This window comes from Carassius gibelio, chromosome B2 (genome assembly GCF_023724105.1).
Source record: "Carassius gibelio isolate Cgi1373 ecotype wild population from Czech Republic chromosome B2, carGib1.2-hapl.c, whole genome shotgun sequence".
Classification (NCBI taxonomy): Eukaryota; Metazoa; Chordata; class Actinopteri; order Cypriniformes; family Cyprinidae; genus Carassius; species Carassius gibelio.
The window spans coordinates 6,605,496-6,677,584 of record NC_068397.1 but is presented as its reverse complement, the minus strand read 5'-3'; the positions used below and the strand labels follow the sequence as shown (position 1 = coordinate 6,677,584).

At 38.8% G+C, this 72,089-nt stretch overlaps 2 protein-coding genes across 3 annotated transcripts; both read left to right on the top strand.

The window, feature by feature from the left end:
- Positions 1-53,146: 53,146 nt before the first annotated feature.
- Positions 53,147-55,778, top strand: LOC127951495 (phospholipid scramblase 1). Its single transcript, XM_052549386.1, has 6 exons — positions 53,147-53,227; positions 53,666-53,708; positions 53,795-54,015; positions 54,196-54,357; positions 55,132-55,293; positions 55,547-55,778. The coding sequence occupies exons 1-6, from the start codon at positions 53,165-53,167 to the stop codon at positions 55,583-55,585; spliced, it is 690 nt and encodes a 229-aa protein (XP_052405346.1). The 5' UTR covers positions 53,147-53,164; the 3' UTR covers positions 55,586-55,778.
- Positions 55,779-56,307: 529 nt separating this feature from the next.
- On the top strand, positions 56,308-63,479 carry LOC127951349 (phospholipid scramblase 1-like). Of its 2 annotated transcripts, none has more exons than XM_052549200.1 (10): positions 56,308-56,429; positions 58,914-58,952; positions 59,102-59,185; positions 59,258-59,328; positions 59,602-59,644; positions 61,416-61,636; positions 61,742-61,903; positions 62,056-62,217; positions 62,345-62,394; positions 62,506-63,479. In XM_052549200.1, the coding sequence occupies exons 2-9, from the start codon at positions 58,937-58,939 to the stop codon at positions 62,372-62,374; spliced, it is 789 nt and encodes a 262-aa protein (XP_052405160.1). In that variant the 5' UTR covers positions 56,308-56,429; positions 58,914-58,936; the 3' UTR covers positions 62,375-62,394; positions 62,506-63,479. The 2 variants fall into 2 exon arrangements, with proteins under 2 accessions (XP_052405160.1, XP_052405161.1); XM_052549201.1 differs by lacking the exon at positions 56,308-56,429 and adding an exon at positions 57,835-58,012.
- Positions 63,480-72,089: the final 8,610 nt, after the last annotated feature.

Sequence of the window (72,089 nt, the reverse complement as noted above, 5' to 3'; positions counted from 1 at the left end):
TGAATGACCAGGATATCAGTCCTGTATATGAATGCAAATTGTCTGGTACAAAACCAAAAGTGAGAGAACTCAGAACATACAGTTTAAAAACAAAATGTCTGTTTCGTGAATGGGGAAAACTTACCATTAATCAGGATGGTATCCTCTGCCAAACCACTTCCACATGCACACAATTGGTCCTGCCGGAGAAATACAAAGTAACAATCTTGCGAGAGCTTCAAGATGAAATGGGCCATCAAGGTACAGATCGTACTCTCTCACTCATCCGTAAACGCTTCTTTTAGCCACATATGCAGGCAGACATTGAGTATTATGTCACAAAAACATGCAGATGTCTAAAGCAGAAAAAGCTTTGTTACTGCTTCTGGCTTTGCTACCGTTCGGACGTTCTAGCTTACTGCTCTGCGCTTTGCTTCTTATTTCTGTACTTTTCTCTGATTTTTCTAAAATTTTTACTTCAGCAGATCAGCACAGTGCTCAAACAACAGATTTTTGGCACAAACGCTAAAACTAAAAACACTGGGACTGGAATAATACTACAAAAAGAAGACTTTGTCTCCCACTGCGAGCAGCTTACATTCCACAGACGGGAAAACAACTGCCTACCAAACAGAAGAGAGAGAAAATGCCTCCTGTTGGATCTACTTGTTGCATGAACTGCTGCAAACTTCTACAAAGGATTGTGATTCTTGAAACAAAGTTACTTTCTGGACTTCCAAAACAGACGGAACACTCAGCAGACCCTCGTCATGGACCCCCTCAGCAAACAGCCGGTGAGTCCCATGAATCTTCTGAATCTCAACAGTTTATACCAAGTGTAGAGGAACAAGCCGAAACTGATCGCCACACTAATCGTTGGCACAAACAGGGAGCAAGACCCAAAGGAACACGAGACATCAGATTGTCACGAGTTTCTCGTATTGCTGCCATAGCTTCCTCTACCCCAGATTCGACTATTTACAAGGCTTGTAAATACTGGTATTCTACCACCCCCTATACATCTGGAGAACAGATTTCAAGCATTAATAAATGTGGGTGAGGAATCCCCAAATGTATTTAAATAGGGGTGCTCCGATCACGATCGGCCGATCATTAATGCACATCTCGTCAGTAAAGCCGGTTATCTAATCAGCGGTTAATTCCATCAGGTGCGTGATTTCACATAGAGCAGCTGTTACTACACAGAGCCGTTGTTAACTGAGAAGATGCGCCAAAAAACGCTGAAAATGAAGTGGATTTGCGCATCTTCTCTATTAACACCGGCTCTGTGTAGTAACAGCTGCTCTATGTGAAATCATGCACCTGATGGAATTAACCGCTGATTAAATAACCGGCTTTACTAACGAGATGCGCATAACGATCGGCCGATCGTGATCGGAACACCCCTATATTTAAACATGGATCTGATCAGCCAGCAGCAAACACCGCTACTAACAGGTGCTCAAGGTCGAGCAGACAGCGGCTTTCAGCTCAGAGCGCAGCCAAGCCAAGGACTCTGATAGTGTGTGACTCTGTTATCAGAAACATCCGTAGCAGGAATACAACAACATGCTGCCTTCCTCAAGCAACGGTCTCTGATGTGAACAAGGAACTTCAGAACATTCTGATGAAGCACAAGACTGCAAATCAAATCATCATCCATGTGGGGAAGAATGATATTCGGAAAGAGCAGTCAGAACTCCTTAAGAAGGACTTCATTGAACTCTTTGAAACACTTCAAAGACTCAAAGTTCAGTCGTTCATCAGTGGACCACTCCCAGCAAGGGGAACAAATATGTTTTCACGGTTGCTTGGGCTGAACACATGGCTACAAAGATCAGGAGTAAATTTCACTGACAACTTCAATCTTTTCTGGGGCCATAGACAATTGTTTAAACCGGATGGCCTCCACCCAAACAAACTTGGTGCAAGAGTGTTTAAGGACAATATCTTCTTCTCCCTTCGTCATCCTTCAGCAGAGTGTGTCAATCCATTCAGCCCACACACACCGGGTCCGAGTCATCATGTGGTTGATATATCCCACAAGGACACTGATAACACCACGCAGCTAAAACAAGCACTGCTGATAGACACTATCCCTGCTGAGCCCTGCCAACAGAGCTCCTCACAGACAGACTGTGATGTATCAAAACAGCTACAAGATTCACCACCCAAGTACGACTTTCTGGAAAACAGCCAGGGAAGCCAGGACAACACATCACAGCCACCGGAAACACCAGAGACACAGCCCATCTCACCAGACACATTATCCCTCTCTCCAGCATCTCCACTTCTGTGCTTCTCACAGAAAATGGAGGAATTGGTGTATGTTGAGACTAAACTCTCCCACTCATTCGCTGCTAGCCCGCAGATATCAACTAAAAAACGTTGGGCCCCCCAACCACCAAAGCCTGTGGGCCCTGTTCCTGTGAGAGCTCTCCGACCGCTGCCACAACGCCAGGGCCCAAACCCTCTATCTGCTGAAGGTGAACCAAAAACAACTGATAGCAGCTCTCAGTGATATGTGTCGGGTCCCCGCTATAATAGCAGCAACATTGAAAAATGCCTACTGAACAAGCGGGAACCCATTGTGCCTGTAGCTTTCTCTATTTCAGTTTTATCACGTGATAGAAAGTCTAAGGCCTTCTCAAGCCGAAGGGCAAACTCATCTAATCTGCGGCCTATTATGCACCAAACTAAGATTGATGTAAAGACACAAAGCACTGCCATCAAGCTAGCACTTTTAAACATTCGCTCACTAAAAAATAAATAATTTCTAATCAATGACTTTATAACCACAAACAATCTGGATTTTATGTTTCTAAATGAAACATGGCTGGAAGACAGCTGCAGTGCAACAGTCCTTAATGAAGCAGCCCCTCCTAACTTTATTACATGAGTGTTTGCAGGACTGTTAGGAGAGGTGGGGGTGTAGCTGCTCTATTTAAAGATGCAAGCAAGTGTCATTTGGTCAGTACTTTTCTTTTGAATATCTAGGGATTGTGCTGAAAGGTGCTCCACACATTCTGTTTATTATTATTTACAGGCCTCCAAAATACTCTCCATCCTTTGTTGAAGAGGTCAACAAACTACAAAAGAAATGATAACGGTTCTAAACACCTTTGACCTGATTCAGCATGTGCATGGACCCACACACAAAGGTGGACACACTCTGGATCTAATCATCAGTAGGGGTCTAAACATTTCATCCATTGTTATTAAGGACGAACACCAAGCATTTCTGCAGACTCTGTTGATATTCTCCTTGATTCCTTCAACTCAAAAGTTAAGAATGTTATTGATGATATTGCACCAATAATAGTCAGTAAGAAAACAAACAGACAGAAATCAGTTTGGAGAAGATCAACAGCAGTTCAGACAATGCAGAAAAGCCGAGCGGATGTGGAGAAAGACGAAACTTGAAATTCACTATAGCATCTATAAAGACATCCTTCATGCTTTTAATGTGAAACTAGCCACAGCTAGACAGAACTTCTTCTAAAAATGTATAAACAGTACCTTAAATAACACTCTTACTCTTTTTGCCACTAATGAGAGACTGACAAACCCCCCAAGTCAGATTCCCAGTGATATGCTATCAGACAGCAAATGCAATGAGTTTGCTTCTTTCTTTTCTGAGAAGATCATAAATATCAGGAAGGCAATTAGCACATCCTCAAGTAATGCAGAGGTCAAAATATCAAAAAGATACTATGTCTATTTTTGAAACAATTGATAGCAAAATTCTGGAAGACATAGTGCAGCAACTAAAATCATCAACCTGTTGTCTTGACACACTTCCCACATCTTTTTTCAAAAGTGTGCTTGACTGCTTAAAAGCAGATCTCTTAGAAGTGGTGAATGCCTCACTTCTTTCTGGGACATTTCCAAACTCCCTAAAAACTGCAGTTGTAAAGCCCCTCCTGAAAAAGACCAATCTTGATAACACAATTTTGAGCAATTTTAGACCAATATCTAATCTTCCTTTTATATGCAAAATTATAGAAAAGGTAGTTTTTAATCTGCTGAACAAATACTTAAACTCAAATGGATACCTAGAAAATGTTCAATCTGGTTTCCGACCACATCACAGCACAGAGACAGCACTCATTAAGATAATAAATGATATTCAAATTAATTATATGAAATTGTGACTCTGGCAAAATATCGGTGCTGGTATTGCTAGATCTCAGTGCTGCGTTTGACACTGTCGATCATAACATACTACTAGAGAGACTGGAAAACTGGGTCTGGCTTTCTGGGATGGTACTCAAATGGTTCAGATCATACTTAGAAGGGAGAGGCTATTATGTGAGTCTAGGAGAGCATAAGTCTAAGTGGACGTCCATGACATGCGGAGTCCCACAAGGGTCAATTCTTGCACCGCTCTTGTTTAGCCTGTATATGCTTCCACTAAGTCAAATAATGAGAAAGAACCAAATTGCCTATCACAGCTATGCTGATGATACCCAGATTTACTTAGCCTTATCTCCAAATGACTACAGCTGCAGCTCATCCAGAACGTTGCTGCCAGGATTCTGACTAGAACCAGAAAATCTGAGCATATCACACCAGTCCTCACGTCCTTAGCCTGGCTTCCAGTTACATTTAGAATTGATTTTAAAGTACTTTTACTCGTATATAAGTCACTAAATGACCTAGGACCGAAATATATTGCAGATATGTTCACTGAATATAAACCTAACAGAGCACTCCGATCACTAGGATCAAGTCAGTTAGAAATACCAAGGGTTCACACAAAACAAGGGAGTCTGCCTTTAGTTACTATGCTGCCCGCAGTTGGAATCAGCTTCCAGAAGAGATCAGATGTGCTAAAACACTAGTCACATTTAAATCTAGACTCAAAATGCATCTTTTGAGCTGTGTATTTGTTGAATGAGCACTGTGCAATGTCCGAACTGACTATATTTTCACTGTATTATTATTATTATTATTATTATTATGTAAAATCATTTTCTAACTGTTTTTAAATGTTTTAATCATTTTAAAAGTTTTAAAATTACTTGTTTCATTTTTGTTATTATTTTTCTTCATGATTATTTTACTTTCTTTTATGTAAAGCACTTTGAATTACCATTGTGTACGAAATGTGCTATATAAATAAACTTGCCTTGCTTTGCCTTGCCTTGTCATGAGTCAAGAGCCCCATTAACAAACATGGTTTCGACCCAGCCATTTGAATTGATTTCAATTGACCTTCTTCATCTAGAACGCTGCAAAGGAGGTTTTGAGTACATCCTTGTGATAGTAGATAATTTCACTCGATTTGCCCAAGCATATGCCACTACATCCAAGTCAGGTAAAACAGCTGCAGATTGCATTTTCAATGATTTTGCCTTAAAATTTGGTTTTAACGCTCACAGAAATTCAAAAATCGAACTGGATTCAGAAGATCCTACCGCTAATCAGAAAGAGTATGTGGAGAAATGGAAACATGGAATGGAAGAGGCATATAAAATTGCAAGAGAGTGTGCTAAAAAAATAGCTGACAGGAGCAAAAAGAACTTTGACAAAGTGTTGAAAAGTGTAATTAGTTCAGAGGTGTGTAAGCGCTGAGCTCCATTTTGAGTGTTAATTGCACGAGGCATAATGGCGACAGGTCATATGCTCAGCGATTAGCATTAAATATTTAGTATACAAGCTTGTGATTTGTTTAATTTTGCTCATTTAATTCTACTTGTTTGATTTGCAGGAAAAATGTGAATATATTGAGAAATGTAACTGTGAAAAGCTAATTAACACAGAGAGTGTGAGACATCTATGCACTTTGCGTTAAAATACTTCCTAAAAGAGAGCACTTACATGTTAACAATTGTTTGTGGTAGTTTATATCTATGTCTAAATCTTTTGCCCATCTCTATGTACGTCACTAGGAACACTTTGCATAATAATCTCTGGCTACTGTCTTGGGAGAAACTGAACTCTGACCTGCCCCACCCCCCCCACAAAGACGCTCTGGTTGGTGTGATAGCATCATGTCGAGGAGACAGTGTGTTTTTAATTGTAAAGACAAGTTGGTTTTATTTTCACTGCCAAAGAATGAAGATCAGAAGAACCACAATACCAGAGCAGTACAACAAATCCCTTTTGTTGTGTTCACAACATTTCACTGATGACTGCTTTTCTAATCTCGGTGAGTACAAGGCGGGATTTTCAAAGCGTTTGGCCATAAAAGAGGGTTCATTACCAACTTTATTTAGACCAACAAGCATCTCCGAATCACAACGTGAAGTATGATTATGAAGTTATGTGTTTGTTTTCTCCCGAGCGTCTTATCAGTATGTGTGCTGTCTGCAGCCTTTGTCTGCGCTGATCTTCATTTACAAACACGTCATTAAAATTAAGTGTAACAAGTGCTGCTAACAGATATTCTGTGATAAAGTAATCCATATGAAAACAACGCGATGTCCGTTTTTCACCTCTCCCTTCATTATATCTAATGTGACCACGCCCCTGCGCTGAACGCGCTATTCAGATTCAAACTGAAGCACGCGGCTTGAATACACCCACACAGAAGAAAAAGCAGCGAGACTGTTCAAGTTTTTTATTTTACTGTTTGCTTCGCGATGAGAGGAATAAGACATAATTCACCCCAAAAAGATGCTAACACATTGTTTACCATGAAGTTGTGTGCGGAACAACCAATCAAAACTGACTATGTCAGTTGACCAATCAGAACACCGTATGCTACCGAAAGGTGGGGTTTAAGGAAACTGAATCTTTTGAACAGCTTCGCGCGAACCGTTTGGGGATCTCTGAGAATTGAGGTAATTTTAAAATGATATTTTGACAAAATGGCAATGTTTTTTAACCTTGGATGGATTTAAACCTATTGTGCATGACTTATAAACAGTGATAGGAAGCTTAGAATTTTCATCTTACTGGCTCTTTAAAAAGAGTAAGAAGTGATTTCCAGATGTTTATAAAATGCCTAAATGTCATTAATTAGCATGGTTGATTTATCTTTTTTTAAATAATTGCTTAAGTGAGTACATTGTTAATAGCTTTTGTGTCAATTACTGAATGTATTTGCAATGAAGGAAATGCCAATGTTGCTGTTTTGAAAAGTTGTTTATTGTTAACTGTTATAAAAAGAAAAAGAGAGAAAGAAAAAGATTACACACAAAGTTATCAGTGGAGAAGCATCGTGGAGTTTGACTGATTAATTCTCTCCCCTTTTTTCAGGGGTACAACACTAGCAGCTCATATAAATTGTAATTAATTGTAATTAATTAGAGGAGCAACAATAATGTTCATTATGTGAAAAATAATGTGTTTTTTAACCTTAAACCGCATAAACACATTGCTTTACACCAAATACACAAAATAATGTTTATTTTTTGTTAGCAACATCATATTACACTTTAACAAACTTTCCTTTTGGCAACTTCATTTTGAAGGCCCTATATGGTTTGGTTACAGAGATATTGGGATCTCAATATGGCTCCAGTAATAAATCGTTAAATTGTACAAATGTTCAGTGGTAAAAATCCAAATGTCTGTCACTTAAAATTATAATAAAATTATATATAATGCTTTCCTTTTTTTAAAGAGGGATTTCTGAAGAACAAATAATGTTGAAACTAGAGATGTATCTTTTTTCCCTCTGTCAGAACAACTGCGCTGAACATAAATGTCTGAGTAACATAAATATTATTTTTCTAAAGTTTCCACACCTATAGCTCAATAAGTATTAAATATAATGTAATATGATTTTAGATTGTAGTTCTCGATAAACTTTTATTTTTAAATTTTTATTTTCAAGGCCCTACATAATTGAGTCCCAAAGATACGGGCATCTCAATGAGGCTCCATATTCAGATTTTTTAATTTGTTGAAATCCTGAGTAATCTTATGTTACATTTCACACTATTCATACTTTACCTATTTTTAACAATTAATCTTGGTCATTCATAATCTGAAGTCACACTGTTTTTTCATAAAACCTGTGTTACTGTTTTGTTCATTTGCATATTTTCATATGACTAGATGAACACAAAACCCCATTTGGTTGGAGCCCATATTCAATTAAATACAAGTTTATTTGTATAGCGCTTTTTACAATAGAATCGTTTCAAAGCAAATTTACAGAAAATTACGTTTCTACAATAATTAGTAGTAGCTTATAAGTGGTGACACTTGTAGCAATATTTGTTAGTTCTGTTGTTGATTCAGGTTTAGCATCATCTGAGGTCCTCTGAGGGTCAGCATCATCCCTTCTCAGGTGTTCTAGATCCAGACTGGAGCTTATGTAAATCCTAGTTACCACGAGATGTAAATCCCGTGACAAAACATAGAAACAAATAGAGACATCATTAGCATACTGTTCCAACAAAGTAAAATTAATGAGTTTAACCCAAGCTAAAGAATAAGAATGTGCATTTGATCAGATCCAACTACACTCACAATTTAAGAGATATATTATTCGAATTCTTGGCAAAAGAGATGCATTTTTAATCTAGATTTAAACAGAGAGAGTGTGTCTGAACCCTGAACATTATCAGGAAGGCTATTCTAGAGTTTGGGGGCCAAATGTGAAAAAGCTCTACCTCCTTTAGTGGACTTTGCTATCCTAGGAACTACCAAAAGTACCTGTATAGTTTTGTAATCGATCTATGAGTATGTCATGATCTATGGTGTCGAACGCAGCACTAAGATAAAGTAAAACTAGCAATGAGATGCAGCCTTGATCTGACACAAGAAGCAGGTCATTTGTAATTTTAACAAGTGCAGTTTCTGTGCTATGGTGGGGCCTGAAACCTGACTGAAATTCTTCATACAGATCTTTTTTTTTTTTCTTTTTTTTTTTGCAGGAAGGAGCTCAATTGAGCAGACACAACTTTTTCTAAAATTTTTGACATAAATGGAAGATTTGAAATAGGCCTATAATTTGCCATTTCACTAGGATCTAGTATTGGTTTCTTAATAAGAGGCTTAATAACCGCCAGCTTGAATGGTTTTGGGATGTGACCTAAAGATAACGATGAGTTAATGATATTGAGAAGTAGGGCTGGGATAAACGATTATTTTTAAAAATGATTAGTCTAGCGATTATTTTTCCGATGCATCGATTAATCTAACGATTAATTTTTCCAGACCGATTCGATTTCAAATATCTCCCCATTAATTGACTACTAACAATTTATACATGTTGATTTTCATATCTGAATGAAAAAAAACATGAAATCCTTAACATTGCAATGTATGTTTACTGCTCTTAAAATTACAAAATAAAAGACTGACTAAGAATGCATTACTTTGCACTTTTCTTTGCATAGAGATAGCAACTTATTGATGCGCATATTTTGCATCGACGTATTTTTTGCGTCAACGTCATCGATGACCTCGATGCGTTGTCCCAGCCCTATTGAGAAGTGGTTCTTTGGCTACAGGTAACAACTCTTTCAGTAATTTAGTGAGTACAGGATCTAAATCGAGCATCGCGTTAGTTCAGTCAGGCCATGTTAGTCACACTTGCATCAGCTGACAGTCAGCTGTTCCTGACGTGTACCAATCCAGTCTTGACACCTATCACCTGCGGTCTATTTAAATTCCCATTCTCCATTGTCTCTTGCAATAAACTGATCGCATCGCTGCTTGCAAATCAAACTGTTGCAGTTTGTTTCAGAACATCTGAAACCTGCATCTAAGATAAGTGAATGCTTTTTAATCCATATCGCTGTGTATGTTGCCTGGTGGTTAACATGGTTTTGCATCGGTTGCAGGAACGAATATTAAGCATATTTGCAGCAGCATTTATACATCTGTGTGTAAATATCACATGTCACTGGTGTTTATTTCTAAGGCTGATGTCACATTAACTGTGTTTCAGATGCACGCAGCTTAAAAAGCAGGCATTTATTGATCTAGGGCTTCTATGCATAGGGTTATTAGAATGTGACAAAAATAGCAACGTTTACATGTATTTTATTTCTTCATCGAGATTTAAAGATTCGGCTGACCACATGAGACGTTATCTAATCAGATGTGGTGTTTACATGTGCTCGTGCTTCGATTTTGGGACATAAGTGGCTACGATGACATGCAAATTATCAGAGAAAAAAAAAAAACGGGGTTGCTTTAATATTTTTAATAGTTGCTCGCACTTGCTTGGAATTAACAGACTAATATTGAACCTAGTTTTCATTCGTGTGCTCAGTCATGTGGCCTGAACACGGTCACATACACACTAAGGCCGTCTTCTATCGGACCACTGGTGTGGTCGGGGCCATCAAGTATACCCACTTGTTTTGTTGCTTCGCAAAATCTTTAATTTACTATCATGAATCGTTCCCTTCAATGGTGTACCATACAGTTGTGAAACTAGTGATTCTTTGTTGTAATTGGTGCATTATCAGTTCTGTCATCTCACATTTCCCGAGAAGGAGGTCTCTGCGGAACAAAAAGAAGCTTTTCCCAATTTTGGGGCGTCTTCAAACTGAAAAAGGTGTTTTTCCATCTCTTTCTCTGATTTGCTCAAATTGAGTGGGCGTTTCCCAAATGCATTTTTCCCATCAACCCAAGTATAGCAAGTGATGCGGAAATTAAGCGCCGTCTGCTACTGAGAGATCGCTACATGTGAATGTAAGTGTATTGTTGCCAATTTGTTTTTGATTAATTTGTTACTTTTCTAGCTTGCTACCCCACTAAGTTATTAAAAGCTCCAAACAATTTACTTTTAGTCACAATCTAGGATCATGCATTATTAGCATACATGTTCTAGTGTCACTGATATAGGCCTATCTGTGTTGCTTTATCGGTGAAACCATGGTTTACCTCTCCAGGGTAGATAATTATAGCTTGCTTAACTTTCCTGTCACACATTTTTAGTCAATTCAGGAATCAATTCAATTAAATAATTAACTAAAATATAATTGTTAATCGAGTTTAACCAGGTAGTTACCTTGTCAGTTTAGAATGCTAATTATTTTAGTAAAATGTTGTGGAAAGAATGTGTCTTAAATAGAAATGTGTGGATATTTTATCTTTGTGCTATTTTAGCACATAACATTTCAGAGGAGAGGTAAAGTTCCAACCACAGCGCTGCCGTGAAGATGCTAATTGATTAACAAGCCCTTTCTGCTAATGTGACACACAAAGCCATGCCAGTATATGACCCATATAGCTGGACATAAACTAAGATTTGTTGAACATGGAGGTGAGTGTGTAACCACTGCTTCAAAAAAATGTCTATAAAAGATGTATCTAAACGTGTGAAAGGTTTAAAACGTGTATTAACAATACAATTTTTTTTAACCTCCATTTTAGATTATGTTATATACAGCTGTGGCCTTGGCTGTGGTCAAAAGGACAAACATTTTCACTGACTACAAGTATTACATATCCGTATATGAGCCAAAGGTTTCACATTATAGTAAATTGGGCAGAGTCTTGGTTAAGTACAATTCCAAGACAAACAGTTGGCATTGTCCTTGTCTCAAAGGTAGAAAATCATGCCCTGCATAAGAGTATTGGAAAATGGTGTCTCTTTCAAATGAAGCGGTAGCTCTTCACAACGCTGCCACAAGCTGAGGCAGTGAGAGAACCATCACAACATGAGGATGTCACAATGTCTGGCCAACAGTGGGAATATCCTCCAAAGAGAGAAGGCCTGAAGCAGATGGTACAATATATTTACCATAATAAAAAGCTTCCTGAGACACTATCAGTTTTTTACCGAAGATGTAAAGGAGGAAGATATTCCTTAACATCTTATTCCTGAGGAGGAGTTCTGCTCTCAGTGCCCTGGACCTGTTCGCCTCAGTGCTCCTATCCTCATCACCAGAAATGCTAAAGTTGCAATGCTCACTGGTGTAGTGACTGGTAGGCATTGTTGGTTTGTCAGTTGTTACATATATATGTGAATATTCATTATACAATATATGTGAATATTCATTAAGAACTTGGTTCTTGTTACTGTGCAGTAATTTTTATTTATTTATTTAGTTTGCATTTGCTACAGTATTTGGGGCAGTGTATGTTTAAGTATGCAGTACATTATAATTGCCATGTGATCATTTTACATGTCCTATTAATGTCTTTTTTATTTTTTATTTTTGTTACTTCATCAGGAATATCCACATATTGCAAGAAATGCAGTAATTGTGGTATGTTTTACTGATACCAGGACTGGATGCATGGGCTTCACAATTTTGATGATCAACTGCTGCTAACTGTCTTTCTGTGCATTTTCATAAGGAATTCTGTGCAGGTTTCTTAAATTAGTTATTTGTTAAATGGAAAATAGTCTTAAGACTTTATCCTGAACTAACACTGATACATGTTCTTATGTTTATTCCCACTAAGGCTCGTGTGTCAGTTGGAAGAGTGCGTTCCATTTTGCAAAGGACATCAAATGTGCCTTACCCAAAGGACCTTACCCAAAGTTTTTTCATGCATATTTACATTTTGAGGCACTGACCCACCATGATTATAACTTTTCATGTCTAAAATGTGGTCATCATCCTCCAGTTGTTGTGATGGATTTACACAGAAAGGGAGTGTTCGGCATGCCAGGTAAAAAAAAGTCACAAGTTTATTTATTTATTTCATTTTCTAGTTTGCAGCTAAATTGTGTAAATGTAATTTATTTTCTTTATCCAGTCAGTGACATAAGTGAACCACATGAAACCTACAATGGTGAGGTGAATTCAGAAGACTTCTGGGAGACTCTTTCAATGGAGAGGATTGCCACTGGCTTGTTGAAAAGTAAGTTTATTACTATAGCTTTTTGAATTAAACATTATGAACAAGAATTTAAACAACTTCAGTCTCTTATGAATACTTTTGAGTTCTTCACATCATGCAGATCTGATGTGTGCAGCTGGATGAATGAGGCAAAATATATATGTTATCATTATTTAGAATAGGGTAAAGAGTTTATTGCAAATGACCATGAACTATTTTTCTAAAAAAAAAAACCTTCCAAGCAAAAGTCCCATTTCATGAGTTTGAATTGCTTCTTTGTTTCCTGTATGATCTTAGCTGGGGACAGAAATCTTTACAATATAAAACCCAATTTTGAATACTGGGCCCCCTGGATCGGCAGATACACACGCAAGGCACCAGTTGTGTTAAACACAGAGTCGCAAAAAGTGCAGAGCACAAGTGCACAAGACCTCATCACTAAAATGGACATAACCGAGGAAAGACTTAGTGATGAATTAATGAAGCTAAAGGTATTTTACACTTTAAACAACTCAACTTACATTTTTCAATAAAAAAAATGATGGCAAGAAGATAAACAAACAAAAAAAAATTATCATACAGGTCTAAATTAGTTACCTTCAAGTCATGCCTAGTACTGACATATAAATAACTAGTTTTACAATGGCAATGACAGTTGTAATGCTAGTATCAAATATATATGTGCTCCAACAACAGGTTGCTGACATTCAAAAACTTTGCAAGGCCTGTGGAGTTGGAACTCAAGGATCAAAGACTGATCTTCTATCCAGACTGAGAGGACAGATGCAAACCAGAACTGCATATGACAAAATATTTCAGAAAGTTTGGGGAGCATCAGGTATTTGTTGTGTTCAGAGTTAAAAAGCACATATTCTGAAAGGTATTAAGTTCCATTCCATTTACTAAATAAACTATTCTTTTCAGGTGGATGGGCAGTCATTTTATGCCCTTGTGGTGTGGTTTACAGTGTGAAATGTCTCATCTGTGCTGAAAGTCCTAGAGACTTTTCTGACATGTTGTTCTCTCGGAAACACATTCCAAACATGGCCACCCATGCCAATGTTCGGAGACCAGAAGCAATGCCATTTGCATAATTTGACTGGCGGCTTGCAGAGGATACAGAAGACAATCTGAGGGCTGCACTGAGTGGAACCCTTACTGTTAGCCTACCTTGGCTGAATGAAAAGAAGTTGGATGAAGATGTCATTTGCCATCCAGTGACTGGATCCTCAGATCACTATGCCCAATATGACAAATTCCACGAGTCTAATTCTAAGGATGTGCGAGACTCACTCAGAAAGATCCAGCTTGTTCAAGAGTTGGCTGGTAGTGTTAACACACAAGCCGCAAGAACATCTTTTTTCAGGAATGCGGAAGAATAACTACTTCCTGAATATGATGTCTCCCACCACTCACATGTTTTTTGTCAGAAATATTTTGCACATTCAGAATGAGGAGAAAAACAAATCAATGCTGAAAAAAATCCAAAAGTGCCACTCAGAAACTACTGAAAGAATCAGACTACACCTGATTAAACCTACTAAAGCTTGCTGGAGCAAGTCACTGAATCGATGACAGCGTAAACTGGTAATCTAATTGCACTCCTCCATTATGATTCAATTCGACATTTTTATTTAAATTTACATTTATGCATTTATCAGACACTCTTATACTAAGCAACTTACAATAGAGGAACGTAAGTTATACAGTATGTCAAAGATCCAGTGATGTTCACTGTGTGCGATGCCAGGTCTATTAGAAAGTTGGACAGATTTGCACTAGGAACATGTTACTTTTCAATAATTTAACATTTCTAATCTCATGACAGGTGACTCAAGCTATTTCAGTAAGTAAGGATGATGAAGTGGCATATGTTTTATTGTCGCGGGTGATTTTAATCACTGCAAATTAAAAACAGTACTCCCCAAATTTCACCAGCATGTTCCCTGCCACACCAGAGGAGACAAAACTTTGGATTATGTTTATACAAACATTAATGGAGCTTACATCGCGAGCCCCTCCCCCACCTCGGACAGTCTGTTCACCTTTCTTTGTTTCTCACCCCTATGTATTCACTCCTCATCAACCGTGTGAAGCCATCAGTGAGGACCATCAAAGTGTGGCCAACTGGAGCAGACTCTTTACTTCAAGAAAGGTTTCAACACACTGACTGGAGTATGTTTGCTTCACAGGCTGCCTGTGGCTCTCACACGGACATTGATATCTACACCTCCTCTGTACTGGAACACATCAACTCCACCATTATGGAGCCAGAAGAGTCTCAATAAAGATAAATGCACACACTACATTCACATATGCACACACAGGATTCATAGATGCACACACATGATTCATAAATACACACACAAGATGCACAAATGCGCACAAAATTCACAAATGCACACACAAAATTTAAAAAGCACAGAAGATTCACAAATGCATACAAAATTCAGAAATGCACACAAAAATCAGAAATACACACACAATTCAGAAATGCAAACAACATTTACAAATGCACTCAAGATTCACAAATGCACAGGACAAGATTCACAAATGCACAGGACAAGATTCACAAATGTATTTCTGATGCACACACACATATATCTTGATTCACAAACTGCTTGCAGTCTGTGAACTTCACTGCATTTGTGTGTGAATTTTGAGACTCCCCTGACTTGGCTCGACACACAAATGCTTTTTTTTTAAAAAGGGAATGATCAGCAACCAATCAGATATCTCCCTTCTTTTAGCCAATCACAAGAATGCACCCCATGTGGGGGGATTGTTTACTTATAAGCCAATCACATGAACGTGTTCACACAGCAATTGTATTAAATTGTATGAAAATACAGATGTTTAGATTACAATTCAGGTTTATTTTTTATTATTTTTTACTAAATATAAATTTAAAAATGTCTCAATACATATAGCCCAGTGACTGCAGAAAAAAAGTTAACCATGGATTCATAAATTTGCAATAGGCAATTATTTCATTTTATTGAAATATTTTAATGAAAGTAAAAAAAAAAAAAATGTTTAAACCTTTTTGAATATTTAAATATATCTAAATATTCTTTTGGATGCAATATAGAAGTCACTTTAATTATAATATTCAGTCCCTAAATGAAGAGAGAGTCAGTGGTCCGCTGCGAGAGGAAAGTGGCTCTCTGGCTGCGAAAAGTGGGTCTCCGGCTGTCGTTCGCTTAGGAAAGTGAGTTGATCGCTGCGTGAGGAAATTGAATCGTTCGCTAAACTTCGCTGCTTGAGGAAAGTGAATCGTTCGCTGAGGAAAGTGAGTCGCTCGCTGGGTGAGGAAAGTGAGTCGTTCGCTGCGTGACTCGTGAGGAAAGTGAGTCGCTCGCTGGGTGAGAAAGGGGAGTCGTTCGCTGCGTGACTCGTGAGGAAAGTGAGTCGTTCGCTGCGCAAAGTGGGTCGCTGGCTGCGCAAAGTGAGTCGCCGGCTGTGTGAGGTAAGTAAGTCGTTCGCTGAGGAAAGTGAGTCGTTCGCTGCGTGAGGAAAGTGAGTCGTTCGCTGATTGGCTTATAAGTAAACAATCCCCCACGTGGGGTGCATTCTTGTGATTGGCTAAAACAAGGGAGATATCTGATTGGTTGCAGATCATTCCCTGTTTAAAAAAAGGCATTTGTGTGTCGAGCCAAGTCAAGGGAGTCTCAAAATTCACACACAAATGCAGTGAAGTTCACAGACCGCAAGCAGTTTGTAAATCAAGATATATGTGTGTGTGCATCAGAAATACATTTCTGAATCTTGTCCTGTGCATTTGTGAATCTTGAGTGCATTTGTAAATGTTGTTTGCATTTCTAAATTGTGTGTGTATTTCTGAATTTTGTGTGCATTTCTGAATTTTGTATGCATTTGTGAATCTTCTGTGCTTTTTAAATTTTGTGTGTGCATTTGTGAATTTTGTGTGCATTTGTGTATCCTGTGTGTGTATTTATGAATTATGTGTGTGCATGTATGAATCCTATGTGTGCATATGTGACTGTAGTGTGTGCGTTTATCTTTATTGAGACTCCTCTGGCTCCATACACCATTGACAGTGTAACAACAGAAAAACAGATAACAACATACCCTAATCAGAAGCCATTGATGAACAAGGAGGTTCGACTTTTGCTGAAAGACCACAATGCTGCCTTCAGGTCAGATATGATGCTCAGGCCTACAGTAAATCCAGGGCTAACCTGAAAAGGGGCATCAAAAAGGCCAAGTACTGCTACAAGCTGAAGGTAGAGGAACACTTTTCCAACTCTGACCCCCGACGCATGTGGCAGGGCATCCAGATCATCAGTGACTACAAGTCAAGCAACTCCACACCAACAGTCACGGACGTCTCCTTCCTTAACGAGCTAAATTACTTTTATGCTCGCTTCAACAGCGACAGCAAGGAGACGGCCACCAAAATCTCACCCTCAGCAGACCACCAACCCCTTAAACTCACCCCCTCAGATGTCCACACTGCACTGAGCCGGATCAACGCACGCAAGGCTGCTGGCCCGGATGGCATTCCTGGACGTGTGCTTAGGGCATGAGCAGAGCAGCTTGCAGGGGTCTTCACAGACATTTTCAACCTGTCCCTCACCCAAGCAACTGTGCCAACATGTTTTAAGTCCACATCCATTGTGCCAGTACCGAAACACTCCTCCCCAACGTGCCTGAATGACTATCGCCCCGTAGCACTCACACCCATCATTATGAAGTGCTTCGAGCGACTGGTCCTAGCACACCTCAAAGACTGCCTCCCACCCACACTGGACCCACACCAATTTGCCTATCGCAGAAATAGGAGCACAGAGGATGCAGTATGCACAGTGCTGCACTCTGCACTCACACACCTGGACAATAACAACACGTATGTTAGGATGTTGTTTGTTGACTTCAGTTCAGCATTTAACACCGTCATTCCCTCCAAGCTGACCACAAAACTTGGAGACCTGGACATTAACACCTCACTCTGCAACTGGATTATGGACTTTCTGACCAACAGGCCTCAGCATGTTCGGTCAGGTCACACCCACTCCACCACCATCACACTTAACACTGGCGTACCACAGGGCTGTGTGCTGAGCCCATTCCTCTACTCCCTTTACACCCACAACTGCAAGCCTGTGCATGGATCCAACTCCATCATTAAGTTTGCAGATGACACCACAGTGATTGGCCTCATCAGTGACAACGATGAGACTGCCTACAGGGAAGAGATACAGCACCTGGCCACATGGTGCGCTGACAATAACCTGCTCCTTAACACCAATAAGACCAAGGAGCTCATTGTGGACTTCAGGAAGAAGAATGGAAGCACGCATGACCCCATCCACATTAACGGGCTGGCTGTAGAACGTGTTTCCAGCTTCAAGTTCCTGGGAACCACCATCTCGGAGGAACTGTCCTGGGCAACAAACACCTCCAGCCTGGTCAAGAAGGCTCACCAGCGCCTTTTCTTCCTCAGGACACTGAAGAAGAACCAGCTGTCTTCATCCATCCTGGTGAACTTCTACCGGTGTGCGATCGAGAGCATCCTGACCAGTTGCATCACAGTCTGGGATGGGAACTGCTCAGTGGCTGACCGCAAGACACTGCAGAGGGTGGTGAAAACTGCCCAGCGCATCACAGGGACACCACTTCCTGCTCTTGAGGACATCCAGAGGAAACACTGTCTACGTCGAGCTAGCAGCATTCTCAAGGACTCATCTCACCCTGACTACGGACTGTTTAACCTCCTCCCCTCCGGGAGGCGTTTCAGGAGCCTCCGAACAAGGACCACAAGATTCAGGAACAGCTTTTTCCCTAAAGCTGTCTCCTTGCTGAACTCTTCCCTCTGACACCCCTCAACACCCCCCACACCACACATAGACTCCTCCCCCTCTTCAACACTCTGATTTATTTATTTATTCCCAACAAGCAAAAAACAGTAACTTGTTATTACTTGCGCTACTGTCTGTTCATCCAGGAACACTGTATAATCCATTTGCACATTGAAATATTTTCTATGCACTTTACTGTCCATTGCAATACTGTAAATTATGTTCATAGTTCTGCCTATAGTGTACATACACTTTTACATAGCCCATCTGTATAGTATGTTCATAGTACACCTGTACTTCATAGTACATCTGTATATCGTGCTTATAGTATTTAATATCTGTAAATTATGTCCATAATACTTACCTGTATAGTTATTGTACATATTATAGACCTTTATTCTGTACTTACTGCTTATTGCACTTCTGGTTAGATGCTAACTGCATTTCGTTGCCTTGTACCTACATGTGCAGTGACAGTAAAGTTGAATCTAATCTAATCTAATCTAATGTGGGCTCTACAGTAATAAAACAAAAAGACTTTACAACTCTGACAGAACTTTCTGAGGTTGAAGGAAGTGTAAGAAACGCTGGCATGTAATATGTTTATTAAACAATAAACCATATTAAAACCATGAAAGTCCTATTTAAAGTAGAATTGATATCCACCCCCTCCCCACAGGTGCTGAATTCCTGCTTTTGTGTTCTCCAACGGATTGCCCACTCACAGGTTTAAAGAGGGGGTAAATGCTCGTTTTCACTCAATATCCGGTTAATCTTGAGTACCTATAGAGTAGTACTGCATCCTTCATAACTCCAAAAAGTCTTTATTTTTATTATATTTATAAGAGAAAGATAGTCTGTCCCGATTTTTCCCGGAAAAACACGAGCGCCTAGAGGCGTGACGTGTGGGCGGAGCTAAAGAATCACGAGCGCCAGTAGGCTTTTGCGTTAAGAGCGTTTGGAAGCTGTGACACAGATCCAGAGGCTGAAATTTAACAAGAGCAGCATCAGCAAAGGCGTCTCTATGTGGTGTGTACTGAAACTGTATATATTTGCTTAGCGGTTTTGGAAAATGACTAAGTTCCACTTTATGTCGTCTTTTTTTTCTTTTTTTTTTTAAGCTGTAAGTTACATGTGGAAAGTGCAGTTTGATGACAACATCGCATGTTGTTTACTTGATGTGCTTACGCGCTGATAGCTAAGTTAACAACACAGAGATATTTGAAGCAGTTTTACTCACCGCATGTGGTTCCAACACACGATCGTGACCCTTTTTCGTTGGGACTGCATTATCCTTAAGAAATAAACAATGTGCAATCTGAAATGCAGGGAACAAACAAAAACACTTGCACAACTCCATTGATGCTCTGTAAAAATAAACTCCATCCACTGGTCCCCCAAAAACACACTTCTTTTGTGACTTTTCGCGAAACCGGAAGGAGTATTTTTGGAACAAAAATACTCCTTCAAACGTATAACTTAATTTTTTAAACTTTGTCCATGTTTAGCATGGGAATCCAACTCTTTAACAGTGTAAAAAACTCAGTATGCATGAAATAGCATTTCACCCCGCCTTTAACCTCAAAGTCTAAAAAGCAGAAATAAAGGCATTTCGATAAAATACTCAAAACAAACATTTTCCCTTTTTGTTTCCAGAATGTGGACATCTATCCAGTTAACAGCCATGCCATTGTGACATGGTTAACCTCCTATTTGTGCACATCCATTGGACAGCTTACCTTTATGTATGATTTAAGTTTTAAACAGGTCTGGAATGTCTTAGTCATTTTTGTGTCAAATATTTTCACTATACATATAGCCTGAAATTGGCAGCAAGGATGCTGTGGTCTTTCCATCTTATGTGCGAGGACACCGGATGCTGTGTGTGAGTCTGCTTAGATGTTTGCATTACTTTAACCAACTATTTGTCGTACAAAGTGGAAAAAGCTACATTTTGCATGTTATTCCTTGATATTATGCATTCTCTAACAACTTAACACATGGTAAAATTTTTCAGATCATAAAGCCAAAATTGAGTGAATTGTATTTTCTCAATTCGCTGAGAAGCCCAGGTTTTGGTGATGGCACTTACATTGCCATATACAGGTTTTGCCTAGAGCGCTAAAAAATTATGTTCTATGGTTCAGCCTGGTTCTACATTCAGTTCTGTTCTTTTTTTTTACCAAAATGTTGTGCATATTTGCAATGAAAAGAAAGGGAGAATTTTTTTTTTTCTATCAAATTTAGTTTTGCGGGGTAGTTCTTTAAAACCTTGTTTACTGTTTAGCTGTATGTAGGAAAAATCTTAACAACTTCTTTTATTTTTTTCTTTCAAATGTGTTTTGACAGAGAAATTGCTCTCAGCCTCTGTCCTGGGCCATGGACTGAATTCTTCTTCCTTGAGGTATGTTTTATGTTGCACTAAAGGTAATATAGTGTATAGTGTCTTTAGTGATAAAGGCTTTAGAATAAAGAAATTATTTCAGATTGTTTTGTGGTTACAAATCCTTAATGTATACATTGTATTGTACACACATTTATATCTATGTCTAGGATGTTCCTCGACAAGAGTTGTCTTGTAGCTGTGGAGTCTTCCCACTAATGGTACGAGTAATAGTTATTTTGGTTCTGCAGATGTCATGTAAGAATTTAGCCCACATGTGCAGTAATTAATACTTCATTCATGTGACAGTATGCTCTCTATATTACCCTGGGTGGAACGTTTGACTTCTCAGAGGTGGGTTTACCAACCATATTAAAAATATATTCTGTAAGTTTGCAATTTATTTCTTTTGATAAACTTGTGCTTTTCCAAACTATAGTCAGACATGCCAAGTATTAGAAGATGGTGGTCTGCCCTTTTGCTGGAGCTGTTCGCACCAATGTATGTATTTTCCCCCCTGGTATTTATCCCTTTGGATGGCGAAATGTATTTACAATTGGTGATATTTTAAATTGGTCTTACCTGCATGCAGTCAATATTGATATTGTTCGCTGTTTGTCTTGATACTTAATGTATTTTTATGTCACAAATTCATCAAGATCATTCACGAAAAGCCAGCAAAGAAAAAAGAGGCGAATCGGGGCTGACAAGAGACAAAACACTGGTATTGTTTACTTTGTTTGAGGGGCTCCATTATTGATTACAAATGTTTTTTGTTTGTTTGTTTTCCCCAATTTACTGCTGTTCTATTGTATTTTCCTTGTAGTTTCAACCAGTGACACACCCTGAACATACAGCAGGCATGTATTTGCCATTTTATTCAATCTTTAAACTGCAGTTGGATTGTTATGACCACAACTTTTGTTCCTCCACCGCTTCTTCTGGTAGTTCTTCGAGCAATCTTGCTGAAAGTTGTGGTCAATGATGGAGATGTTGCAGTCCGCACCCTTGCCCTTACCCCTGTTTCACACTGCAAGCGTGAGCGCGCAACTACATCGTCACTGCAGCAGCAGACTCTTGCGAGAATTCACACTGGAAGCGTATAAGTAGGCCTACAGCATCACAGCAGCGGCTGCAAAGCGTGTTCGGCAGACAGTAGAACCATTTCAAACAATGGGTACCCAGCTAACAAATTTATGTTGTGAGAACGTTCCCTTCTCCTTTTCCTAACGTTCCCTTTTGGTTGTAGAAACGTTATTTTGAACGTTGCAAATAACGTTGAAATGTCCAGTTTGTTTAATGTTCCCAGAACGTTTTTTTATGGTTAGTATAACGTTCCTACAACGTTCTTGAAACTTACATTTCATAAAAAAATATAACGTTCTATGAACGTTTATTTAGAATCTTCCAAAAACGTTGAAATGTCCAGTTTGCTTAATGTTCCCAGAACGTTTTTTTATGGTTAGTATAACGTTCCTACAACATTCTTGAAACTTACATTTCATCAAAAATATAACGTTCTATGAACGTTTATTTAGAATGTTCCAAAAACGTTGAAATGTCCAGTTTGCTTAATGTTCCCAGAACGTTTTTTAATGGTTAGTATAACGTTCCTACAACGTTCTTGAAACTTAAATTTCATAAAAAATATAACGTTCTATGAACGTTTATTTAGAATGTTCCAAAAACGTTGAAATGTCCAGTTTGCTTAATGTTCCCAGAACGTTTTTTTATGGTTAGTATAACGTTCCTACAACGTTCTTGAAACTTACATTTCATAGAAAATATAACGTTCTATGAATGTTTATTTAGAATGTTCCTAAAACATTGAAATGTCCAGTTTGCTTAATGTTCCCAGAACGTTTTTTTATGTTTAGTATAACGTTCCTACAACGTTCTTGAAACTTACATTTCATAAAAAATATAACATTCTATGAACGTTTATTTAGAATGTTCCAAAAACGTTGAAATGTCCAGTTTGCTTAATGTTCCCAGAACGTTTTTTGTGGTTAGTATAACGTTCCTACAACGTTCTTGAAACTTAACTTTCATAAAAAATATAACGTTCTATGAACGTTTATTTTGAACATTCCAATAACGTTAAAATGTCCAGTTTGCTTAACGTTGCTAGAACTATATTTTACAGTATGGTCAGCATAACGTTCCTGCAACCTAATTTTCATTTACACACAATATTCTATTAACATTTATTTGGAAAATTCCAAGAACGTTAAAATGTTGGAACTTTATTTTATGGTCAGCATAATGTGCCTACAATGTTCTTTCCACTTAAATGTTATTAAGAATAAAACATTGTATAAACTTTAATTTGAACATTACAAAGTGTAGCTTAATAAAATTTTATTTTCAGGTTAGCACTGTTGCAACATTCTCTTTCAGCATAACATTTATTAACACAACATTCCAGATCCAAGCAAGCATTCAATTACATGTGCATTGACAGCAATTTGTTAGTATGAATTTTAAATAAGACAACGTGAGGAGCAAATAACTGTAAAATGTTAACTAAAGTTAAACAGCCTTTATAAACGCTCTTCAGCCCCTTTGTTTAACATTCGGCGGATTTAGTAAACTTGATCAGCATCAGATGGGACATTCTAGATGAAACCTACAGATATTCAGTAATACTGAACACAAAGGTTAAAGTGTTTTAATGCAGTGAATGTGTGTTCGCTTTACCTCGCTTCAGATTGAGTGACGAGGAGTGACGGTTAGAGATCAGCGTCTCTCTAACGGTAACATTAGTTTGAAAATAACGTTACACTTTGCGGGACTCATCTTACGCTGTCTTAATGTGATAAACCACAAAAATACTTCTTAATTTACCAATGACGAACTGTTGTGTATGACACGCCATATTTAACACTTAACACCGTTGATAACTTTGATATAACTTAATGGTGCGTTATCACCTTGCTCCTGTGCTAACCTTAGCTAGAGTTGAACACATTTTGATAATTAAGCTTGTTAATTTTTAGATAAAGTTGACTTGAGTGCTTTAAACGGGATTAAAGTAGCTCGAAATGCTTAACGTTAACGTACCTGTATTTTTTACCATGACCGCGTCGTGTCTCGCGAATAACGTTAATCCTGCTGTGGTCCCATCAGCGAGTGAGTGAGCGCGGTCCAGAGTGGATGAGCGGAGTGCACGTGACGTGACTGGCTGAAAAATGCGCAGGGTTTTTGAAAAACACACGGATATTATTTTGTCGAAAATGAAAACAAGAATTATGTTCATTATTCTTTTAAATATTTTGTGATCAGCCATTTATACTTAAAAAGAATAGATTGTATGGTAGATTCAAGAAATTAATATGTATTTTTTTAGCTTGAGTTCTTCTTAACCTAAATAGCTTTTGAGTTCAAATCACAAATTAAGATGAAATAATCTTTTACATTTTTGAGTTAAATTAATTAGCTTCAATTGGCAAAATTCACTTACACTTACAGTGAATGCCATTCACGTAATACCCCGAAAGTGACTTCAATAAATTCAAAAAGATATATAATTAATAATTATAAATTACATTCAGGCGATTAGCCACCACATACTCAAGGTTGTAGTTTCATATTTAAATACATTTATTTTTCTATCCTAATGTATTCCGTTGTATTCTATTCATGTTTTATGTAGCCTATAAGAAAGAAGTTTCTCTCAACATTATGATAACGTTCATAATAACCTGAAAATATAAGGACATGCTGTTATCATAATATTTTAGGATAACACCATAACAACATTTAGCAATTAATTAATTTAGAACTTACATTAATGAAATTGAAAGCTCAAAGAATATTGTTCTAAAATTGTTTTCTCTCAACAATGAGAAAATTAATTGAGTACAAATAACGTCTTAAAGATGTTCAGATATCATCGTGCTAAGAACATTATCTATCAACCTTACAAGAACATTAACAACGTTATAAGAACATTCATCAAGTACAGATAACGTCCTAAAGACATTCAGAGAACGTTGTTCTAAGAACGTTTTCTGTCAACCTTAGAAGAACATTCATCAAGGACAGATAACGTCCTAAAGACGTTCCGGGAACATTGGTCTAAGAACGTTTTCTGTCAACCTTAGAAGAACATCCATCAAGTACAGATAACGTCCAAAAGACGTTCCAAGAACGTTGTTCTAAGAACGTTTTCTAGCGACCTTATAAGAACATCCATCAAGTACAAATAACATCCTAAAGACGTTCCGAGAACGTTGTTCTAAGAACGTTTTCTGTCAACTTTAGAAGATCATTCATCAAGGACAGATAACGTCCTGAAGACGTTCCAAGAACGTTGTTCTTAGAACGTTTTCTAGCCACCTTATAAGAACATTCATCAAGTACAGATAACGTCCTAAAGTCGTTCCAAGAACGTTGTTCTAAGAACGTTTTCTAGCGACCTTATAAGAACATTCATCAAGTATAAATAACGTCCTAAAAACGTTCCGAGAACGTTGTTCTAAGAACGTTTTCTGTCAACCTTAGAAGAACATTCATCAAGTACAGATAACGTCCAAAAGACATTCCAAGAACGTTGTTCTAAGAATGTTTTCTAGCGACCTTATTAGAACATTCATCAAGTACAAATAATGTCCTAAAGACATTCCAAGAACATCGTTCTAAGAACGTTTTCTGTCAACCTTAGAAGAACATTCATCAAGGAAAGATAACGTCCTAAAGATGTTCCAAGAACGTTGTCCTAAGAACGTTTTCTAGCAACCTTATAAGAACATTCATCAAGTACAAATAACGTCCTAAGGACGTTCCGAGAACGTTGTTCTAAGAACGTTTTCTAGCGACCTTACAAGAACATTAACAACGTTATAAGAACGTTCCAAAAACATTATTTCAATAACGTTTTGTACTAACATTTACACAACTTTTAAAGAACGTTAGTGTATGTTGTGGGAACGTTCCCTGTTAGCTGGGTAGAATTCTTTCAAAATTTGTTTTTATAACAATACACCATACTTTTACCCAAAATGAATAATTAAAAAGTTTAAATGGGTAAATACATATTTGTTATACTTAATTTTCTTTTCTGTCATAATTGTTAAAACACCAGACATTGTCGTTGTTGTTAAAACTCTTGACATGCTTATTCTGTGCATTTTGAACAAGTTTTGTGTAAAATCATATTTATTTTTCCATCAAAAGTGTGCTTCCACTTTAATTGAGCGTGAGCAGCACAGCAAAGATAGACCGGACGCCGAAACCCCTGCTTCACTGCTGTTCACGCGACGCTCCTGCTTGACGCTCACGCGCTGCTCCTGGTCCTGGTCCCGGTTTGAATGATTAACATGGAAGCCGAAAAAAATACGCGCTGCTCGCGCGCCGCTCACGCTTGCGGTGTGAAACAGGGGTGACATGAAGTTGCTTCAACAACATTGTGTGCATGGAAAGTTTCCGGCGAGAGGCTCACTTTCTGTGGTTGGAAAGTAGGTTTTATTGTCTTATTACCCTTCCCATTTTTCTTGATATCGTTGTTAGGTAAATGGAAGCTCTTTTTGTTTCTTTCACAATTGACATGTAACAGTGGTCAGTACATTCTTGCACTTTTAAGGCAGTTGCCTGTGAATGAGATCAGCTGATATATATATATATATATATATATATATATATATATATATATATATATATATATATATATATATATATATATATATATATATATACATTTATCAGGTGTGGTGAACTGGAAAGCATTTAGTGAGAACTTCAGATCTCTGTACAGGACTCCTTACACAATATCCAGATGCCTCCAGTGTGACAGCTTGTCCAAGCATTATGGAGCAGGCTACAGAGGGAGAGGACTAAAGAGGTGTGTTGCAGGGGTTTATTAATTAAAGATAATAGTTTTCTTTGAATAGACTATGCTGAATGATATTTATGTATTTGTAATTTTGTCACAGTAAATAGTTTAAAGCCTTTTACATGTTTTATTTGTCTGACTAAAGTACAATAATACTGAAACGTAGTTCCCTTTCAGCGGTTACTGATTTGAGGTTTGACTTGGTTTAAAATTATTTCTCATATTTCATTTAAGCTAAATATTCGTAAATTAAATGTTGTATCATTGAGTAAAATGTTTCAATACGTCTGCACTTAGGCACTTAAGAAAAAATGACATGCAGCATTCGTTTTTATTTCTTTATTTTTACATAAAACATTGATCGCGGAAAAACGCGACAGAAAAATATAATCATGTGTGGCTTTTAAGGGCTTACGTACTTTTTTTGATTGGATTGTTAAAAACGCCTACTTCTTGTATGGAAACACCCCTAAATGGGGAAATGCCCCCTTTTTGTTCCGCAGAGACCTGTATACTTGCATTTCCAGGCCCATCATCTACTGAGTGCTCGTGTCCGCTGCAGCAAGGGAGCTCCGATCAAATGCCATCGGAAGCACCGGGACATTTCTGGTCCGGTGAGTGAGAGCTGATCGCAGAAGCGAGGGAATTCTCCCCCACTTTAGGCACCGTTTCTAAATTACACCAAACTGCAAAAAAGTGTGAGGCGGCGCTACATCCGCCAGCTGCATGCAAGAGCAGAGTCTCCCGCACACCGCTGCGTTTACGCAACAATGTAAAGTGATAAACCGCTTCATCCATTCAGATGTTATACAGAATTATTGATATTGTTGTGTCTTGTGACACATGAGAACATTAAAGGTTCTGCAATGATGCTGGCTGAAAACATCCAGAATAATGTTAATGGCATGAAGAGGAAAACTGGAAAACACCAAGGCATGTCAATTCAGCAAGGGGAAATAACTGTAGCCTAGGACCTTCTTTAATGCAGCTCTGAAATGAATTGTATTATGAAGGTTTTGTTAAAACGAATCACAAGGGGGCAGCTTATGATTGCAGATAGTGCTTGCAATGAGCTATCTTACAACATTTACAAATGGGTTTATGAATCTGTAATAATTCATACAATGGCCGGCAAATTTGGTCAAGTGTTTTTATTGAGCTATTCACTATCATAGGCTGCATCCGAAAACTGAAAAATGCTGCCTTCGGAGGTCACATTCCAAGGTAGGAAGGCTTCAAGCCACGTCTGAAATCAATGTCAGCTTAATTTCCTGTCTCCTGAGATGACTTCATCTGGCCGGTTTTTGAAGGCAGCATAGATATATCCTTCGCTGCCTTTGATATCCCACAATTCCATGCGTTCCATTCTGTGACACTTAAGACAAAAAATAAAAATGGCGTCTGAAAGTTGCAGCCGGTGGTCAGTTTGTGTGTAAATTTATGTTTCTGAACAACGTTTTCCACTTATGTAATTTCTAGCGAGAAATTAATATTGCAGTAATGAAATATCCACTTAGTTATAACCAAAGCTCTTTATATTTTGCTGTAGATCATTAAACCATAACTCCACCTCAGAAGCCTGTCTGAAATCCGTTTCATGAGGTGCCTTCAGGAAAAAACGCTGCCTGCAAAGTCATTGACTGATTAGACAGCAAGCCAGCAAGTGGATTTTTACCTTCTTTGTCCACTATTTCAGTGTCTACTAATCACTGAATGCACAGCATTGCCATCATCACATTCCCATTCTGATGACCGACTATTGATGTGATTACATGGGTAAAAGTAATCAGTTTAACATATTTACATGGCAGGATTTTAACTTAGTTCAGATATAGAAGGTTATCCTACCTCTCAACAGATTACCATTTCGGTTTAGGCATTTTTATTCTGACAGAGGTGTTTCTATTGAGCATTTTCATTCATACTGGACACCATTCTAAGTTTCTGAAGGGTGCATGCTTCCCCTGCTGGACTAACACCCTCCATTATGCAATATACAGCATTAATGCATATTACATGTTCCTCATGCCGCAGCAAAGTGTTGTATGTATCACACGTTGGCTTAAAGGGGCGCTACATTGGTGTTTCATGGAGTTGTTCAGTGTTAAAGAGATGGATTTTCATGCTAAACATGACCAATTCGGATGAGTGGAGAAATCTTATTCCTGGGTGGTACAAGTTTCGGTAGTTTTTTCGATGATGGATCTATGACGTAGACGATGGTGGAACTCCTTATGAGCATTTCTCTTGGGAAAGCACGCCCATGCACATCTCGACCAGAGGAGAGCGAGACGTCGCCCATAAACACGCTTCATCAGGAAATCGTTGACAGCGCGACATAGGATTTGTTTGATAATGTCTCCAAATAAGTGTGTTTTGGATGTGAGGGGCAAGTTTACCACGTTCAGCTTCTCAAAGAACCTAGTGTTACATGGACCATTGATGCAGTTGCTTTTCTGGGGCAGCAATGGAGTGTAGCAAGTGTTGTTCTCGTCATTTCAGTGATGAATGTTTTATAAACAAGACCAAGTCGATCATTTGCTATTAAAACATGGTAGAAGACCCCAGTCAGGTAAGTACAACTTTATCTTTTATTGGAAATCAGCACATAAGTAAATATATGTTATGGAAACAACACAAATCAGTATTATAGCTCCACCCACAGCAAGCCTCCAGGAAATTGGTTTTTCCAGAGAGAATCGGAAGCTGTAATTCTGTTTTGCAGATATGACCAGGCTGGGGACTTTTGGAGATGGGGATTCGTACTGCTCTGTGGGTACTCAGGATTGTCATGAGATTTAAGCATTTTAAGAAACATGCTTGTTGCACATCCTCAGTTGCTTAACTTGGGGTGATGCTTCCCCCTTTGTGATTTTTACAGCATGGTAGATACATAAGAATGACAAAATTACAAAATTACATACCCAAAATAAAAAGGTTTCTGCTCATGATTCTTTCTGACTAGATACATAATCAACCTTTGTTCACAAAGCTGACACTTTAAAGTTTACTGTTAAGGAATCAGAATCAATCAGACTGTTATGATAATAGAGATATATAAGCTCAAACATAAAAACAAAAATAAAAATATTAAAAACATATGTTTTAAATGTATTTAAAAAAATGTTGATGTAGGAAATGAGTTTGAAAACACAGTGAAGCTAAGGCCACAAGTCTTCCAAAACTTCATTAAAAATTGCATAATCGAATCTGTAAAACTATGAATTTTATGAAATATTTTCTAAGGCCATGTCGTGTGTGTTTTTAGAGAAGGCTAATCAGATTTATGGCCCTTGTCATCCCTGTAAGATCTCACATGTAAACTCTCCTGTGTATTTTGAATGTGTGTTGGCTTTGCAAAACTCCCCATTCATGATTCTATTGTTCTCACCAAACGAGTCTTTCACACCTCAGCCAGGTATGACACATTATCCGAATTATTCTTTTATTATTATTCTTTTGTTTTTATTCCACCTTTATTAGCCTTGATTGTGGTTTTTCAGGCTTTACAAAGCAACAAAGCAGCGATCTCACTTCAGTCTCTCTTTGCATTTAGCCCTTATTTATCAAAAGTCTTACTATAAAAATACAACAAAACATTTTCTTATGACCTTACGTGAATTATTGAGATAAAAATGCATTATGAAGAAGAAAAGCACCTGCTATTTGTAGCATTGGAGCTAACGTTAGCATCAAGCTACATCAGACAATTTATGAAATTATTAGTACACTTTTACTCAAAACTCACTTTAAACCCCGATCGAGTGTTTATAATAACTTCCTTTAGCGATCAGGGTTGGAATTTGGTCGTTTACTGTTGTAAAAATGTTATTTGTAGCCTTTTTCATCGCTGCACAAGTTAGCATTTCCGATGTACATTTTCGATTTTCTTTTATAAAAACGCCCCAGATCTCAAGAAATTCTCATACCAAGCTTTACTATCGTAATCGCGGGTTTATTATTCGGATATTTCGTGTGTACAGAGGTGTTTCAGTGTTGTTTTGGCCAGATAACTACCAGGAAGTGTGCAGGAAGCTTGGGGCACGATGTGGCGGTGTCCTGATATGACACTCTAAGATTGACATTGGGAAGGCCCAATCGGAGTCTGAGTGACACACAGAACGAGCTGACAACACAGCAAACACATACACAGATCGCTGGGAGAGGCTGTTGATCATCAGATCGCGTAAATCCGTGGAAAATGAATAGAAATGAGGATTCTGTCTGAAGAAATATGAAGTAAACATCAGTAAATATATCCATATATCTCCGCAGATATGCATCTTTGGTCTATAAATCCTTATTGACGCTGTTCAGTGAGTCTATGTGAACACAAATAAACCGCTGCTGACATGACTGAATATGAGTGAGTGGTGAATATCTTTTTTAAAAATGTGGCATAAAACGGATTTATTATTTTGCACTCCTGACATAAATCACTAAATATCTGTCACTGCAACGTTTTATTAAAATATTGGTCAAATATCGAAGGTAGAGTCTTTAAACTTTCAATTGATGCACAGTTTGTCCAGATGAAGTAAGACAGTGATGTTTAATGTGCTGTGAAAGTGAAACAATAATAAACTGGGGTCGTCGGCGATGTTTGCACGTAAAGGGGTTAGCTTTGGGTGATGCTGCATGGACAGGCATGTGGAGTGTTGCCCAGAGCATAACCACACTGCCAACACTAACTGTATGCAATTATAATTGTCGTAAATATACTTGACGGAAATGGACCTGATTGAAATCGAGCATCGCGTTAGTTCAGTCAGGCCGTGTTAGTCACACTTGCATCAGCTGACAGTCAGCTGTCCCTGACGTGTACCAATCCAGTCTTGACACTTATCACCTGCGGTCTATTTAAATTCCCATTCTCCAGTGTCTCCTTCATCGCATCGCTGCTTGCAATAAACTCCCTCCTCCAACCCCAACTCCACCAACTGAACCTGTATTCCGATCTAACTTGTTCTTTCTTTACAGTCTCTTCATTGGAAGCGGTCTCTACAACATTTTGTTTACACATCATGTAATTGTGAATTGTAATTATATATGCTTATAGTGGTTCTGTTCTGTATCCCAGGGGGGTTTGTCTTGCTGCTCTCCCCGCCCTGTCCAAGCATGGCTGCATGGACAGGCGTGTGGAGTGTTGCCCAGAACATAACATACCGCCAACAATAACTGTATGTAATTATAATTGTCATAAATATACTTGACGGAAGTGGACCTGATTGAATAAACATGTTGTTGGTTTAGATACAGTGATAAGTTTATTTAGCTCTTCCTGTCCTATAGTTGTAAAGCACTGCAGTTTATTTTTGGGTGCGATGGATGAAACTGAAGTGTTAGACGCTGTAGAATCTACATTCGCTATTGTATTTCTAATGTTATCTATTTTATCAGTGAAGAAATTCATAAAGTCATTACTATTAAACGTTGATGGAATGTTTGAATCAGGTGGCCTCTGGTTATTTGTTAATTTAGCCACTGTGCTAAATAAAAAACGTGGATTGTTTTGGTTATTTTCTATGAGTTTGTGGATATGCTCTGCCCTAGCAGTTTTTAGAGCCTGTCTATAGCTGGACATACTGTTTTTCCATGCAATTCTAAAAACTTCCAAGTTAGTTTTTCTCCATATGCATTCAAGACTACAAGTTTCTTTCTTGAGAGTGAGTATTATGGTTATACCATGGCACAGTACGTTTTTCTCTAACCTTTTTCAATTTGATGGGGGCAACAGCTTCTAATGTATTAGAGAAAAAGGAGCCTATGTTGCCAGTCATTTCGTCTAGTTCATGTGTATTTTTGGGTACAAATGCAAGTTTAGATAGATCAGGCAGGTTATTTGCGAATCTGTCTTTGTTGACTGGAACAATAGTTCTGCCCAGACGGTAACGCTGAGACATATAGTTAATATCAGTGATACGCAGCATGCACGATACAAGGAAATGGTCTGTTACATCATCACTTTGAGGTACGATATCTATATCAGGAAGATCAATTCCGTGCGATATAATTAAATCTAGTGTATGATTAAAACGATGAGTGGGCCCAGTGACATTTTGCTTGACTCCAAAAGAGTTTATTAGGTCAGTAAACGCAAGTAATGAGTTAAACCTGTGTCCTGTTTTCAGGGTAATTTTGAGAATATCACTATATATTGTTGCAACACCTCTGCCACGACCAGTCTGACGGGGATCATGCTTATAACAGTAGTTTGGTGGAGTAGATTAAATTAGACCAAAATAATCATTTGGTTTTAGCCAGGTTTCAGTCAAGCAGAGTACATAAAAATTATCATCTGTGATCATTTCATTTAAAATAACTGCTTTTGGTGTGAGTGATCTAATATTTATGAGCCCAAACTTTAAAAATAGTTTTTGTTCATTTACATTACATGTTTCTGGTTTAATCACGATAAGATTTTTTTCTAGATCCTATATTGAATTTATATTTTGACCTCACTATTCGGGGAACAGACACAAATTAATAGATTGTCTTAATAGATTGTCAAGCGCAAGTACTTTTATAATTTAAGCGGGTGGAACAAAAGTCATCATAATAGTTTTTTGAGAATTGTCTTACTAGTCACATGGAGCGAAGTGTCCTGGGGATGTTGTCAGAGAGCAGCTCCGCTCCGACTCTGCTGGGGTGCAGGCCATCAGAGCGAAACAGCCTAGGACGCTCAAAATTAACAAATAGCAGTTTCTGTTCTTTACACCAAGATAACAACCATTCATTTACAGCATGAAGCGCGAACGCTCTGGGGCTCTCGTCAGCCTTCAGGATCACGGGTATCTGCCCAGAAACATCGAGAAGACGAGCACCAGGGAAACAATGAGTGTGCACTTTACCTTCGGCTAACATAGCATGGACGTGTCGGACGATGGAGTCTCCGATGATCACGATGATCTCCACTGTGGATGCACCCAGGGTCCATTGTGTCCCGGTGCTGGAGTGAAGGACATCTGAGAAGATCGCGTCCTGGGTGCAGTTCGAATGTGTCCTCACTTGCAATCAAAGGTAGACATTCATCCGCCATTAAAGCAAGTAACAGTGAGTAAAGCAATGGTAATGTGTGTGAATAGAGTATTAGCAATGCAAGCGCGGTAAGCATCAACCACGCTGCTGATGCTAATGGGCTAAAAGCTAATAGCGGTTCCAGGAGATCAAAATAAAACTAGTGATAACAAGGCGCTCTGATTGTTTTTGTTGTAGAATACGATAGAGGATAAATTCACACATTATAGAAACTGAGATGTATAAACGGATGGTGTATAAAATAGTTTTTTAAGATAAAATTGTTGATAGAAAGAATATAGTGACGGAGCTCAAATTAAGTACAGACTCCAACAACAGGAAGTGTTTGGGTCTAAATAATATGGGCTCTAAATGAAAATGTATTAAGAACTTGTAACGAATGATCACAGGAAGGAGAGATCCAAATGCAGTGTGTTTAATGGGCAATCCAAAAATCAATATCAAAAACAGGCAAGAGGTCATAACCATAAATAAGAAAACATAAAGGAACGCGAGAAAACCAGGTGACGGAAAACAAGGACTCCATCAAAACAGAATGAGAAAGACTGGTATATATAGACAGGATAATGAAGGAAGTGGAGACAGCTGAGTGCAATAACAGGTGTGCAATTATCCGTGATGAAGGGACAAAGCTATGTGGGAAATGTAGTGCCTGCGGTGGGGTGAATATGGGGAAATGAAATCACTAGTGGACACCCATGGAAACACATACCAGACACAGTGACATTACCCCCTCCACTAAGGAGCAGCTACCAGATGCTCCATCAAACACAAAACAAACCAAGGAACACAGAGACAAGGAGGGAGGTGGACTGGTGTAGAACCAGGAGGAGGGACGGAAGGCCAGGTTCATAGAGGGAAACAGAGACAGGAAGTGAAAAAACAAAACAACAACCACGAGGAGACCAGGAGGAAGGTGGACCAGCGGAGGACCAGGCGGAGGGACGGAGGGCCAGGTCCATAGAGGGAAAAAACAACAAAAAAACAAAAAGGCCAAAAGGGCACAGAAAGTTCAGGGGCCCAGGGCCGGGCCGACAGGGCAGGAATCCAGGGTGGCGCAGAAACCACCACAGCCGTGCGGTCGAGACAGAAGCCCACCAGGGTGGTGCAGCAGACCACCACAGCCATGCGGTCGAGACCTAAGCCCACCAGGGCGGCGCAGAAACCACCACAGCCGTGCGGTCGAGACAGAAGCCCACCAGGGTGGCGCAGCAGACCACCACAGCCTTGCGGTCGAGAAAGAAGCCCACCATGGTGGCACAGAAGACCACCACAGCCGTGCGGTCGAGACAGAAGCCCACCAGGGCAGCGCAGAAGACCACCACAGCCGTGCGGTCGAGATAGAAACCCAACAGGGCAGCACCGAAGACCACCACAGTGGGATCGATGGCACAGGAGAGTAAGTCTGGTTAGGTAAGCCTGAAATAGAGAACATGAACAGGTTAAGGGTGGCCTCCATGGCAGTGAGCTCCTGGATGGCCTCCATGGCCACCACAGGATAAGTCGAGCACTCAGGGAGTTCGGCGGATGCGTGACGAGGCTCTGGAAGTTCCGCAGAGACGTGAAGAAGCTCTGGTAGTTCAGCAGAGACGTGGAGAGGCTCTGGTAGATACATGGTGATTTGACTGGGTTCAGGAAGATCAACTGAGACTTGACTTCATTCAGGAGGATCATTGGTGACTTGCCCTTGCTCATGCAGACCAACTGTGACTTGACATTGGTTCATGAAGATCAATGGTGACTTGCCCTTGCTCATGAAGATCAACGGTGACTTGACTTGACTCCTGAGGTCTAACTGTGGTAGTGCTTAACTCATGAGTGTTAATGGTGACTTGACCTGACTCTGGAGTGTCAACGGGAACCTGACTCGGCTCTGGAGGGTCAACGGGGACCTGACTCTGCTCTGGAGGGTCAACGGGGACCTGACTCTGCTCTGGAGGGTCACCTGTCATTTTGCTGTCATTTTGCTGTCATTTTGCTGTCATTTTGTGCAGTGGTGCTGGGCTGGTGACCACATTGTGCAGTGTTGCTGGGCTGGTGGCCATCTTGTCTGGAGGCACCATTCTAGAGTCGGCCATCACACCTGGAGAGACAGGTGAGGCTGGGGTATCCCACTGAGACCAATGTTGCAGGTACATTATGAACCCCCAAAAAACCAAGATCTCCAGCTCATTCATTTCACATTCAGGCACTGGGTTATCCAGACAGGCGTTAAATAAGTCTTTCAGGGTCGCATCATTATATCCCATTACTACCGCCATGGTCCAGAACATTTGCGCTAAGGCACCCACCTCACTCCCCTTTTGACGGAGGGTGGATAGGTTTTGGAACCTCGCCCTTCGCTCCTCCATACTGGCTGGGGAACGGATCAGAAGTCACATATCGCTGGATCTAGCCATGCAGGGTCCCCGCGGGTCCTTAAAAAGTCTTGAAATGTCTTAAATACAATTTTCGATTTTTAAGGTCTGAAAATGTCTTGAATCCTGGAATTTTCCATATGAATGTCTTAAATTTCATGTGGGATCTTAAATTTCATGTCCGACTCGTCATTTTTATTTATTTTTTCAACCGCAATTTGACCAGCGTAACATTTGGGGGCAGCACTTCGTGGGTGCAACCTGCATCATTCCATAGGTGACATACGAGTAAGTGATTGATGAACGCGTTGCGATGATGGTTCGCCACCACGGCAGTTTGCGAAATCGCAACCATGGGCAAAGACGATAAAGCTGTGGACAAGACCACGATTGTCAGGTCTCGCTATCTTGGTTCTCAGTTTTTGAGCCCCTCAACGGCAGAAGACTTGCTGTAGCACTTTAAGGTAAGACTCTAAAAGTATCATTTAAAATTATTTGAATATGTTAAAATGCTTCATGTGTTTTTGTTATTTCCTAATGAATATTTGGGACAATATATCGATACGTCACAATTCTTGGATTGATTTAAATTTTTCCGAATGCATTGTGAATTGATTCTGAGCTTAGTTTTTGCACATTGCGCTCTAGGCTAGTTTTTAACCGAGCACTCAAATGCTCACGACGAAGAGCGCTCGTGCGTTCTGCTGAGTCTGATTATGTAATTGATATATTGCTTTTATGACGCGAGATTAATGTAAATGCCCCACTGCAAACACCCTTGTACTTCGCTTCAACCTTTTCGAACTTTATTAATTATTATTTTATAGTAGGTTCAAGTGGTGTGTGTAAGGCATATAAATCATGCAGTGGCATCTGCTGTTAAAAACTAAACTAAGAATTGATTCGAGAGAGAATCGCGATGCATTCAGAAAAATTGGAATCGATCCAGAATAATTTCTCGATTCAAAATGCATCGATATATTGTCCCAGCCAATCAGTTAAAAAAATGTTGTGGGTGGGTGACATCTAGGCATAGGACTACTGCATTATGGATGGAAGGCAGTGCTGTAAATAACATTATTATATAAAGCATTCAATATGCATTATGCTTCTTGCATTTTTTTTATGTGAAAAGTAAAATTGACAAGGAGGGAGGTGGACTGGTGTAGAACCAGGGGGAGGGACGGAAGGCCAGGTTCATAGAGGGAAACAGAGACAGGAAGTGAAAAAACAAAACAACAACCACGAGGAGACCAGGAGGAAGGTGGACCAGCGGAGGACCAGGCGGAGGGACGGAGGGCCAGGTCCATAGAGGGAAAAAACAACAAAAAAACAAAAAGGCCAAAAGGGCACAGAAAGTTCAGGGGCCCAGGGCCGGGCCGACAGGGCAGGAATCCAGGGTGGCGCAGAAACCACCACAGCCGTGCGGTCGAGACAGAAGCCCACCAGGGTGGTGCAGCAGACCACCACAGCCATGCGGTCGAGACCTAAGCCCACCAGGGCGGCGCAGAAACCACCACAGCCGTGCGGTCGAGACAGAAGCCCACCAGGGTGGCGCAGCAGACCACCACAGCCGTGCAGTCGAGACAGGAGCCCACCAGGGTGGTGCAGCAGACCACCACAGCCATGCGGTCGAGACATAAGCCCACCAGGGCGGCGCAGAGACCACCACAGCCTTGCGGTCGAGAAAGAAGCCCACCATGGTGGCACAGAAGACCACCACAGCCGTGCGGTCGAGACAGAAGCCCACCAGGGCAGCGCAGAAGACCACCACAGCCGTGCGGTCGAGATAGAAACCCAACAGGGCAGCACCGAAGACCACCACAGTGGGATCGATGGCACAGGAGAGTAAGTCTGGTTAGGTAAGCCTGAAATAGAGAACATGAACAGGTTAAGGGTGGCCTCCATGGCAGTGAGCTCCTGGATGGCCTCCATGGCCACCACAGGATAAGTCGAGCACTCAGGGAGTTCGGCGGATGCGTGACGAGGCTCTGGAAGTTCCGCAGAGACGTGAAGAAGCTCTGGTAGTTCAGCAGAGACGTGGAGAGGCTCTGGTAGATACATGGTGATTTGACTGGGTTCAGGAAGATCAACTGAGACTTGACTTCATTCAGGAGGATCATTGGTGACTTGCCCTTGCTCATGCAGATCAACTGTGACTTGACATTGGTTCATGAAGATCAATGGTGACTTGCCCTTGCTCATGAAGATCAACGGTGACTTGACTCCTGAGGTCTAACTGTGGTAGTGCTTAACTCATGAGTGTTAATGGTGACTTGACCTGACTCTGGAGTGTCAACGGGAACCTGACTCGGCTCTGGAGGGTCAACGGGGACCTGACTCTGCTCTGGAGGGTCAACGGGGACCTGACTCTGCTCTGGAGGGTCACCTGTCATTTTGCTGTCATTTTGTGCAGTGGTGCTGGGCTGGTGACCACATTGTGCAGTGTTGCTGGGCTGGTGGCCATCTTGTCTGGAGGCACCATTCTAGAGTCGGCCATCACACCTGGAGAGACAGGTGAGGCTGGGGTATCCCACTGAGACCAATGTTGCAGGTACATTATGAACCCCCAAAAAACCAAGATCTCCAGCTCATTCATTTCACATTCAGGCACTGGGTTATCCAGACAGGCGTTAAATAAGTCTTTCAGGGTCACATCATTATATCCCATTACTACCGCCATGGTCCAGAACATTTGCGCTAAGGCACCCACCTCACTCCCCTTTTGACGGAGGGTGGATAGGTTTTGGAACCTCGCCCTTCGCTCCTCCATACTGGCTGGGGAACGGATCAGAAGTCACATATCGCTGGATCTAGCCATGCAGGGTCCCCGCGGGTCCTTAAAAAGTCTTGAAATGTCTTAAATACAATTTTCGATTTTTAAGGTCTGAAAATGTCTTGAATCCTGGAATTTTCCATATGAATGTCTTAAATTTCATGTGGGATCTTAAATTTCATGTCCGACTCATCATTTTTATTTATTTTTTCAACCGCAATTTGACCAGCGTAACATTTGGGGGCAGCACTTCGTGGGTGCAACCTGCATCATTCCATAGGTGACATACGAGTAAGTGATTGATGAACGCGTTGCGATGATGGTTCGCCACCACGGCAGTTTGCGAAATCGCAACCATGGGCAAAGACGATAAAGCTGTGGACAAGACCACGATTGTCAGGTCTCGCTATCTTGGTTCTCAGTTTTTGAGCCCCTCAACGGCAGAAGACTTGCTGTAGCACTTTAAGGTAAGACTCTAAAAGTATCATTTAAAATTATTTGAATATGTTAAAATGCTTCATGTGTTTTTGTTATTTCCTAATGAATATTTGGGACAATATATCGATGCGTCACAATTCTTGGATTGATTTAAATTTTTCCGAATGCATTGTGAATTGATTCTGAGCTTAGTTTTTGCACATTGCGCTCTAGGCTAGTTTTTTTTTCTTTAGATAAAGTCTTAAATTTTCCTTTTAGAGGACTTAAAAAGGTCTTAAAAGTCATTAAATTTGCTGTTAAAAAATGTGAAGATACCCTGCCATGATGGAGTCCTTCTGTAACGATTGAACACAGGAAGCTAGAGATCCAATAGCAGTGTATTTAATGGGGTAATCCAAAAATCAATAATCCAAAAACAGGCATGAGATCATAACACAAAATCAGTCCGGAAACAAGAAACAAAAAACTAGAAAACACAAGGGAACGCGAGAAAATCGGGTGACGGAAAACAAGGACTCCATGAAAACAGAATGAGACAGGCTGGTATATATGGACAGGTGATAACGAAGAGAGTGGAGACAGTTGAGTGCAATACAGGTATGCAATTAACAGTGATGAAGGGACAAAGCTATGTGGGAAATGTAGTGCCTGCGGTGGGGTGACTATGGGGAAGTGAGACCACTAGTGGACACCCAGGGAAACACAGACCAGACACCGTGACAGAACTATACAATCTAAAATCATATAGTGATATCTTTAATACTTCTTTGCGTGTGCGTGTGTGTGTGTGTGTGTGTGTGTGTGTGTGTGTGTGTGTGTGTGTGTGTGTGTGTGAGATCAACGTTTTTATTTATATTAACAAAACAGGCACGTGCACAGGTAGGGCTCAACCTGTGCAGAGCACATGCCCTTTTTGCCCTTACACTCCGAAGTGCACTTTTTTTGGTGGTGTTTTTTTTTTTTTTTTAATCACTGCTATTGGTCACCCTTTACGTCTGTCTTTCTGTTTTACCAAATGAAAGTTCTTAAAACGAGCTTGTGTAAATCTTATTCGATCCTCAAGCGGTCAGTAAGCTGATAACTCCGCCCCCTCTCATTGAATCAACTGAAGTTCCACAGCAGCCGCACAGTAGACAACAGCTGAGCTGAACAAAGTTTTGCGAAGGGTAAATAAATATCTTGTTGTTTGAAGAAGTACTAATAAACACTGTCTATAAAGGCTCATATTTTATTTATTTGATGTCTGACTGACTCACTGAGACATGTGGGATGTCGCCTGAGAGAGAGGGCTAGCATTTGCCATCTAGTCATAGCCAATACATAGCCAACACTTAAATAGCCTGTGCAGATAGTAGCATTTCATCTTTTCATCCAAATGCATTTTACCACAGGAAAAACTGAGTGCTCCGTCTATATAGCTAAAAAAAACTAGTTTGTAACCTAGATGAAAATGTAATGTGATGCCCGCAGCGCAAAATTACAGAAGATCACTGAAATCTTTATATTTTATCATACAGAATGTAATTCGTGATTCATTCCAAGGCTTCATTTATTTGATCCAAAATACAGCAAAATCTGTAATATTGTGTAATATTTTTACAATTTTAAATAACTGTTTTCTATTTGAATATTTTAAAATGTAATTTATTTTTGTGATCAAAGCTGAATTTTCAGCATCATTACTCCAGTATACTCTTCAGTGTCACGTGATCCTTCAGAAATGCTTTTCACTGCAACTGTACTTTTCACACTATTTTTATTAATTTTTTCATTGCTGGCTTATTTTAGGGGAAAGTGTAGTGAATAAGAGACCTTCGAGAGACCAACATCCCTGGTCCACCACAGTATCAATTTTTTGCCAGATACATGGCTCACAGAAGGTTGCTGTTGTATTAGGTTTAAAGAAGCCCTTAAAACCCTGTTTATCTATATTATCTAATATTATTATTATGGTTGTTATTAATCGTGAATAAATCTAAAGCTTTTGAGACTATTATTTTGTGTTATTGAATTTGTCATGAAGATGTGACCATTTCTTCCTTTTATGCAGGCTTACTAAATAATCTTGATATAAAAAAAGGGGGGGGGGGGCCCTTTTTCAGTTTCAGCACATGCCCCTCAAAAGGTCTGTGCACGGCCCTGTAACAAAACAACATCCATCCAAACCAACAAACAAACGGGGAAGAGGGAATGACAGACACATTATCAATAATTTACTATTTGAAAGAAAAAATAAATAAATAATTACATGGTTGTCCTTTACAAATTCCAAAATGTAAGAAGAAAAACATTGCCCATTCATTTGTGCCATTGTACATTCACGGGCCTCTATCCCAAGGAGGCTATGAATCCAAAATGATTTAGCACACATGTTCGGAGTAAACCAGTTTAGTATTTTTGTCTTCTTTACAGCTCTAAAACCAACAAACAATATTTTCTACTTTAATGAACTTATCCAGGAGTTGAAATCGTCTTTGAGAAGACATAAACCTGGATTAGACGTGAAATCAATTTGTAGTTAAAAGTATAAAACAGAACTCCCATGAGTCCATTGGTTGACAAACTATTGGACATTCCCAAAACATACGGACAAAAGTACCTGATGATATAGTGTTACAGATATGGTAGTTATAGGTCAAATGAACATTTATTAATTATAATACCAAGATATCTAACGGTTAGTTTTACCTTAATTCCACATACATCTGATATATCAGAGTGATGAATTGTCACAAAATTTATACTGGTTAACAGAAATTCCAGAGGCATGCGAAAACAGTTTTAAAGCTTCTAATATAATAGGGACCTGCCTTTTGTCTTTTAGAAAAACACGTGTCGTCTGCAAGTTGACTAATCAAAATAGTGCGGTATGCAATTTGGATGCCCTCAATATTTAAACAATTCACTGTATAAAGATTAAGAAGCTCTGCAACTAACAAAAACAAAAATGACTCTCCCAATGACAAAACATGGGGAAGTTCCAGAAGACAAAGACACATTACTTGTGTGGTCTTTATACAGGGTCTGTACAGTTTTCACAAATGTAGGGCACAAAAGTAAGGCTTTATACATAAAAGACATGCTCTACTGTATCAAAAGCCTTATAGAAATCTAAAACCAGAATAAGCGCATCATCAACCAATTCAGTGTAATCTAAAAGATCTAAAACAAGAAAAATATTATTATATGTGTAGACCCTTCATGAAGCCAGATTGTGTGAGTGAGATAACTTCTAAGCAGGGTTTTAGTCTCCTTGCAAATAAAGCAGCTAAATAAAGCTAATAATAATAAAAATCAGAATTAAGCAAAGTTATAGGGTGTCAGTTATCTAAAAACATTTTATCTTTATTTGATTTAGGTATAAAGTTTTTAGGCGTTGCTTCATCTATTCAGACAATTCACCATGGTCTAAACACTCTTTGAAAACATCTCAAATAAAATATTTTATATCATTCCAAAATGATCGATGAGATTCAAATGGCAGACCATTGGGACCCAGACTTTAAATAAGTGGAGTTTTTGTAGTAATAGTAATCTTACCCTCACGAACAGCATAATTATCTTCACTTATATTTGGAATAAACTGTTCCACCTCAAATAAAAATGTATTAGATGAATCTGAATGAAAAGAAGAAGTGCTTTCTATACCTGTTACGTAGGCATACTTCACAGAAGGAAGACCAGGAGAATACAGAAGAATCATACTAAGGCCTATATGACAATTTATTTTTTTATGCATTGTTTATCTTTCTGAGAAAAATCTGTCACAATAATTAGTCACAATGTATCCCTTTTTTCTGGGGAACATACTGTACCTCTTATGTTTGTTTATGTTTTATAAATTCTTGAATTAAAAACTGACAAATTACACATTATTACTAGTTGTCTTAGGTTGTGTCTCTCTCTTATAAGAAGGTTACACAGAGTTTGCATGTGTTATTTAAAGTGAAGTAAAAACAGCAGTAATTCTACGGGTGATGTGAAAAACCACCCTAGGCACTTTGGATCATGGAAATCCATACTGAATATTCCTATTTAAAGCTTAGATACTCCATACATCTGAGTATGTTAAAGTGTCCAGTGCACATTAACTGCATAGACAAATATATTTTCTCCTGTTTATTTTCTCCCCACAGAACACACATATACTATGTACATATTGCATTTTCCCCATAACATCTTGAATTTGAAGTATTATCAGCAACAGTTATCATAAATGTATTCCCATTTTAAGCAACATGTAATGCTTAAAGCACCAACAAAGAGCCATGTTTTCACATAGAGGCATGTATTGTTGTTAACCAGTAGCCAGGCAACCTCCACAAGTATGGTGTTCCCCAGGGGTGTAGAGTATCACTGGTGTCTTGATGCTTCACAATATTTCAGACAAAGGAGTTAGCAAAGTCATTGCCTTTTTATGTCCAGAGTTGCAATTCCAAATGAATGAAACTGACAGACAATAGCATGAGTGAATGAATTGAAAAAATACCAGACAAAGCCTACACGTCCCTGAAATAATGGAACCTTCAATGCACTTAATTGGTGTCAGCCTTTAATCTGGTAAGTAAACATACAGACAGTGATACTTTTGGCATAATTGAAATAGTTTGACTTAAAAGTATTTGTGATTTGCTGATCAATCATACATATTTTTTATATATATGTCATAATTTTTATATGTCATATATGTTTTATGCCATATGCTAATATTCATTCGGTCAAGTCATCTTGAAGTTGACAAGTTTGTAGCCTAATAGCCACTGTTACACTACCTATTGTAAACAAACTGTGCACATAACCTAGCACATGACCATGCTATTCTCTGTTCATTTCCAAATCAATTTGAATGCCAGTTTTTATCTGAAGCTCTAGCAGCATGCTGCAACAATTCAGTCTTGAGCTGAATAAGTCTCATGCGATTGCCATTATCTCACCAGGCAGTATATGCATACCATAAATTAATTTCATAGCCTATCAACTGCGTCGACAGTTGAAACTAATTTGTAACATTGTGTTTTGTGTGAAAGGTCCTTTATGTGTCTAGCAAACTTTTGTTTCTTTCTTTCATTTCTTGAAACATGGGAGTAAATGGTGAATGGTTGTGGCATGAAACAGAATACGTTCACACCTTTAACCAAGTTCATTGACACCCTCAGCAACTTTAGTGAAAAGAATGCATGAATAATTTATGTTACTCACAGTTTTGATCAGTTTAATTGTTTTGCAAAACCTTAGCAAATAGTTAAATTATTATAGGCCAAAGAGTCAACACAGTAGGATACTTTTGACATTTAGTGCATAATTTCTTCATGACTGCTTATCTTTGCTATACTTGACACCAGTGCCTGTCCTACACACAAACTTTGTCAGGGGTCCCTGTAAGTGTGTTCATAAAAAACCCATAGTGACCCTTACAGAACAGAAAAAAGTAAGACAATTACAAACACTAAATATTCAAATATAACACTGCATAGTCTTCAAAGTATAAATTACACTATACACTGATTAAAATTAGTAAAGTTATTCAGTAAAGATAAATGAATGATTCTCAAATTTTCTGTTTTCTTTTTTATGAATATATGACAGAGTGGCAGCAGCAGGTTTTTACCGTGCAACTCTCCCAGAGAATCAAAAATGGGCAAAAGCAGGGTGCAATATGCTGGGGGGTATTTCCCCCTTTCTGGTCAATTTATCCCTGCCTCTGCTTAATTATTTTTATCCCGGTGGGGATAAATTTATCCCCCCCTCAAAGTGGTCAGTGTTACTACACTAGTGGCGAGACAGATCGCAAAACTTAACATGGATCCGTGGTTTGATTAAAGTCAATTTTATTTTAAAATGCGCTACTTTGGCTGGCTTTGAAATAGCTGCCTCGCATGCGCAGTCTCTCTGTATTCAGACTTGCTCAATGTCCCGCCCATGGCGCTATCTGATTGGTTACACCTCACGAGTAATAGCCTATCAACACTTGCGAGACGGTTGAAGCCGGTGTTCTGTCGATTTGTCCTACGCTGTCAGACTTTCCTACCTCGCATTAAAACAGTGGGTAGTACAATTCCGCTATTGTACAATTCTAGTCCGTTGGGCAGTGGAGTTGCTAACCTGGAGACTTTGTCTCTATCTAGCGACATTTTGGGCAATCATTATTTAGTCTCCGAGACTCTCTGGTGCTCCCGCATGAGCGTGAGGTCTCTCTTTCCCAGCGCGAGCCTCTCTCTCTGCATCTGCTATGTTCAGCGAGCGCAGAGAGAAGCAGCACTTTCAGTTAAAAATATATATATTCTGTTGCTTCTAACTCTATTTGACAAGCAAGTATAGCCGACATCAGTCCCAGCACAACCACTGACTTTATCGTACGTGTATTTGATTTCATTAGTGCAGATGTTTGAGAGCTAGTTGTGTAGTGGACCGCGTTTCAGTCATTATAATATTTATTCCGTTGTCTGACAACAGAAACATTAAAATATAGTAATAAAAACAGTTTTATTGAAAATTAAATTAAATGGCTAAATTAAATTGCAGCATAGGGAGAACCCAACCCCCACCCACCCCCCCCCACCCCCCTCAGTTTTTTTCACAAATTGAACCCTGGGCAAAAGGGTGGGAGCTGGTTGCTGAAGCCATACCCACAAGCTCAACGGCATTATCAACAGCGGCAAACCATCTGTCACTCAAGTGGCCACGCCCTTCATTATGCAGAACTTTAAGTCTTATTATAATTTAAACGGATGAGTTTAAAATTACCCTCACAGTTGTCATGAAGATCAAAATTAGCTATATAGACCAAAATCATTTTTTGCACCAGGCTGTAAACATGTTTTTTCCTGCTGTAAAGTTGGGCATTTTAACATGGGGAGTCTATGGGATTGACTCCCTTTTACAGCCAGCCTCAAGCGGCCAGTCAATGAATTGCATTTTTAGTCACTTCCTTGTTGGCTTCACCAGAGAGAGCGGTAGGTTGCCACTAGGTTGAAGCGCATACCTGAAGCCCAAAGCAGCTTATACAGTACTTGCTTATATATTGCTTTGCCTCAGATTGCGAGTATAGAAAGCTCTTTTGCAGGTCAATACGTTTGTAACACTTTTTTTACAGTGCGTGTCCACTGGCACAGAACAAACTGGTGGTTTGGCCCTTAATCAACTTGGAGTACTGACACTGCTGTCAGCTCAAACACATAAGGTGTTTCCAAAATCGTAGACTCCCTTGTGTAGGTACTTATTTTGAATAAGAAATGATTTCATAGTATTTTTTTTGTAGTATTAATGTGTTTAGTATGAATATAATCTATACATTTGCCATGTTATCATAATAACGTGACTTTCCAGTGTCAGTTGTGTCACTTCACTACCATTCACAAATCCTCTCTTGTGGCTAGATAGTGTCCATCATATGCAAATGTTAGAATCTTGCCTGAAGTATTAGGGTACCTAATGTGCACTCTTTTATCAGTACTGTAAATTAAGACATATTTATTTTGTCACATACTGTTTTCACAGCCATAGTGTTACTGATGCAGATTCACAAATAAATTGTATGTTGTTGTTTTTTTTCATGCTATTGTGTTACAGTATAGAGGAACATTATTCACCATCATGTTTTTGCAAGGTAAGTGATTACCCATCATTTTAAACCATCTGAAATCACGAAAGGTCTGAACATTGCATAACAAATGTAAACGATTGTGTGGTCATCCTGGGTCTAAAGCTGCATGATTTATATAGTTTAGCAGTAATATTTAAGTTATATCTATCAAGGGAGAGTGCTGATTCAGACCAACAGCATGATTGGAATCCGCTTTTATAGATTTCAATAATCAAAATGTTAATATTTAGTAACTTAGATTTTACTGCCAGTTACTATTGTGTTTTTGCTTCATCAACAGAGAAATCAAACTGTTGTGTGTCTCAAATCATTAGACAATAGTACCATTATTGAATGGATCACTGCTTTTAAACATTCAATAACTCACTCATAAAGACAATCACTTGTTGCCCCAATTGAGGGATATTGCTTTTTATTGTACAGTGGTTCAGCAAGATTATATTGTGTGTAATTTACATTTTACAGTGTTTCCAGTTACATTGTCTTTGTTACTTTCTGATCCACCAAGGCTCAAAATATGTAAAAGTTCAAGCAGAACAATAAGACACTACAGTTTGTCAGTAGTAAAATCAGAAACCTCCCTCTCTTTCTGCACTACAGAAGTTGCATTTGAAATAACATTTAGTCTGTATTTAAATTGCAAATATACTTGAATAAATTAATAGCGAATGATGCCATCTACTGGCATAACAATGCAACAATGCAGATAAAGTCACCTAAAAATAGCCACTACTAATGTACAGACTTGTCTGTCTGGAACATGCAAACAAAGGACGGAAACATACTGTACCGTCCTTTGTACTAACTAACCATTAAAGGGGTCATATGATGTTGCTAAAAAGAACATTATTTTGTGTATTTGGTGTAATGAAATGTGTTTTAAAGGTAAAAAAAAAAACACAAATTATTTCCTACATAATGTACATTGTTGTTTCTCCTATATGCCCGCCATCTGAAAATGACAAACAACAAGCTCTACTCTATACACTGCTCAAAACTCACATTTGGATCATCAGTGGCAAATCCTTTACATATGTAAACCTACTTACGTGCCATGAGTAAGAAGCACCAGACTGTCCTTGGAAATAGTTAGGAATGGCTGGGGGCTTGAGCAATCAACGGCTATAACGAGGAGCGGACTGGGGTTATTGTAACCACATGTTATGACCCTGGGCTGGACTCCACTTCATCCACAATTAAAGCTGATCTGGTGATCCACAGCTCGAAGTTGCTGTATTTCCTTATCGGCCAGCACGGATCAGCTCCAGGCATGACAAAGCTGATATCGTGCTATTTTGGAAGGCCAAACAAAGTGGATGAGCTGACCACCCGCATCCAAGAGCTGCAACGAGAGGCTGCACAGGGTATTTCACCATCTTCCTCGCCATGAGCCTGAGCTCCAATGCAATAACCCAACACCCTATGATGGGGACCCCGATTCCTGCTGGGCCTTCTTGTCCCAGTGTTCCGTGGTGTTTGCTCTGCAGCCACGCACATACGCGCTTGAGAAGTCCAAAGTGGCTTTGTATTAACTGGGAAGGCTAGACACTGGGGAACATCCATCTGGTAGACTCAAGCTCCCTGTTGTGCATCTTTCAATGATTTCCGGCAGGAGATGGAGAGGCTGTTTGACCACTCTGGCCGACCAGCTAGCATGGCTCCGTCAGGCGGGTCGCTCTGTGACGGACTATGCTATCCATTTCAAGACTCTGGCAGCTACTGTTCCTGTGACTGGAATGAGGAGGCCTGTCAAGATAAGTTTCGTGCAGGGCTAGAGGACGACATCCAGGATGAGCTGGCCACTCAGGACTTGCCACGTGACTTTGACGATCTTATCAATATGGCATTGCGGATCGAAGGTCACCTTCGCTGCCGCCGTCAGCGCCTGGCAGTTCGTCCATCCTGGAGGATGGAGGAGTCATCTGCTGTTTCCCCCACCGACCCCCTGAATGTCTCCTCCACTGATGATGGATGATGTATTGCATCTCCCCTCCTCTCGGACTCTCCTTCAGATTGGTGATGTTTCGAATTCCTGCTCGGCACTGGTTGACTCAGTAGCCGAGGGCAATTTTATGGATTTCTCTCTAGCTACCAGTGGGGGATTCCTGCCATTCCTCTTCCTGAACCTATTCCTGCCCGTTCATTGAATGGCACCTTAATCACTACTGTCTCCTATGCTACTCCTTCCTGTCAATCTTTTAGTCTCTGGCAGTCACCATGAGGAGACCACACTGTACTTTATTGAATCCCGAGTGCTCCCATAGTACTTGGGCACCCGTGGTTGGTGTGACATGGCCCTCGCGTGGATTGGTCTAGCAACTTCTTGTCTTGGAGTGAGTTTTGTCTTGCGTCTTGTTTGGGTGCTACCTCTTTTCCTGTGTCTGTGTGTCTTGTCTTGCAGGTCCCGGTGGAGTACCACGACTTGTGCCAGGTGTTTAGCAAGTCCTGGGCAACCTCTTTACCTCCACTTCACCTTTACGATTGTGCCATCGAGCTCCTCCCAGGCACTTCCCACCCAAGGGCCACTCATTTTCCCTTTCATGTCCTGAAAGAGAGGCCATGGACAAGTACATTAATGAATCCCTCAAAGCCGTTCTCATCCAACCCTCTTCATCTCCTCTGGGTGCCAGGTTCTTCTTTGTCAAGAAGAACGACGGCTCCTTGCATCCTTGTATAGATTATCGAGGCCTGAATGACATCACTATTAAGAACAGGTACTCTTATGTCGTCTGCCTTTGAGCTATTACAGGGAGCCAAGGTCTTAACCAAGCTAGACTTTTGGAATGCCTATCACCTGATTCACATACATGAGGGGAATGAGTGGAAGACAGCCTTCAACACACCCATGGGAAACTTACCGGGTCCTACCATTTGGTCTGACCAGTGCCCCAGCTGTCTTCCAGGCCCTGGTTAACGACGTGTTGAGAGACATGGTGAATCGCTTCGTCTTTGTGTATTTTGGTATCTTGATTTTTTTCCCCATCTCTGCAGATACACACTCAGCACGTTCATCAGGTGCTACAACGGCTGCTGGAGAACCAGCTTTATGTTAAGGTGGAGAAGTGTGTTTTCCATGCCCAGTCGGTTCCGTTCTTGTGGTTCGTTGTTTCTGAGGGAGAGATTAAAGCTGACCCCTGTAAGGTAAGGGCCATTGATGTAAGGTAAGGGCCAGATTGGTGGCCATCCATGGCCATGGATTTCAGGCAGTTCATGGCAGCCTGCTCTTTGTGCGCTCAGAGCAAGACTTCTAATGTGCCTCCTGTGGTCCCCCTGGTCACGTTTGGCCCTTAGTTTTGTCACTGGCCTCCCTGAATCTAAGGGTAACACTGTCATTCTTACGGTGGAGGACCGTTTCTCGAAGGCGGCCTGTTTCATTCCCCTTCCCAAGATCCCCTCAGCCAAGGAGTCTGCTCAGGTGATGGTTGATCAAGTGTAACGGATTCATGGTCTTCCAGTTGACTTGGTCTCTAATATGGTTCCCCAGTTTGTCTCCCGGTTTTTGAGGGAGTTCTGTTGGCAGATCGGGGCCTCTACGAGCCTGTCATCAGGATTCCATCCCCAGACCAACGGCCAGACAGAGCGGGCAAACCAGGATTTTGAATGCACTCTTTGCTGCCTGGCATCCCACAATCCGAGCTCCTGGTGTCAACAGCTGTACTGGGTAGAATATGCCCATAACTCCCTTCTGGCCTCTGCCACAGGTATGTCCCCATTCCAGTGTTCTGTCGCTTATAAACCCTCCTTGTTTCCCACACGCTCCCATCTGCTTTGGCTTTTGTCCGATGGTGTCGACGCACCTGGAAGAGGGCTAAGGCTGCCTTGGGCCAGGCTAATAGGTGGACTAAAGCAGAGGCAGATCGCCACCGGACACCTGCTCCTCGTTACGTGTGTGGTCAAAGTGTATGGCTCTCCACCAAGGACCTGCCTCTCAGGGTAGCATCACGCAAGTTGGCACCCAGGTTCATTGGCCCATACCGGATCACCAAGGTCCTGAGTCTGGCGGCGGTGTCACGGAATCACACTTTTCCATGTTACCAGCGTTAAACCTATACGGTCTATACGGTGTAGAAGTAGCTAGAGGTCCGACGTAGGGGTCGGGGCTTTCAATATCTTGTTCACTGGGAGGGCTATGGTCCAGAGGAAAGGAGCTGGATTCCGGCCCAGGACATCTTGGACTGGAGACTGGTTGAGGACTTCTATCGGCGACGAGGTGAGCCCCTTCCTGCGGCGCCTGGTGGTGTCCATTGGAGGGGGGGGGGGGGGTACTGTCATGTCCTCTGTCTGATCACCATGTTCTTTGGTGTGCACGTTATCTATATGTCTGCATGTTGTGCGCACATGGTGTTTTGTTTTGTTAATTCGTCATGCACCTTTCTGTGGCGTTCCTCCCTCCCCCTCTTTACTAACTTTTCCGCTCCGAATAGTTTGACTCCACTCACCTGAATTCAATGTCTTTTCATCTCTTGCTCTATTTATTTCCGTTTTTCATGCCAGTTGGTGCCAGATCATTGTACGCCAAATAGTCCATGTACAGTCACTCTGTCCGCTCCAGTCTAGCCCTGTTCAGTTGTGCCATTGTTGGTCCATGCCAGTTTTTTGGTCCTTGTCAGTCATGGCCTAATGGTTGGAGGGTTGGACTCCCAATCGAAGGGTTGTGAGTTCTAGTCTCGGGCCGGACGGAATTGTGGGTGGGGGTAGTGCATGAACAGCTCTCTCTCCACCTTCAATACCACGACTTAGGTGCCCTTGAGCAAGGCATCGAACCCCCAACTGCTCCCCGGGCGCCGCAGCATAAATGGCTGCCCACTGCTCCGGGTGTGTGCTCACAGTGTGTGTGTGTGTGTTCACTGCTCTGTGTGTGTGCATTTCGGATGGGTTAAATGCAGAGCACAAATTCTGAGTATGGGTCACCATACTTGGCTGAATGTCACTTCACTTTTTTGCTGCTACCAGTTGTTTTGTTTTCCCTATTTTTCCCCTTCATCATTTCCGAGACTGGGCACCTGCATTCCACAGAAGTGTTTTGGTCTGCTCTGTTGCCAGCTCTCTCGTGCCTTCCTCCCCTCTCCGTTCACTATGCAGCTGTGCCATTGGGTGCCCCTTGCCGGGTGTTTACGCAAGGACATTTGAAGCCTCTAATTTTTCTGTTGGACTTTTTTCCCAGCCTGTTTCAGTTTGTTTGAGGGAGTTTTCTTTTTGGACTTATTAAATAAATTTGTCTCATACTGAAACCTGCATCTGTGTCCGGTAGTGTTCCTGATAGAATATCTCTTTGGATTTGAGACTTTAGTCTTTGCAACATTACAGATCTTCTTTATGCACCAAGAGGTTGTAACACGCCAAAGAAAAAGGAAAAATTTTATTTTCATCATATGACCCCTTTAAACCCTATAATTTGCACTCATTGTTGGCTTGTATGTGTTCATGTTATGTACGGACATTTAACTTTATGGGCTAAAACATGTGCTGGTCAAGATGTAGCAGAATGTTTACTGCTGAATATTAGTAAAACATTTTTTTCTGCATTAGGTTTCATACAACATACTGCTCTAGTGTTTGTGCTACTCTGCTGCTCTTTAGTGGGCAAATCAAATATCAATTTTTTTTTTCTTTTTGTATCCAATAAAGGCTTGTTTTGGAATGTTGCATTTAGCGTAGTTTTGGTTGATGATCTGGAGATGATCAAGAACATGATGAGTCCTGAGAAAGTGCACACATGCCGACAAAGCATTTTTCAGATTTTTTCAACTTAATGATCTAAACTATTTTAACTGCATTCTTTTTATAGATCAGACAGGAGAAGCAAATGTACCTTCAGCAAATGTGCCAATGGCATCTGGTGAGAGTTGAATTCAATATATTTCACAACCTTTTAAAACACATTGCCATTTTTTTTTTTTTTTTTTTTTTTTTTTTTTTAAACGCATTTCAAGAAAAAATAAAATAAATCATTGTGGTGACATATGGGTCGCTTCTTCCTAGATCAACTTATTTTCATTCACTTCATGTATCAAGTATCTGATCTGTACGGGTAAAGATATCTGATAGTTTATCATATTTATCTCTTTCACCCTTAGTATATACCATTGGACCTCATTCAGGAAATGACATTCATCTTACACCAGCAGAAGGTAAAGACATAAACATGAATAATGTGTACAGAGTTCAAGTACTATACTGTAAAAATGTTCTTCTCTGCTGCAGGTTATAGCCCACCTCAGGACCCGATGGTCATGTCAGTCCCAGACAGACCTCTGGGCTGTCCACCAGGTTTGGAGTACCTGGCCCAGGTGAATAACAATACTCTCAGAAATGAACATTTACATTCACTGTAGAGAAAAAGAATCATTGTTCATATATATATGAACCTTTCTCTAGAATCTACAGTAGGAATGAAAACCATGAAGAATTTAATGGTTCCGATTCACTTATAAACAATACCAGTTCCTTACAATTTTTTAAATACTTGTAATAACATCTATTATCTTTCTAGAATAGTAAACCAGACATATGTGTATATGTGTGTAAAAAAAAAAAAAAAAAAAAAAAAAAAAAAAAAGATATAAAAAATAAAATAAAACTGCATGTGTCTTTAGCTCTGCTTCTCTTTGCCTGGGTGAATGTGGTTTTTGACATCAGTGTACTTATGGACATCTTACAGTACAGATGGACAAATAATGCACTCTATGCCTATTTTCATGTCAGTTCTACAATGCTGCTTATCACAGGTTGACCAGCTTCTAGTTCATCAGAAAATTGAATTAATGGAAGGTAATGTCTGACCACTGATTGCACTAAAAATAATTTTCTAAACCCCTGTCAAGTGAGTGACTACAAATGCTCTCTTTGTCTTACAGTTCTCACGGGATGGGAGACCAATAATCAATATGTTGTGAAAAATAGTTTAGGACAGCAGGTGTTTTTTGCTGCTGAGGAGAGCAATTTTTGTACTCGAATGATGTGTGGACCACTGCGTTCCTTCCTGCTTCATATCCAGGATAACATGGGACAGGAAGTGATGACTTTATCCCGCCCCCTCAAATGCAGTAGTTGTTGCTTTCCTTGCTGTCTGCAAGAGGTACAGTACAACACGACCACTTCACCATTCATACTGTTTCATGCATATTAGCCCAGTGTTTTGCATCCTGCTTTGCATTCCATCATACCTGCAATCAATAAAAACAATAAGTGTTAATAAATATTTGAAAAATATCTATGTTGCTGTCTTAACATGTCAGTACTGCCTCATATATTTCAGCTGGAGGTCCAGAGCCCCCCGGGGAGCCCTATTGGTTATGTAATACAAAGCTGGCATCCTTTCTTCCCGAAATTCACCATCCAGAATGAGAGAAAAGAGCCTGTTCTGAAGATTGTGGGGCCATTCTGTGACTGCAAATGTTGTTCCGATGTTAATTTTGAGGTATGGTGCATACATTATACCATAAATTATACTGTCATGTTCAAAATATAATATTGTAACAATATAATATAATACAAATGGTTTGGAAATATAAAGCCAATTAAAAATACAAACATGGAATATATAATATAATATAATATAATATAATATAATATAATATAATATAATATTCAGCAAGGATGCATAAAATTGATCAAAAGTGACAGTAAGGACATTTACAATGTTGTTTTCAAATAAATTAGGTATACATAATTTTGCATACATCAAATAATATATATTCAGGTAATGTGTGTATATATATATATATATATATATATATATATATATATATATATATATATATATATATATATATATATATATATATATATATATATATTGGTATAACAGTTTCCACAAAAATTTTAAGCAGCATAACTGTTTTCAACATTGACAATAGTAAGAAATGTTTCCTGAGGACCAAAACAGCATATTAAAGTGATTTCTGAAGGATCATGTGAAGACTGGAGTAATGGAGTAATGATGCTGAAAATTAAGCTTTACATCACAAGAATAAATTAAAATAAATGCAGCCTTGGTGAAATGGTAGTCTATATTGTATATAAAAATGTATACTATTATATATTACTATTTTGCTGTGAATGAGATTATTTTGTGAATGTCATATTTTGTGCTTGCAGAATGAAGTTCAACTGATTTATAAATTAAATTCTACACCATTTAAAGTGTTTAACTGATCATCAATCTAACAGTCACATGTTTATTTGATACCAGGTGATGTCACTGGATGAATCATCAGTGATTGGTCGGATTAGTAAACAGTGGTCAGGATTTGAAGCAGAAGCGTTTACTGATGCAGACAACTTTGGCTTGCAGTTTCCAGTGGATTTGGATGTGAAAATAAAAGCAGTAATATTAGGAGCCTGCTTTCTTATTGTAAGTAATAGGTACTCTTCATTAATCATTAATAAACATTTATATATATATATATATATATATATATATATATATATATATATATATATATATATATATATATATATATATATGATTATTATTATCATTATTATTATTATTAATTATTTATTTATTTATTAGCTTTTCTATCAAGAATTTGAAGAATCTGTCCATAATTACATAATTTCTAATTACATTAATTTACTTGTCTTTTTTCATTTTGAATTTACAGGATTTCATGTATTTTGAGCACACTAAAAAACAAGAGTAAAACCACCCTGGAGCCTTGTTCCCCATTTGATAAAATTTTGTTTGTTTGTTTTTATACAAATGCTGTACAATTTTCTCTTTAAAGTTTGGGTCATAGAAATGTTTTTCTTCATTACAACACAGTGTAAAACATCCACTTATCTCACCTAATAATTCTTCCAGTTTCACAACAGAAGTATAAACTCTTTCATACACATTTGTTCTTGTGACTCCACCCCTCTTTATTATTATTATTATTTAATAAAGAAAGATAAACCTGCTGCACTGTAAAATAAATAAATACAAATTCAGACCTCTCCAACTCAAAATTTTCTATTGATTGATCACATCTAAATTTTTCAATTGGCCAAATTGAATTTGTGTGAATTGAATTTCATAAATGTAATTAGGCCAACTGATAAATTAAGATGTGACTAGTCACTAGAAAATATTGAGTTGGAGAGGTTTTTATTTTTTTACAGTGTGTAAATATAATGTCTGCATCTAGAGCGTGTCAATATTTAACTAATCCATAAAATGTTGATTTAAGGATTCACAATAACCATGAATCTAAACAGCAAGATGAAATGTTTAAAGAATTCAACATAAATTCGTATTTAGCAAATTCTTCAACTGTTCCATTCTGTTTTTAGATTTACTATAGTTCATGACATTATTGTGTGTCCTGTGCATTTCTGAAAGTCTCTATCAGTGTGCTATTTTAAGTCACACATTCCCTTCTGCTCGACCCCCAGCCTTTCTTATACATACAAGGGCACAAGTTAGTTTTACAACATATGTATAACAAGAGATACTACATGTGAAAGAGCTGCTATGTGTGTACCGCAAACTGGATTCGAGTGAAAGTACGTACGATGTTACATTGCAAGTTATTGTTTGTTATTGTGTTTCTGTGAATGTAATTTGATGCATTTGTGTGTTTTTTTTTTTTGTTTTTTTTTTTTGGCATACATTAACATGTTTGTCATAAATGAATAACTTAACCTTTGTGTTTATACTTTTGACTGAAAATATATTTTTTAAGCATCAAATTCAGGCTATGAATGTAAATGTGTGTGTGTGTGTGTGTGTGTGTGTGTGTGTGTGTGTGTGTGTGTGTGTGTGTGTGTGTGTGTGTGTGTGTGTGTGCGTGTGTGTGTGTGCGTGCGTGCGTGCGTGCGTGCGTGTGTGTGTGCTGTCAAACGAATAATCAGATCAAAAAAAAAAGATTGTTTACATAATATATGTGTGTATACTGTGTATATTTATTATGTTTATATAAATACAAACACATTCACATATATATTTAAGAAAAATATAGTTTATATATTAGATAACCAATGTAGACATACATGTATTATATATATGTATTATATATATATATATATATATATATATATATATATATATATATATATATATATAAATATATATATATATATATATATATATACATATATATACATACACACATATATATATATATATATATATATATATATATATATATATATATATATATATATATATATATATATATATATATATATAAAAATCTGGATGTGATTAACCATGATTAATCATTCGACAACACTAACATAATATATATGATTTGTTTCTGGTAAACCACTATGGTTTTCTTGAATTAATATCTAATTAATATTGTGTGTGTGTTTGTGTTTTTGTGTGATAACTGTTAGAGATAAATACGTTTTTAAAAGATCAAACCTTTTTAAAATAAAGAGTTTTATGTTAATACCAGGCAATACTTAAGGGGTAAAAAGCCATAATTTCTGTATTGTTAAAGTATAAACCTTTGCCTCAACTTTGTATTCCACTGTGTGTTGTTTTAATAAGCTGTTTCCTGTTAATTATGGGTGGATTGTGAGATTGCACGTGAAGGCTGATCTCATTTCTAAACATGAAAAAAGTGTGTGAAGCATTGAATAGAAAAAAAAATGGCTAAGAAATGTATTGAAAGGGTTTTTGAAAAGTTACAAGCAGAAACTTTCAATAGCGTACACCTGAAAGTACAACGTAGTATGGAAACGTTATCAATTTCCATACACAAATAACTGTCTATATCCATGGAGACACTTCCGTCTAAAAGCCAGACGAGGGATTCGAAGTTACTTAATGAACCGTCGGTCATCACAGAAAAAAAAAAAAAAAAAATCTATTTATATATATATTAAAATAAGGAGATGAACCCCCACTGCCTCAGTCTCTTTGGGTTTTTTGTGTAATGGGTGTGGGCAGAAGCAGATTGTTTCCCGGAAAGGAAACTCACGTATAGTGTTTGAGGCAGATAAAGGGCGAAGAGAAAACAGCTCTGTGTTACTGTCGCCCACTAAAATAATAATATATAAAAAAGAAATGTAAGTAAAAGACTACAACGCAATATCTACGGCATCAGTATCCACAGCACTTCAGTTTTAACAAGTAACAGGTGAGTTTTTAGCATATTAAATTAATGAAGCATACACTAAAAACGTTTTGTCAGTTAACCCGTAACGTCAAAACTAAGACGGAATAAATAGGATGAAGTTATAATAAACGAAGTAGCATAGAAATCAGCTAGAAATAGACCTTTAAAGTAACAACTGCATGTTTACGTTACAGTATTTCTAAACCTCTGGATTAACCGAATTATCAGGTTATGAAGGATTATGTCTAGGCAGGCTATCCATTTATACATAATATTTCTTCACTATAACTGTATTTCGTCTGAAAACTGACAGTCTCGTTGTGGAAAGTAGTATGTAATAATCTATTATTTATTGGTTTGTTTGGACATCATTAATAATTTGTATTATTATCGAAAATGTTCACGGAGTAATCCAGTAATTCATTATCTAAATAACTGACTGATTGTTTATTTGGTAATATTTGATCTCCTTAAATGTGTTCAAAATATGTTAAATTAATAGGCTATGAAAGTATGAATTAACTTTTTTTTTTTCTTTGAATTTTTTTTCATGAATGCATTATGGTGTTCTGGTTGCTTAAGTACAAAAGCTGTAGTTTACATCAGTTGTTACAATTATAAACACCTTATAATAACTAATGTAACAAACATCTTGTATTCGAGTGGATTATCCTAATATGTGTCTAGGAAGATTACATGTTATTTGCATTCTGTAATTGCAGTCCAACTTCCCGGTTATTTCCTGGTAAATTCCCAGGTGTTCCCAACCTGAATATTGTGTATTAATGCCATCCTGTTTGTATTGAAGATTCACTGGTTATGAAAATATTGGGTTGTTGAAATTCCATTCCCTACAAAGTATGGAAAAAAACATATAGGAAAATATTTGCTTAACCTGCTTTTCTGGTTTGCATGTTTGCAGACCGTCATTTGCAGCCTTCCATAATGGCAACAAATAATGGTGAGTGTGTCAAAATCTTATCATCAGCAACCTGATCCTGACAGAACTCTGTTAAATTGCTGTTATACAGTTTGTAACTCAAAGAAGCACTCTGGCTTTCACAGTAAGAACAATGTCAAATTGATGTTCTTTGATACTTTTTAAACCAGGTTACCCAACTGAACTCCAACCACAGAAAAATGCTATTAATCCCACCCCTCCTTATAACCAGAGACAAGGCATACCAGGCCAAGGTAAGGGAATTTGACATTTTCACAATCCTCACTTTTCTAGATCCTCCTGTGTCATTTTCTTCTCTTTGAAAGGTCAAATGCCTGTGATGCCAGTTCCACAAAGACCTGCGGGCTGCCCACCAGGACTGGAGTACCTGACCCAGGTAGAGCTTCGATGCTGGATATGAACAGCTCTGTATGCCACTGTAGGCGGTGATGGAACAAAAAAAAAAAAAAAAATGTTGCAAGATGAGATAGTTTCTTCTCAGGAAATGGTGACTTGGGTTGCGTTGAATTTCTGGGCTTTGAAATGCCACAACAAATGTCCCACTTCTTGGAAGAATGTGAAATACTTTGGAAACGCTTTAAAAATGATTAGCATGCCATACAAAGTCGTAAAGATGTTTTTAAACATTTATTTCCTTTTTCCAACACAGATTGATCAACTTCTTGTACAGCAGAAAGTTGAGCTGGCTGAAGGTAACAGTGTGATGTTAGTTTTAGTGTTTTTTTTTGTTTGTTTTTTTTTAGTTTTTTACCAATATTATATGAATATTTTGCATGTGTTGAGATTAAAGGGACACTCCACCCCAAAATGAAAATATTGTGATTAATCACTTACCCCCATGTCGTTCCAAACCTGTAAAAACTTTGTTCTTCTTCAGAACACAATTTAAGATATTTTGGATGAAAACAAGGAGGCTCGTGACTGTGCCATTGATTGACAAGTAAATTGCACTGTCAAGGTCCAGAAAAGACATATTCAAAATAGTCCATCTGCCATCAGTGGTTCAATCTGAATTTTATGAAGTGACAAAAATACCTTTTGAAAAAATTATTTTATGAAAAAAAAAAACAAAAAAAAAAAACAACTTTATTCAACATTTCTTCTCCTCTGTGTCTCTCCGCATCACCATAGCACCATTTCGGAGAATATCTGCTGAACTCAAACTATTCTGTGTCATACTTTTATGGACCTTGACATTGCAATTTACTTGTCAGTCAATGGGACAGTCACACGCTTCCTGGTTTTCATCCTTTTCATCCTAATGGGTAGACAGACAGACTTGCAATCGAAAGGTTGTGATTTCGAGTCTCAGGCCGGCAGGAATTGTAGGTGGGGGGAGTGCATGTACAGTTCTTACTCCACCTTCAATACCACGACTTAGGTGCTCTTGAGCAAGGCATCGAACCCCCAACTGCTCCCCGAGCGCCGCAGCATAAATGGCTGCCCACTGCTCCGGGTGTGTGTTCACAGTGTGTGTGTGTGCACTTTGGATGGGTTAAAAGCAGAGCACGAATTCCGAGTATGGGTCACCATACTTGGTTGTATGTCATGTAACTTCACTTCGTCACTTCAATTTCATTTTGGGGTGAAGTAACCCTTTATAAGGCTATTATCTCAATATAACAGAAATCAACTGACCCCCTTGGTTACTTCTACCCAATTATATATACATTTTTAGGGGATTTTTTGTTAAACATATATGTGATAGAATAGTTATGTTCCATTTATTACCTGTTTATCACTTTTTGAGCATAGACCTGAAAATTAAATTGGTAAATCTTAAATACTTCAGAGCACAGACTTAAGTTGGGTCTAAAAATAAAATAAAATAACATTGATAATAATAAATAAATAAATGTTATTATTTTATTAGAAAGGTTTATTATTTTGAAATTGCAAAAACACAATTTTAAACGTGATATATGACATTTTGCAAAACATGTTTTACTCTAAGTTATGTGAAAATCAAACTGTAAATCTAAAGTTGTGTTCCAAATTTTGAGGCTGATATCTCAAATAAGTTATTTTGGGAAAATTTTGTTTGGAATGTGGGATTTGGGAAATATTTCCACTAGATGGAATTCACATCCCATTCATTTCTAATCCGGTCATTTTGGACCTTTTTGAATCATGTCCATGAATTTCATAACAAGTGCCAAAACCTTTAACAAGTCTGTACAATACAAATGAAGTAAAAAGTTATTTAAAAAAAAAAATCATTTTTCGGCCACAATATTTTACCTTGTTTTGGTGTAACTTGGTGTTAAACCACCCAAACACACTTCCATAGAGTTAGAAAACAGCAAGAGCTTGTCAGTTAATATGGTAGTTGGTAACAGTTGCCAGGCAGGATTGAAACTAACCAAGGTGGGGCTTACTGATGGCTCAGTTAAAGCAGTGCACAAAACTTGACAAAAACATGGATCTTACTTTTATTTTTTGTTTCATTTTGTTGTATCAAAGTTATATTGGGCTGGGAGACCAACAATAAGTACACAGTGAAGAACACTATGGGGCAACAGGTGTTCTTTGTGGCTGAGGAAAACAACTGCTGTAACAGACAGTTCTGTGGACCACTGCGGTCATTCGTCCTCCATGTTCAGGATAACATGGGACAGGAAGTGATGACACTCACTCGTCCTCTGAAGTGTGGAAGCTGCTGTTTTCCCTGTTGCCTGCAAGAGGTAATACAGATTTTGGTTCATAAAGTTACATTCTGTGTCGTAATTGTGTTGGATTTACAGCGTAAACGCAACAGCTAAACTCAAATCACTCCTCATTCCTCTCAGCTTGAAATCCAGTCTCCACCAGGCAACCCGATTGGATATGTGATCCAGAATTGGCATCCTTTCCTTCCCAAGTATACCATACAGAATGAGAAGAAAGAAGCAGTTCTGAAGATTTCGGGGCCGTTCTGTTCATGCAGATGTTGCGCTGATGTGAACTTTGATGTACGAAACATACAAGACACGAATATTGATAATAGTTTGATAATTTGACCTGGTCTTTAATCTTAGTCATAAAAGTATAAAACCATCTGATCCTTTTACATACCACTAAACATTTTTCATGATGATAGTTATTTTTTTTTGCATCTGAACAGGTTTTGTCCGTGGATGAATCAACAAAGGTGGGCAGAATCGCTAAACAATGGACCGGTATGGTGAGGGAAGCTTTCACGGATGCAGACAATTTTGGAATCTCCTTTCCTATCGATCTGGACGTGAAGATCAAAGCTGCTCTTTTCGGAGCGTGTTTCCTCATAGTAAGCAAAAATAAGTTATTACGTCAACATGTTACTGGTTGGACCAGTTTGTATCGGTTTAATCTTGCTCTATAAGCTTTGCGTGTTTCAGCATAGTGAATAATCTACTGTTATTCTTCTCTTGCAGGACTTCATGTTCTTTGAACACAATAAATAACTTCATTTTCTGGATGTCATGTAAGTTCAGTAATATTGCATTATGGATACTTTAAAATGTCCACAACATGATTTTTCAACACATCATTGTTAGTGACATCTAATCATTATTTTTTTGTCATTGTATTTCAGGTTGAATTTTGAACTTTTGAACTTCTCCTCGACTCTCAAAATCTTAACCATGGTTTCAAATGTGGATCACTCCATTAAATATTATGGACAAGTTATATTATACATACTACAATGTACATTACATTATAGAGTATATTCCTTCACTACTGTCCTTGAGCCACCACTAGGTGACAGCAATTCCCTTTACAATAATATTGAGATACTCTCCTGTATCAACAAAGTATACTTTGCCAAAAGAATTAACTGCAAACTATTACACTTATTATTATTATCATTATTATAAAATACAATATAAACAGTCTTGTAACAAGCAAAATGTTAATGGCTTGATTTTGCTGCATTTCGTTATAATAAATACTAGAATAAAGTGGTATATATCAACATCTGCTTTAGTATTTGCAGTCATTCTTACAAATGTGTCATAAAATTATAATTGCTTACAGGTATAAAGGTAATGCATATTATATTCAAACATTTCTCACTGTAAAATGAAGTTGACAATAAATAAAACAGTACAATTATTCAGATGATTCTAAACAACGTTCACAGTTTCATTTAGCACCTTTGTTCTTTATTCCCAAAGTGCTCCTCAACTCCTCATTATGCCTTCTTGGAATTAGATAATGAGAAACACTTTAACTTTTTTACCTTTGCTTTCTCGTTATCCAAGTTTTCGTGTTGCTCAGCAGCAACACCTCATTTACAGTCCTTTAGAAAGCTGTTTGCTTTTTCCTCAGAAGGAAACTTTCGATATGATGCTCGAAGAAAGCCCTTAATCTTATCCAGGGTCATTTCAGAGAAGGAAATCTCTATCTCTAAACCTTTTTACTAAAATTAAGACTTTGAGAGTTGCAATAAATAACAGCTAGGTTTTGGAAGAAAAAAATAGAAGGACCCCAGAAAATATTATCCTTTTACTTCTAGAATGCTGTTCATTATAGTGCACTGCATTTATATATATATATATATATATATATATATATATATATATATATATATATATATATATATATACACACACACACACACACACACACACACACACACACACACACACACACACACACGTGAAGCTCATCAAGAGAATGCCAAGAGTGTGCAAAGCAGTAATCAAAGCAAAAGGTGGCTACTTTGAAGAACCTACAATATGACATATTTTCAGTTGTTTCTGAAAGTTAACTATTCAGTTGGTTCTGTTTTATAATTCCACATGTGTTAATTCATAGTTTTGATGCCTTCAGTGTGAATCTACAATTTTCATAGTCATGAAAATAAAGAAAACTCTTTGAATGTGAAGGTGTGTCCAAACTTTTGGTCTGTACTGTGTACACACACACACACACACACACACACACACATATATATATATATATATATATATATATATATATATATATATATATGTGTGTGTGTGTGTGTGTGTGTGTGTGTGTGTGTTATGTATAGTTTGCCAATTTTCTGCATGCATACACTATCAGAAAAAAAGGTACAAAGGTTGTCACCGTGACATTGCCCTTTCAAAAGGTATAAATATGTGCCGTTTAGGTACTATTATAAATTTCAGGCAGAATTATGCATCTATACAGTCTCTAGGGGTAAAAAGGTACAAAAGTGTAGCTTTTAAAAAGGCACTGCCTCATTTACAGCTTTCTACTTTTTTGCCCACATGTTCCAAAATGTCAAGTATACAACCAAAGCACACTACTGTATGTGGGACAACATTTCGTCTTTTCATTTCCAGTGTGAAAAATGAATCTGAAAAAAAAAAAAAAATCAACCATGCTATTTATTTCTTAGATGATAACTGGACGGCACTGAAGTCATGTGAAAACAGCACAGCATACTGCTGGGTGAAATGTATGCCATTGCATAATGTGTGCTGTATCACATACTATTATTCGATCAAAGGCAGACACACTGAGAGAGCTGAAATCCACTGACAGTAAAGTCAGCTAAATGCTTTATTCCTGTCTGCCCGCATTACTCGAAACCTTTTGAAGACCGAAGCATGTCATCCTAAACTTTCCACTCTACACTATTAAAAAACATCGGCGGTTGCAGTGCACACTGTGCAGTATGCAGCAAGTTATTATTCTGTTCTGAATATCTGAATATCAATGGAATGTCAAAGCTTGTGCATTGCACTTAGACCCGAAGAACTGTTCAGCAGTGATGAAGTTTGTCTTTGTTAAAACAAATACAATTTAATAACACTCCATTTCAGCAGTTTTCATTTTGGGGCTCCTGTCATTCATATTTACATTTTAAACCCTTGTCATCAAACCACGAGGCTCTAATTTATTATTTATTGAAGCCTCTGTGACTTATATCTTGCAACCTGACCTTATCTGTCATATTTGGAACTACATACGTGACATTATTTGCCAGATTTGTGACTTTATATCTCACATTGTTACTTAATTTGTTGCATTTGTAACTTTATTTGATTGGTCATATTTGTGACTAAATATCTTGTGATGTGATTTTATTCCTATTATTTGCGGTATTACATTGCACCATGTGGCTTAATATCTCCCCATGTGATGTTACTTGACATATATTTGTGACATTGACTTTGTCATTGTCTCACATTATCACATTATGACATTTGTGACTATTTCTCATATTTGCATATTCCAGTGAGATTTTATTTCTTGTATTTCAACTTTATATCTCACAATGTGATTATTTTGTCTCTCAAAATGATTTTATTTCTCATATTTGCGACTTTTATATTTCCTAATGTGTCAGTATACTTTACAATGTAATTATTTCTCATATCTCTGACTTTAAATCTCATGTGAATTCACATCTTAAAATCTCGCACTTTTTCGTATTTCACGATCAGTTCCAGTGTTGGATTTTGCTTTGGATTCTTCAGTTTTACTCATAAATGTTAGATTACAGTAGTAAAATATGTGTTGCCAGCTGTATCTAATCTCTGAAGTCTCCGACGTTCTATCTGTTAACACGTTAAATAATTCTGACTTGTCCCTCAGTTTGTGAGAACTTACATTTCCAATAAGTCCATTGGACAAGACACATGTTTCCACTGTAAATTTTAAGGTATGTTTTAATCCTTTATCATTTTTCCTATTTGAGTTGATTAGTATACTAATTCATTTATTTGTTTGTAGTCCAGTGTATAACACCCATGTAAGTCAGTTCTGCATCTTTGAGGAAGAAACTCTCTTGCTCCTCTGGAGCCGGCTGTAAACTTCCAAGCTGGGAGATATAGTGGTGGCAGGGCTGTTGGATGTATTTGGTTTGATCAATAATGGAGGACTCATCTGCTGATGGAGGCGCTGAGAGACCTAGACAGCCTCTAATGAAAGGACTTGATTGATGTTGTGCTCTGATGTGTCTGTGACAGCAGCCAAGGGCCTCACCTCATGCAGCTCCACCCACAACTCACCACCGCTCACACACATTCACATACAGCCACAATCCACTGCTGATCATATGCGTCAGACACTTGTCTGTGCCTCTGACCTCTGTAGACTTAGAGCATTTACTCCCATGAAGCTTATTAATAAAGCATTGCATTGGTGCAGTAGTTTAATATGCTGGGACTCATCATTAGGATCGTCACTTTGTATCCTAGTGCTCACAGACTATGTGGTGGGCAAATTAATTGTGAGTTCTGATTCAAATTCTAGGACTATTGCTGTTTGTAGTGTAGCCTAGTAATTACAATTCTTTGTAAGCAACAAAAAAGTTTTATTGACACAATATTGCTATTTTCTGTGTCATCGCAAGGAGTTCAAAATGAAAGCCATAGCAGAACTATGGTACGTCCTGAATGATTCCAACCCAGTCTTTTGAGACAACTATTTTATGATTTCATATGTACTGTATTTGAACAATGCGATTTGTATAGAATCGTGTGATTGTTAAACATAAACTTACAGATATAGTTCACCCAAAATTTTTAATTCTTTCATTAATCCCTCACCCTCAAGTCATTCCAAACCTGTTCATCTTCGGAACACAAATTAAGATATTTTTGATGAATTCCGAGACCCCTGTGATGCTCCCATAGGAGTTAATTGCATCTCAAACTGTACAGTAAACACTGGAGATAACAAGACAATGAGTGACGCACTTGTATTGTGACCTGCAGTGAAAAATGAAACAATATCCAGATCAGCATGGAATGAAACAGTTAAGCAGCAAGAATGTTTTGGACTGATGGTGGAAAAGTGGTTGACTCACTCATAAAAACAGCCACTTGTTGCCATCTATTGGCATAATGATGTAAACTGCAGAAAAATCACTGAAAATTCCTTGCCACTATTACACGCAGCCTGTCTGGATTTGGCGAACACAGAAAGGCAGAGTGATACAAACACTCAAGCACACACTTCTTATTAGTCACAGGTGAGTGACGTGTCATCCTAAAACTACTTAACATTTTATAAAGAAAGGGAAGACTCTTCCTAACCAGTATGCAGCTTCTACCTAGATGATGCATGGCTGTCATAGTGCACCGCACACCAGTCAAAAGCGCACAGAATGATACAGCCAGTTCATGCAGGGTGCTTGTTAAGATACATTAGTGAGAGACGCCTAGTCATTTTGACAAACACCCTGTGATTGCTAATGACCACAGAATGAGCAGCAACCTTTCCTCTTAATGAGTTCTCCCAACCAGGTACTGGACAGTGCTAAGCTCCATTTAGTAACCAGTAAAGAGCTACAGACTAATGGCTGCTAGCAAAACATTGCATTTAATATATTGCCCGTGGTCAAAGAAAACCAAAGGCCATGCTGAGTTTTGACTTCCCAGGTTAGTTACTAAGTTACTTTTGTACATGTTTTCCATTCTTTCTTAATAAGACCAGTATTAAGCTTTCCAGACAGTCTGCTTATTGTATAAATGTTTAGTCAAACTATCCTTGTAAGAAACAAGCGTACTTAATTATAATGAATGTGCACTTGTAGTGTACTTGAAATATATGTATAGGTGTGTGTACTGTACAATTTCATATGAAATCACCAACTTGTAAAATAGCTACATTTTTAATGCGATCTTGTTGGAACCGTGTCAGATATCAAACATTTTCATATAGCATACATTAAATCATGCAAATTCATTAAAAACCACCAACTAATAAAATAGTAACCATGTCGGTTGGAACCATGTCAGATTAATCATATATTTTTATATAAATCAAATCAATCAAAAATAACAATAGCATTTTATCCATGCCATATTAATACTTTTATAAAATCTTTGCTAAGAAGTATCCACTGAAGATAGTTTGAAATAATTCACTTTAAGTGCTCTTCTCAGCACTGTGTTAGCAAAAGTATTTTGGGTTTGAGCTAAAGAGTGTTCGATTAATGCACGGTGAGTGACGCTTTATTTAAAATTCATACAGTTTGAGCATAAATATTTGAGTGTGAGAGTGTGTTTGAGCGTACTATGTCAGGATAACGGGACCCAGGAAAGAGGACAGGATAATGAATGAGCTTCCCGAATTCCAGTTGAGCTGGTCGTTTCACAGTCTGTGCCTTTTAGTTTCTTGTAGGACAGATTCGGGAACAAGCGTAGAATGACAATTATAATTATTTGTTTTAAAAGTTTTTGTCATTGTCTTGAAAATTTGCTATAAAACATTAATGCAGGTGTCAGCATACAAGACAAAAACAATTGATCTCCTTTAGGAGTGCACACACATACAGTACTCTCATCAGACAGCATTCAGCTGACGTGACAATGAGGAGCAATGTCACTGTCGTAGACGCCTTCAAGGACATGAAGCACACTCTGGGTGTCCAGGACACGTGTTTTGTCTTGAAAGCAAATTTACTAGAGTAAATTAGATGTTCTGTGACTTCAGGGTCTGACAGGGTTTGAAATTTATCATCCTTGGTTCATCAAGCTTGACATCCTTGAAGAATTTATTTTACATATAGTGACAAAAAACAATGCATTGACTGTTTTTGTTCACAGAAAATGTTTATAATATTACAACTACAGATATGTTTGTGTTTTCTTTTTTTGTTATACGAAGGTCATGTTGTCTTTATCATTTATTATTACTTTTTTAATGCCTTTTATCATATAGACCTTGTTGTTTTACTCTCGTCCCAGAGCAATATTAAAATCTGTATATATATATATATATATATATATATATATATATATATATACAGATTTTATTAATATATTAATATTAATATAATAATATATATTAATACCTGTTTGTGATCTAAACAAAGACATAACTATAATCTATTATTTATTGTGTGAAGCAATAGTTTATAGGGTATTGTAACGCCACGCCAGCAGAGGGAGCCCTCTCCCGAGTACTGACTGTGTTCCGCTCCCTCTGCTTCACCTGTACTTCCTGTTGGTGCAATATATAAGCATGGCCGCAACCACTATCACGTTGCGAAGTATTGCCAGCCTGTCTGCCTTACCGAGCGTTTTTCCCATTGCCATAGTTTGCTTTCTTGTGTATGATCTTTGCCTGGTTTCCCTGTCTCTGTCTTTGGATTTGCACACTGTCTTGTTGTTTGGATTGGACTGCCTATCTGTTTATGATTCTCTGCCTCCTACGATTACGATTCTCTGCCTACTGTTTGGATTTGTCTGCTGTGGAAGTTATTAAACTGCACATGGATTCTAACGCCGCCTCCGCGTCCTTACATAATACTTCGCCACCGAAGAATCCAGCAGAAGTAACAGATCTACAGGCCGCGTTGACTTATCAGAACAACGTTCTCATGGAGTACCGAGACCAACTGGCTAAAGCTCAAGTGGCTAACGACTATTTCACACAGTACCTGCGATTGCTACCACCATCCAAGCCCATAAAGGTACATTTTGCTCTGCCTGATAAATCCAACGGTTCCGCGGAACAATGTAAAGGTTTCATTCGGCAAGTTGAGATCTTTTTTATGTATCAAGAGGAGAGCTTTGATTCTGATGAGAAGAAGTGTTCGTCCTTGCTAACGGGCAAAGCGATCAAGTGGGCCGCAGCAGTTTGGGAAACCGACCGTATGTTACAAACATCTTTCCCGTATTTCATTAAACAACTCAGGGATGTGTTTGAATACCCAGCAGGGGGCAAGGATGTTTCCACTCAGCTAATGCAACTCACTCAAGGCCGCAAATCGGCCGCCGACCATGCCATCGAATTTAGAACAATTGCTGCTTAGAGTGGATGGAACAACGTTGCATTTAAAGCCATGTTTTGTCGCAGTCTAAACCTGGATTTACAGGCAGAGTTCGCTTGTAAAGGTGAGGACTGTTCCTTTTCTGATTATATTACGTTGGCTATCAGGATCGATAATCTCATCCGTACCCATCGCCCTTAAACCAAGTTTACGAATGTCATGCCTGCCCCTTTAATTACACCGATGTCTGAAACATGTCATGTCAGTGATCATGCCAATTCTGAGCCTATGCAACTAGGAGTTACCAGGCTGTCATCTGAAGAGAGATCAAGAAGGGTCACTCAGAGATTATGTTTTTACTGCGGTAGTCCGGTCCATCGCAACGCAATGTGTCCACTCAAGGCCCGAAAGGACTACAATGATAACAGCCGGGTGAGTGTTTCCAAGCATAATGTGAAGAATCTCACTACCATGGTCAAGATATCTACTGAGAACAACTCGTTTGAATTCACAGCGCTGATTGACTCTGGCTCGGCATTAAACCTCATTCATTGGGATCTTGCTGATACATACCATATCCCCGTTCTACCATGTGACCCACCTATTGAAGTAAAAGCTGTTAATAATAAACCTATTGGAAGCGGCATCACTCAACAAACACAACCTATACAGATGCAGATAGGCCTATTTCACCAGGAAACCATTACTTTCAATGTCATCGACTCACCATGCCATGAAATCATCCTTGGATATCCCTGGTTATCTGTCCATGACCCAGCCATTTCCTGGCAGAGTGGTGAGATAAAATGTTGGTCAAAATTCTGTTTCTCTAACTGTCTGAATAATGTCCTGTCTAAGCCTTTTCTCACCACCAGCGTCGAGAGTCCAGAATGTAAGCCTGTCACCATTCCATCCTCTTATCAGGATCTTCAGGAAGTCTTCAGTAAAACCAAGGCCACTCAACTACCACCTCATCGTCATTGGGATTGTGCCATAGAACTACTACCTAACGCCATGTATCTAGAGTAAGATCTATCCACTGTCACTTCCGGAAAGTCAGGCTATGGACGCATATGTTGAGGAAGCTCTCAGTTCTGGATTTATCCGTCCATCCACTTCCCCAGCTGCAGCAGGATTCTTCTTCGTGGAAAAAAAGGATGGATGTCTACGCCCCTGCATCGATTATAGAGGTTTGAACAATATTACTGTCAAGTTCCAATATCCACTGCCACTTGTTCCTGCAGAACTTGAACAACTCAGGGAGGCCAAGATCTACACCAAATTAGATTTGAGAAGTGCCTATAACCTCATCAGGATCAGAGAGGGTGATAAATGGAAGACGGCATTTCTGACCACTAGAGGGCACTATGAGTACCAGGTTATGCCGTATGGACAAGCAAATGCACCAGCGGTATTCCAGTCGTTCATGAATGAGATTTTCAGGGACCTCTTGAATAAATTTGTTATAGTCTTCATCGATAATATCCTGATCTACTCTAAGACTGAAGAGGAACACAAGGATCATGTCAGAACGGTACTTACCAGATTATCAGAGAATCAACTCTATGTCAAGGCAGAGAAATGTGAATTCCATGTGTCAAGAACCTCCTTTCTAGGCTATAATGTCAACCATCAGGGTGTGGAAGTGGATCAGTCTAAGATCAAGGCAGTCACTGAATGGCCACAACCCACCACCGTGAAGGAACTTCAACGCTTTCTAAGATTTGCAAATTTCTACCGACGTTTTATAAGGAACTACAGTATCACAGCCGCACCTTTGACATCATTATTGAAAGGGAAGCCATCCAAGTTAAAATGGACTGATCAAGCTACACAGGCATTCGCTAACCTCAAGAACAGCTTTTCCACTGCGCCTATCCTGAAACACCCTGACCCCGACTTACCATTTATACTGGAAGTTGATGTCTCCGATTGTGGGATCGGTGCAGTGCTCTCTCAACGCCATGGACAACCAGGCAAAGATCATATACAAGAAGGCAAACTATGGCAATGGGAAAAACGCTCGGTAAGGCAGACAGGCTGGCAATACTTCACAACGTGATAGTGGTTGCGGCCATGCTTATATATTGCACCAACAGGAAGTACAGGTGAAGCAGAGGGAGCGGAACACAGTCAATACTCGGGAGAGGGCTCCCTCTGCTGGCGTGGCGTTACAGGTATATATAGGGTTTATGGTTGCTTGCATGACAAAATGTTATCAAACACAAAATCATGTATTTATACTGTGACGAGCACTCCCAGAGGAATCAGTGTCGCCCTGGAATCCAACGGAGAACACCTGCACATCTCTCGTCACGGGCTGATCAGTCACAGCTGCTCCCCATCAGCCCACACACTTTTAAGCAGCACACGCTGCACTCAAACGAAGTTCTTGAACCGAATGCAGCGCTGGTCTAAACCCTCTCTCTTCACTTTTCAGAAAGCAGCGAGTGATC

Bases quoted from the DNA above. Each gene is read 5' to 3' on its own strand.
- LOC127951495 (XM_052549386.1), top strand. From the start codon at position 53,165: ATGGTCATGTCAGTCCCAGACAGACCTCTGGGCTGTCCACCAGGTTTG. The intron at 53,228-53,665 runs GTGAATAACAAT...TGCTTATCACAG, and splicing joins GTTTGGAGTACCTGGCCCAG to GTTGACCAGCTTCTAGTTCA. The intron at 54,358-55,131 runs GTATGGTGCATA...ATTTGATACCAG, and splicing joins GTTCCGATGTTAATTTTGAG to GTGATGTCACTGGATGAATC.
- LOC127951349 (XM_052549200.1), top strand. The intron at 59,186-59,257 runs GTAAGGGAATTT...TCTCTTTGAAAG, and splicing joins ACAAGGCATACCAGGCCAAG to GTCAAATGCCTGTGATGCCA. The intron at 62,218-62,344 runs GTAAGCAAAAAT...CTTCTCTTGCAG, and splicing joins TCGGAGCGTGTTTCCTCATA to GACTTCATGTTCTTTGAACA.